The sequence below is a fragment of the Coregonus lavaretus genome, assembly GCF_964263955.1.
Source record: "Coregonus lavaretus genome assembly, chromosome: 25".
NCBI lineage: Eukaryota > Metazoa > Chordata > Actinopteri > Salmoniformes > Salmonidae > Coregonus > Coregonus lavaretus.
Genome location: NC_140012.1, coordinates 30596878 through 30668966, shown reverse-complemented (window position 1 = coordinate 30668966; position 72089 = coordinate 30596878). Strand labels below are relative to the sequence as shown.

Below are 72089 nucleotides of genomic sequence, written 5' to 3'. Positions count from 1 at the left end.
CGAGGCACAGACGTAGAGCACAGTATCTGTCCGGCGGCGAGCTGAGGCCCTCTTCAGGCTGTTGGTGGGGGTGTGCTGGGGGGTGGTGCTGGTGGAGCTGGCTGAGGTGGTGCTGGGGTCCTCCAGGCTTTCCCCTGGGAAGCCTCCTGCCGTCCCCTCACCCCCCTGCTGCTGCTCATCCTTCCACAGAGGTAGATCGATGTACACCTGATTGGGGAACTTCAGTTGCTTTGGTTTGGTGTTGTCCGAGCCATCTGGTGAGCACATCTCATCTTTATTGGTCCCTGAACATGAAGGACGAGGACAGAGACAAATAGTCATTGATAAGCTTTTGACAGGAACTAAGAAATGGTCTTGTTGTGTTGTATCTGATTATATTAGAAGACACATTTCCCTCACCTTGCTGCTCTGCAAACAACGCAGCCAACGGAACTGACTTCTGGGACTTCACCAGACTGGTGGACCAGGGGTTGTTTCCATCAGACAGTGGCCTCACTCTGCCAGGACAAGTCGGTTTCATCAAACAACCCACACAGACACCATGAAGATGACAAAATAAATACTGAATGGAGATGGAAAGAAACACAAGTCCTGTACCTTTCAGCACAGTTTCCCCGCTCCTTGGTCTGAACGGAGCTCGGTCCCCACGTTCGCCCCTTCTTCTTAATCCCCTTCTTGACATCATCAAACTCCTCCGGCTTGTAGATGGTGCTTCGTCCCCATGTTCTGTTGCTCTCGTCCAGAGTCACTGTGATGAAGGAGAGAACATCAGTCAACAACTGGCAGAGTACACCAATGCCCCAGTGACAAATCTCTGTGAGAGTCCAGGCCAACAGCAGATATATGTCTTCAAACACTTGAGTGGCTAAGCAATTAGAGGACTGGATTATTTGAGAAAACAACCTCCACCATCCACCGCAATAAGAAATATGAATATAATCCCTGCAGCTGAACACTGGTTAGGAAATCAAAGAGACCCAGTATATTGATGTCAATATTTCAAGAACAGGTTGGGTTGCAAATAAAAAACGCCTTCTGTGATCAGTTAGTGATAAACATTACAGGTTACAAACAACCTCTAATGCATCCCAACGTGTTCTTCATTTCAAAGCAAACCCATATTATTATTAGTAGTAGTAAAAACCCTGAAACACCCAGGGCTTTTCAGAGGATAAACCCATGTACATTTTCTGAAATCAGCGATGATGATAGTCCAAGTTGTCTTAGTAGCCAGAAGCACACAGGCAGCAGCTGGTAGTCCGTTGTTAGAACCCTAGTCGTTGAGAAACACGTTAGCCGATGCACACACAGCAGACAGTGGCCACATCCCAACAATGCCACACAGTTGCTTGCCTTTCTTCCTAGACCCAGTAGAGGGCTGGCACTCGCTGGTGATATCCACATGCTGGTGATACACATACATACTGTCCCTTTGGATACTGTCAATGCGGGCACACACTAGAGGGAGAAAACATTCACGCAGAACCACATCAGAGTTTGGAGAGGGAAGCTTACCCAGTCATAACAGCTATGCCAAAATGAAGCACACATAAAAATACTTTATTTGATACTGTTATACTGTTTTGTTTTGCATTTGACCCAGGTCTGTCGTGTTCCTGTTTTAATGCAGTATGTGGATTGATTGTCTGAGGTGCACTTACACTGGATGGCCCGGAGGCGGGGTATGAGTGTGGGGCTGCTGGGGGGGCTGGAGCTGTTCAGACTCCTCCTCTTGTCCATGGAGGGTGACGCCTGCACTGTGATCTTGTGCTGGAAATCTAGAAAACAGAGACACAGGCCAGGTTGGTTGGTCACTTGTTTAGCTTTTACCATTTGTGTAATCTCTAGTGGACAGACTACCAACTGTCAAAAGACTGGGTTCCGGTGCTTCGGTCTTCCGTCACTGGTTATTTTGAGGTTATTTGGGTGAAGGAGGCGGGATTTCAAGCAATGATTTTAAGTGTAACTTTTTTGAAAATGTGTTGAGGAACTTTTTTTCTCAACTCAAAGATAACATTGACTTAAAGATAGACTATCACGACTAGACAGAAAGACAGTCAGAAACACCCACCTGACGGCAGGCTGATGCGGTTGCCGTCCTTGAGTTTGAGGCGGCTACGTTTGAACTTGCCCTTCCTCTTCTTGACGTTGGGCTTGTCCTTGTTGAGCTGGAAGATGAGGATGTTGAGTTCCCTCTCCAGCACGTTGATCTCCCGCTCTGCCAGCTGCTGCTCTCTCCTCTTCAGCAGCTCCTCGTGGGACTTCTGCTGCAGCGCCGCACGCGTCAGCTCCTCCTCCCGGGAACGCAGCTCCTACAGGAAGGAAGGAACACATGTAGGAGGGTCAGACGACAGACAACTCTGCATAATATAGTTTTTCCCCCCACATTTTGCATCCGGTGGGGTGCACACTCGCCCAAAGTAACAAAATAATAAATTCAGACCAATCGAAGCCAAAGAGGGGGGGGGGGGGGGGGGACAGCGATAGGCAGGGGTGCCCGCCTCTGCTATACAATAGTAGGGGAAACACTGGCATAATGATCCACAGAGACCGGTGCTAGGCAGTGCATTATTTCCTTATCCCTTCTGTCTATCATTTTTGCTAAAAATAACTCACAAATACCTTCCTTGTTTACAGATTTACATTTGCAAATAACTCAAAGCTCTCTCCAAACACCACCCAGCACAGCAGTGATCAGTACCCTGGAGCAGAGCCCTGAATGAAGGAGAGCTCTTTTAAGAGAGGCTGGCCAGCACTCACAGGTTGTAAATCCCAACTAGATTCATGGAGCTTTGCAGAAACCTTGTGGTGTGGGGAGGGGATGACTAAGCCAAAGATCACAAGCTAAAGGGGGCCCCTTAGTTGATGAGGCACATCTACAGAGTAGTAGAGAGGCCTTGGACTGCCTGGCTAAGAGGTTGCCATCGATTGTCAACTAGGTTGCAAATGAGTAGGGTTAACAAAATCAGTTGATCTACTGTGCAGGGCAGCATTTGGATTTCATGTTCTTGATTTTGTTTCCTATAACAACTGAATAATCCTTCATGAATTACTTCTGCAAAGCAGCTTTACAAACCCACTGAAGCGAAAATGTGATTAATGTTGTGTAACAACAATGTTGCAACTTGTGAGGTAGAAAAAATATTATAATTTGATTGTTAAAAAGAACTGAAAAACAATAGCCCTATATACTTGGACTCAAAACATCACTTTGACGTTTTAGAAGAAAGGAGTATGCCAAAAAAATGAAGCAAACTGAACCTCAGACCTAGGTTTAGACTTCTGGTCCCTCAGAAATATAGATGGATAAGCGTTTTAGATCATAGGCAACCTTTAACAATGGAATGTAGAAACTCACAATCAGGAGGAACAATGTATGTGCTTCTGTTACTTTTTAGAGGTAATGAAATTAACTGGTGTCGTATGGGGAAATAACATGAAGAATTGACATGCTAGACAATCCCTGGGAGAGGTTTTGCATATTGCGCAATTTGCCAAGTTTGCTGCTTAACGATTCAGCTGAATTTACATGAAAGCGCATTCTCGATACAGCAATTACAATTCCCATTTGATATAAGAGGAGGGACTAAGAAGGGAAGCAGCTTATCGTATTAACAATTGGAAATACTTATAACCATCAACGCGAATAGCTTGTTTTGTTAAAGACACAATTAGCTCGCCTGCAGAAAGTAACCAATAAAAATCAAAGCATTCCCTTAACTACAGGTTTATTGCACCGCTGCCTTCCAAGGGCTTCTAACGTTATCCTTCTCAGTTTATACTGGAGGTTTACCTAGCTATACAACTTATCTACTTCATAAAACGACAAAGAATGAGTCTAAGTTATAAATCAGGACAAACGCACATTGCACAACGTCTCTCACTGTGTCCTGAGTGCTGACATAATAATAATAATAATAATAATAATATGCCGTTTAGCAGACGCTTTTATCCAAAGCGACTTACAGTCGTGCGTGCATACATTTTTGTGTATGGGTGGTCCCGGGGATCGAACCCACTACCTTGGCGTTACAAGCGCCGTGCTCTACCAGCTGAGCTACAGAGGACCAGAGGATGCGAATGGTGATAGGCACTATGTTAGGGAATACATCCCCCTACACTGATCAAATGAACGAAGGCATACGGGGAGGGATGTGACACTTGCTGTTATTACAGATGTAGGGTCTTAATTTGACATATATAGTCACAGCAAAATACTCATGTAGCAACAGGATTTGAATGTTTAATCCATAATGTTGCTACATGCAAAGTACAATACTGTTAATATAATAATGTGTTAGTGTGGGTTTTCAGTTAATTTATGTAAATCATGAAGCTCTTATGCATTTCCTGCGGTGCAGGAAAATTCTCAGCAACAAACGAGTGATCAAATTAAGATCCTACACCTGTACCTTTTCTTTTGTCCTGAGCTCGTCAAACATCTCCTGGATCTCCACCCTCCAGTCCTCCTGCATGGAGTGGAAGGAGTCCTGGGGCATAGTGGCCATCACCGCCTCCTCTATGGCTGTCAGCTGCTCCAGGATGGAGGCAAACGACGGCCGGATGTGGGGGTCCTGCTCCCAGCACTCTGAGATAAACAACAAGGTGGAACCAAGATTGAGATCAATGTTCTGGAACTAAATCAACACCAATATCTAGTTGTGTGATGGTAAAAAAAAAAAAAAAAAAAAGTATAGATGTTTTACTGTCACATACACTGTATAGGTGCAGTGAAATGTGTTGTTTTACAGGGTCAGCCATAGTAGTACTGCACCCCTGGAGCAAATGAGGGTTAACTGCCTTGCTCAAGGGCACATCTGCAGACTTTTCACCTTGTCGGCTTGGGTATTTGAACCAGCGACCAAATACACACACAAATGTCCTGGAATGAATTTATTATCCTATGAATGTACTTCAGGCAACATGGGTTGAGGAACGGTAACAGCAGATGGATGGTCGGACTTGGTGACAGCACCTTCCATGAGCTTGGCGAAGGGTTCTGGGCAGGTGGATGGAATAGGGAGGGTTAACTTGTTGACAGCCACACCATAGGCCACAGCCAGCCCATCAATCCCACGGTAAGGCACCTCTCCTGTCAGCAACTCCCATAACAGGACCCCATAACTAGTAGAGAGAACACAGATACAGTGAGTACAATGTCCTAATAACACCCATGTTATTATAACACTATTATAACACTCAAATTCACATTGCCTAAACCTTTCTTGTAGTGCTTAGGTCTACTGTTTAGAGGAACTTGGTCTTGAATAATGGACTTGTTGAATACTAAATAATGGCAGTAAAATGTTGTTTACCAGTACAGTGCTAACAAAAATGATCCTGTTTAAATTAAGCACTAAGCCTACAGTCTTCATCTTTCATGAAATGAATGTTAGCTCCCGGTGCAGCAGATTGTAGTTACCAGTGGAGGGTGTTCAGGGATACTGTAGGCTATAATGCACATCGTAGTAGTACAGAATGTACATAAAGTGGTTATCTGACAGAACAGTTTTGGTTTAAACAAAATAACAATGAGAGCACTTTTCAGAAATAGGTCGGGACAAATGTTTCTAAATGTCTGGAAATAAAAGGAGTATCAAGGTGCCACCTTTCCAGATCATAATTTCCTAAAAACCCTATTGATTCCAGTCTGACTTGGGGCCTTTGTTTGGAACAGGGAGAAGAAGGAGCGTGCTGTTCGTTTTACCTCCAGACATCGCTGCCTTTGGAGAAGAGGGAGGACTTGATGACTTCAGGGGCCATCCATGAGTACGTGCCAGCAGCACTCATCTCGGTGGTGTTGTGCCACTCTCTGGCCAGGCCAAAGTCTGTGATTTTCAAAGTCTTCCTTCCAATGTCATCGTTCTCTATTTTTTCAAGTAATAAAACTAGGCAAAAAGGAGAGGACAGAGGAGAGGGTTGGTTAGGTATTTGGTGACACACAATTGGATATCTTTTAGGTGTATAAACATAAATAAAAAAAGCAGCTTTTTCATTATGATCAATGGGGAAGATGACAGCATTATAATAGATCTGTCCCCAGGTCTTAAACATTCTTTATACTGATACTTACAGAAGCTGTCTGTAAAGTAACACCAAACATACCACCCTTTAATTGAATGAATAGGCAAGAAACAGTATGAAGTGTTCTCCGAGGATTGCAGTTTTTGCTTTATTTAAAGACGATGTGAATATGAAGCACTTTGTGCGATTCAAAGAATAACAATATAAATATGCAGTGAAACCTGATTACTCCTCCTTTAATTTAGAAGACACTCTTCCTCATGGACATATACACAATATGGATATTACACACTGTACCCAAACTATAGGCCTAGCTAAAGAACGCAGGCCATTGTTTACTTTGGTAGCTGTGCCGCCCTTTACTTATTAAGAACCTATTAACATTGGCATTCACTCCAGGTTTGGACACCTGTCGATTAAAGAGAATGTGTAACAGACTCCAAGACTGGGGGTGGTTGCCTGAAAGTCAGATATCAGCTCATTCTGTCCTTGACTCCTCCATATCAACACCATAGCCAACTTGGCCAAGCTAACAAAAAGCCATTATCTAAAGACTAAACACATATTTCATTTTACAGGGGAGCCCTTTTAACTTTCCCATGCCCAGAGTGTTAATAATCATCTACTCCAGAATAGAGCCTACAGTAGATAAGGGCGGCCAGAAGAGACCTTGACTCTACTGCCAGCTCACAGTCCCTGACTTGCCAAATGGGAGGGTGACAACATAGGCTACATCTGGAGGAGGGTAATGTAACAAAACCACTGTGGAGCAGGACAGCAACAATATGATGGAGAGCTATGGTAGTGTAAGAAGATTATTTTTGACCTTATTTGTGTCTGTTATTTGTAGAAGATAAACATTATACTGTAACAGACATAGTGTCTACCTTCACTTAGATTTAAACAAATATGATCCTTAGAGTGGCACAATATTCAAGTAGGCTTTTAGGAAGAAACTAAGCCTATTCCTAAAGAGAATGTGACAATTGGCATTCCATTTCAAACAGGTTTTTCTGGCTTAATGAGAGCCTTTAAAATACAGCAGTTTCATCTCGTTTTCCATGATTCTATAAATTCTGTTTAGGCTAGTTACCCAACATAATACTCTATATTTTTTCAGAACAGGATACAGATTAGTGGTATATTTATTGATAACAGACTCCCTGATTACAGTATGAAAAATGTATGCACTCACTAAAAAAAACTGTAAGTCGCTCTGGATAAGAGCGTCTGCTAAATGACTAAAATGTAAATGTAAAAAAATTACATGATATACTAATGCTAACCCCACACTGAATGCTGGTCCAAACCTCTGAATACTAGTAGGGTTAACCTAGGCTGTACGTCAGTGAAACGCCCCTGGCACATTTCAGGCCTTTAAAGGAGTTACCTCAGATGTAGATGTGGGAACCTGAGCTCTGCCATAGTAATTAACATGATTCAGTAGCAGGGAGGGGAGTAAACCACAGCCTAAAGGACTAGACTATCTTTAAAAATCACTTTGTTAAGAGTCTTTCTAATAGAGACTAGGCCTATAGTTTGTCTATTAGGCCATAGGCCTGGGTGGCGCTGATGAAAATGTCTTGCCTCCTGTTATTTTTCAGGACATTTCCCTTTGCTTAGTCTTGTGTTTCTACCACACTATATACACAAAGAGTTAGCCTTAAAGGTACCAGCTCAAGGTGATCATTTGTAGACAGAACACTGGGTTGAGTCAGTCAGGTTTTCTCCAGCTGTCAACATGCCGGATGATAGGCAGTTCCTTAGTGGCCATAATAAAAAAATACTCAAAGCATTTCCAGTTTTCCTTTCAGAAAAAACCTACAGTAAGCGAACTACTCATTATTGTGGTTAACTGCAGGGAAGAGACAAAAAAAGTTGCCTTGCAATCTATAGCCATGCTTAGCTTACTTAAGCCCTCCTCTGTAAGGGCCTATATATTTATGGTAACCATTTTATAGGTTGGGGTGTAAACCGGAGCGCTAGACACAACAATAGCCATGACATGGATACACAAGATAACACTGTGTGCACTCCGACAGGGCACTATTGTTACCTCCATTCTGGAGCGAGATTCTTGACATTCTTTAACCTTTGCATCTCTGTACCCGAAACTACAAAATTAAAGTGTGTTATGAGGGCTGGCAAGAGGCCAAGTTTCAGTGTGCTCTGCACTGCCTGCCAATGAACATTGCTTCCATCTACAGTACCTCTCTGCTCTCCAGCTCCAACCAGCAAGAAGGAATAACCTCTTGGGGAAAAAAAACGGGGGGGAAAACAACAGAGTTGCAGCTGTTGTGGAGATTAAATATAATGAAAATAAGCCTTTCAGACCCTGGAGTCTGGGCATTCTTGTGGCTGCTGTCACCTAGCAACTAGTGCTTGACCACTCCATTGTGCAAACTTATGTTAAGCTTTTGCCCCTCATTAGCGGCATTCCTCCTTCGACCGAGAGGTATTAAAAGATTAAGGGACACAAAGAAAAACAATTTCACTGACTTTTTGATATTCCCTTAAGATAATAATTGATCAAATCAGTGTGTAGTACTACACTAAGTAAATTGTGGGTTGATCAGTTCTAAAGGTAGTTAGGTTGTGAAAGTTTGTGCACTGCATTTTCCCTCATCTTACAATGCATGCTCAAGACAAACCTTCACACCAATATCCCACAGATGAATTACCCTCTGGGCTCCCTTATTTGTGGCTGGTGTCATAAGTAACTGGTTTAAACAACAGAAAGTGTATAGTTCCCGGTGGGGGTGTCGGTGGGTGAATTCAGTGAGCCCCCTAAAACAAACACATTTTCCCCAATTAAATTCAGCAAGCTACCAGTGTTGTCTGTCACAATAATGTGGAAAGATAAACACACTAACTTGTGTTAGCAGTGCAGTGCTGCTTGGGGGTGGGGTGTGAGCAAGTGTCTATTGTCCATTTAGCATGTGCTACCCGAATAGCTGTTCAATAAAAGAGGTTCGGTTTGCCCACACCCGCACATCTGACAGTACAATGTAGACACGTGTATGATTCCCTGGCGAAAACAAAAAATACAGCAAAATGGATTGCCGAACAAGGTTCACCTTCCGAGAAATCAGAGCCTGATTAGACAAGCCACTATCGGTATACCACAGATCAGACTGTGACAGAATCATGTTTCACAGAACACAGCGGTGATGTCTCACACTGACGTACATGGCCACAGTCAGTCAACTTAAACATTTTCATGCATTATTTAGGAGGGAGGACTCAGAGGCCTCAAAAGCACCAAGGTTTGAGTCTAAATCTTCTCACCAACTGAAAAACAGGCCTAAGACCTAACTGTAGCAAGGGTCAGTTCTAGAATCTTTATGTTTTCTAGTGGCTCAGTGTGGGTTGGTTCTTGCAACACTGGGATTGTGGGTTTGATTTCCACATGGGCCATATAAGCATAATATGAGAGGTTTAGGAATATGACCATATTGTTATTACAGTTGTGAGCTCCAACATGGTAACAGCACTCATGTGATTTAGGAGCACATACACTGATGACATGGTTTGAAGTTGAGTGTTTATAAATCAGGGGCTTTATTTGAGACAACATTTCAGGGGGGATGGGGTTAGGGACCCCAGCTGAGCAAACGTAGACCTTACTTCACATCCTCTCGAGGGTCCCCCCCTGCATACAAAGATCCTTCTTTAGGGCCCTGCATGGTTCTCACATGCCCTGAAGAGGATCTGGGTTTCTGAGGATCAGTCACATGCCTAACAGACCGACAAGCAGATGGAGGACAGCTCTCAGCTGCTTGTACAGGCCTCTGGAGTCCATAGGGGTGACCGGAAAGGAGTTGGGAGAGGGAAAGTTGCCTGTGGACTGTGGAAATGAATGGAATATGGAGATGGTGCCATTTCATAGCAGCAATGATTCTGCACTTCCCAAAGGCATACAGACGTATTTGGGTCAGAATGTAAAACATTACTGCTTTGGCCAACTTAAATTAAATCTGTAATATGTCACTTTTTGGGTGACCCGACCAAATTAGCATAGTTATAGATCTGTCATTCGCATTGAAAGCAAGTCTAAGAAGTGGTAGATCTGTTCTATGTGCACTATTTCTATGCTTCCCGTGTTTAACCTCTTAAGGATCGGACCCTTTTTTTCAATTTTTGCCTAAAATGACATACCCAAATCTAACTGCATGTAGCTCAGGACCTGAAGCAAGGATATTTTTTATTTTATTTTTTTATTTCACCTTTATTTAACCAGGTAAGCCAGTTGAGAACAAGTTCTCATTTACAACTGCGACCTGGCCAAGATAAAGCAAAGCAGTGCGATAAAAACAACAACACAGAGTTACATATGGGGTAAAAAAACATAAAGTCAAAAAATACAACAGAAAATATATATACAGTGTGTGCAAATGTAGCAAGTTATGGAGGTAAGGCAATAAATAGGCTATAGTGCAAAATAATTACAATTAGTATTAACACTGGAATGGTAGATGTGCAAGAGATTATGTGCAAATAGAGATACTGGGGTGCAAAAGAGCAAAATAAATAACAATATAGGGATGAGGTAGTTGGGTGGGCTAATTTCAGATGGGCTGTGTACAGGTGCAGTGATCGGTAAGGTGCTCTGACAACTGATGCTTAAAGTTAGTGAGGGAGATAAGGGTCTCCAGCTTCAGAGATTTTTGCAATTCGTTCCAGTCATTGGCAGCAGAGAACTGGAAGGAATGGTGGCCAAAGGAGGTGTTGGCTTTGGGAATGACCAGTGAGATATACCTGCTGGAGCGCAGACTACGGGTGGGTGCTGCTATGGTGACCAATGAGCTAAAATAAGGCGGGGATTTGCCTAGCAGTGATTTATAGATTATATGCATATTCTTGATACCATTTGAAAGGAAACACTTTGAAATTTGTGGAAATGTGAAATGAATGTAGGAGAATATAACACATTAGATCTGATAAAAGATAATACAAACAAAAAATAATTTGTTTTCTTTTTATGTATTTTTTTTATCATCTTTGAAATGTAAGAGAAAGGCCACAATATAATATTGCAGTTTAGGCGCAATTTAGATTTTGCCCACTAGATGGCAGCAGTGTGTGTGCAAAGTTTCAGATTGATCCAGTGAAGCATTGCAATACTGGACTATTTTGTATCAAGTCCGCCCAAATGTGCCAAATTGGTCAATTGATAAATTTTCAAGTACATAACTATAGAGAACATACAAAAAATGATATGGTAATACAAAATGTAAGTTTACACACTCCAGGAATGTCATACATGATGGATCATTAGCTTATACACTAACTTTCACACATCTAGATGGCCGGGCGGGGTGGGTGTGGAGCCAGAGACAGTAGGGGTTCAAACTGTAGAACCCAGTTCCTACATTTGAATACAAAAATGGATTTGATCAACCAAAACTATGCTACATTTTATCTCTGGGACCCTTAGTATGACAAATCAGAGTAAGCTTACTGAATATAAGTACATTATTTACCTTCAGAGGTGAATGTATCAAACCAGTTATCGTGATACGTTTTTGTTGTTGTTGTGCACTCTCCTCAAATAATAGCAAGGTATTTATTCACTGTAATATCTACTGTAAATTGGACAGTGCCGTTAGATTAACAAGAATGTAAGCTTTCTGCCCATATAAGACATGTCTATGTCCTGGAAAATTTGCTGTTACTTACAACAGTCATGCTAATCACATTAGCGCATGTTAGCTCAACCGTCCCGTATACGGGACACTGATCCCGTAGAGGTTAAGTTTCGTATTTGCGTCTTTTACTTTCGGTTTTGTACACCAGCTTCACAGCTGAAAATACAATAGTTTATGTTATTGAAAAGATATTGCACAGCAGTTTAGAAGGTACAATGATTCTCTACACTTGCTTTGTCACAAACTGAAATTAGGCGAACTATAGGAATTTTAGCAACCATGAAATGGCGGAGTGATTTCTGCATATTGCACCTTTAACTTCATGTATTGTCACAAGAGTTCCCTTTCAATTATCTGTCACACAATATGGTACAGATACAGTGAGCTCCAAAAGTATTGGGCCAGTGACAAATGTTTTGTTGTTTTGGCTCTGTACTGAAATTATACAATGACTATGAGGTTAACGTGCAGATTGTCAGCTTTAATTTTAGGGTGTTTTCATCCATATCGGGTGAACACTTCTACATTAATGTGGATGCTACCATGATTACGGATAGTCCTGAATGAATCGTGAATAATAATATATTATATCCCCAAGACACGCTAATGTCTCATCATTACAATAACAGGGGAGGTTAGCATTTTTTGGGGGGGGTATGATATTTGTGCATCTGTAACTTTCTCGCTCATCATTATTCACGATTCATTCAGGACTATCCGTAATAAAGGTAGCATCCACATTAATGTAGTGTTTAAAAACATTATATTCTTATTTACAATAAAAATGACTACAAAATGACCATTCATTTCTATTGGGGACAAAATAATCTGAAACAACCAAAAAGTTTGTAGAGTCACAAGCTTGATGTAATCATTGCTTGCTAGGAATATGGGACCAAATACTAAACTTTTGACTACTTTAATACACATAAGTGAATTTGTCCTCTAAAATGGAGGGACTATGTACAAAAAGTGCTATAATTTATAAACAGTTCACCCAATATGGATGAAAATACCCTCAAAATAAAGCTGACAGTCTTCATTTCAAATCTAAAGTGCTGGAGTACAGAGGCAAAACAACAAAACATGTTTTGCTGTCCCAATACTTTTGGAGCTCACTGTATGTCAACAATACCTAGGTCTATACAATGTATAGATATAGGAAGTAGTATGACAGTAGTTCTCTTTCAACATGCCACTGGGGCCAGGTGACCAATTGATTATAAGTGAATGAATATGATCATCATAATCCTGTTCTAGCATATCATTAATGTGGGGTTAGCATAACAGGGTTTCAGAGAGTTTGTGTGATAGTTTGAACAGGGAAAGTCATGGCGGAGAAGACCTTGCTCTGGGTTCAACAAATAATTCCTTCAAACACCAACCCTCAACTCTCAGTTGATAGTGGTAGGCCTATCTACAACATGCATGCAATGTCACCTGAAGTTTAAGTAGAGCAGCTGAGTTTACACTACAATAGCATTCTAGGCTTAGATATGGCATCTTTCCTAATAAGAAAATGTGCAGAACCAAACATTACTTGGTGCTAGGATATATATTGTTTGTCAGTTGTATGGTGATAGTAAAAGTGCATTCATGAGCTTTAGGTTAATGTTTTAGTTGGTAGAGGAGATTGTGGACCATTCCTGTGGCCATGCTCAGATTTTCATCTGTTCTGAAAAGTGATTGACGGTTATTTTGAGCAGATGGTAATATATGTTGCTTACTGTTGCAGGATTTCAGGTCGCGGTGAATAATGGGCACAACAGCCTCCTCATGTAGGTAGTGCATGCCCCTGGCGATTTGAACAGCCCAGTTGACAAGAATGTGTGGGGGTATCCTCCGACCAGTCAAAGCCCTGTTAAGAGTCCCTCCGCGAGCATATTCCATCACCAAGCACAGGTTCGGCTCCTCAAGACAGACACCTTCAAGTTTTATTATATTGGGATGTTGTAGCATGGAGAAGAGCTTGGCCTCTTGTTTAACACCGTCCGAAGTTGCAGTAATGTCTTCGTCTGGATCCTGTCGGGCTGCCTTTACAGCGACCTCTTGGTCCTTCCATGCCCCTCGATAAACTTTACCGAATCCCCCGACACCGATTATTTCCTCTAAAACGAGTTCACTAAAATCTATTTGCACTGGAGTACTCGGACGCTCCCGCACCCCTACCGTGCTACCGTCGGGAAGTCTGTAAATTGCAGGTTGACACGTAACATAATTTGCAGGGAAAATCCCGACTCGGTGGTTAATTTTACCCGTCCACCATCCTTCATCTCCCGAGATCGCAGCATCCTTTGAGAGGACCTCAACCACGTCCCCCCGCCGCAGACTAAGTTCATCTTCTCCAGTACTTCCATAGTCAAACACAGCCGTCCACAGCGATCGCGACAGGGGAGCAGAATGAGCCCAAGCTCTTGCGGTGGGGGAATCTGTCCAGGCATGCTCTCCAGTGTCTTTCGGTCGCCCCTCACCGTTTGGGAAACCGGCCTTGGAAACATCCATTTCTCGGTGTCTGTAGCCGCACCATAGAGTGCAAAGCTGTTGCAAAATCAAACTTTCAAAGGACCTCTAAACTCATCGGAAGAGTGCAAAGCTGTTGCAAAATCAAACTTTCAAAAGGACCTCTAAACTCATCGGAATGTGAATCGTTCAGAACGATATCACAAATGGGCAAGACGGTCCCAACATGGTATTCCAAAGTCCTGGTAAGACACGTTTGCTACTTTCCTCTCCAGGAAAAGTTTATTTGTGGACCAACTTCTGAAACGTAACTATCCAATAAACTAGCTAGTACCTAGTTAGAGTGCTAAGATTAGCTAGCTAGCCAGCTATAAAGTTACGCTAGTTTGAAGGAACAAATTATATTTATGTAGCTAGCTACTTATCAGAGTGTACATGGAAGTTGACCCAGTCCCACTACGGACAGTGAAAAATAAGCCCCAATTACAGCTAGCTAGCTTAGTAGCTACAAAAAGTCCATACCTGCAGTAGCTGTGCTAACGTTAGCTCCTGAATTATCTCAGTCAGGCTATGAAGTTTCTCAAGTGCCAAAAGAGTAACGTTACCTGCACATTCAGTCGAAACAAACGTGGGTTAAACAGCAGAAACATACGCCAACAACAGTATTAGCTATATCGTTGTTGGTAGCCGAACTACGTTTTCATCTAACTTTTAGCTGGCAAGTTTAGCTAACGTTAGTTTAATCGCTCTCCAAAACCTTTAGCTAGCTAGCCCATTCGTTACGCTAGCTAAGGTTAGCTTAGGTCGTCAGCCCATTGACTGCACTGACACTTAAAAAAAGTTTGAGTATAAATGCAGCTAATGTCTTGTCAGTATGAATCCTCCTGTAAACAACAATGTGAAGTTTTGTTGCGTTTAAATGATTCGCTAGGATCCGAAAGATAACCAAACGTTCCATCAACTTTCCTCAAAACAATCCGTACGGCCCCGACATCGCTCCTACTATACACACTAGGCTGCCTGAGTAGCGGGCTGGTCCTGCTGGGAAGTTTGCGAGCTCGCTCGAGCTGTGCTCTTCTACACGAAGATTGGTGGATTTACCCTCACGTGACATGCATGTCTCTACAGAAAAACAAGAGGCGGAGCAGTGGGGAGGAGCCTCCGTATGCAGAAGAGTGCGCGCGGTGATGGCATGTTATGCCATATTATTGATGATAGCAGTAATAATGAATTACATTGCTGCCATGTGTAAACCCATTATCTCATAAGCACCAACACGACAATCACAACTTCAACCAAACATACATAACTGTTTATTAATTCTTCATAAACTAGCCTACATTCACTTTGCCTATAATTTAGGCATATAATTAACTGTACATACTGTCTAGGCTGTTCTGGCAGAATTGGGGTGAGCTGTTGTAACTTCTCAAGGATTATGTTACTGTTCTGTGTTGGACTGTGATATGCATTTCATAGACTTCTGTTATCACTGCACCCTAACACTAGGCCATTGTGTTCTGGAACTGTTGCTTGTATTAAAGGACTGTTGTGTAAACAATATGATTGTATTATCACCTCCCACTTTATAAGTGACATGTAACAATTTACTCTTCAAGCTCTTTCCCTGACTGCGATCAGAGGGTGATCTACCTTGCAGCTGCTCATATGTATTAAAGATATCCTGCAAGTAGGAATAGGATAGCCTACAACTAGATTATAGTTATAATATATATATTTACGTCATTTAGCAGACACTCTTATCCAGAGCGGCTTACAGTTAGTGAGTGCATACATTTTTCATACTGGCCCCCCGTGGGAATCGAACCCACAACCCTAGCGTTGCAAGCGCCATGCTCTACCAACTGAGCTACAGGAGGCCTATCAGTTTGCACACATGAGAGGGTTAATGAGGTTGGTAAAAGTAAGAATGATGAATGAAAGTAATTACATACATTTGACTGTAATTGTTTGGTTGGTATTAGGATGGGTTGAGTATAGTGAGGAAGTGATATACCAGTGGTCGGGTAGAATTGTGTCGGTTGATAGACGAAGTTGGATAAAGAGAGATGAAGTGATAAATGTGTGAATAATGGGTTACTAGAGATTTGATTAGGTTGCAATAAAAAAAACTGAGAAAACAATACAAATGTAAGTGATTTGGAGTAATAATACGGTACTAAGAAAACAATTAGAAATCATGGGTGGTAAACCCTCTAAATGTACCGATAAACCGGCCCCTCCCTCAACTCCCGCTACACAGCCTCAACCCCCACCACCAGTGGTTTTGTATCATCCACTGAAAACAGAAGCCCTAACAGCAGTAGTGTTGCACCGCTACCCTACTCGAGTAGATTGGACCAAAATTACATCCTGTGTTATGGCATTTCGTTACACCCGCAATAACATCTGCTAAACATGTGTATGTGACAAATACAATTTGATTTGATTTGATTGTGAAGATGCCCATGGTTTCTCGAGCAGAATGAGATACATTTTTTTTCAAGCACTCTGGAATGGCGTCTGATGCAGAGGGGGTTAACAGGCCCCCTGGTCTCAGCATTATGTGTGTAGGTTAGCTAAGAAGGTCTCTGAGATACTCAACCAAATTACTCCAGGTTGGCAGGCTAAAACCCGTCCTGGAAGTTACTATCCTAGCTCAGCATTGCATGGAAACTATTAAACATAATTCCACCAAAACTGACCATCGCTTACAGGCAGCTCAGCTACAGTTTTATATGACAGGAGCTTTTCGACCTGCAGGCCGCAGTCGCGACAGGGGACGGGGTCGTGGGCGCGGGCGTGGCAGGGGTTGGAACAACGGGGCAGCTAGGGGGATAGGGATGGAGATGAAGGCTGCTTCTATTGTCTCGATCCCAACCACTGAAGAAGTGAATGCCCAAAAATACTAGAAATGTGGGAAAGGAAAAACCAGCCACAATAGGGACGTCCCTCAGGGGAAATAACATCCTTGATACAGTAATGCCCACAGGTAAAGGTAGACCAATCTGGCCCAAACATTATGGTAAAAATACAAGGAAAATAAATTCCTATGTTGGTAGATACGGGTGCTACTACATCCACTTTTAGTAAAGAAACTGGACTTGACTTACCACTAACCAATAAAACTATAACCGCTTATGGGATTTCCTCCACCCCGGTAGTACATTTTGAAAAAGAACCCATGCCCTGTTCTATAGGACTAGTAAACATTGAACAGGATTTCCTATATTCAACCACTCAACCATTTAATTTACTGGGAAGAGACTTGCTGACAACACTAAATGCTACGATTTATAGTACTCCCGATGGAGTTTTCGTTGATATCCCTAACAATGAAATTCTAAACCAATTCGTGAGTAGGGAAATTGAACCACTCCCAGAGACGGAGTGGGAAACTGGCTCTGTCTCTCAGTCTATTCTGTCTCAAGTTCCAGACTCATTATGGACAGAGCACTCCAATGTTAGTGGACTGATAGGCAGTGCTAGCCCAGTTATAATAAATGTTGATCTTAGAAAGAAACTCTAGTCTCGAGAGCTATCTTTAAAAGGAAGCTCCCTCCAAAGTTTATCTCTCCCCTCCTTCTGAATTGGCTGATGTATTTTATAATTTCGGCACATTACATATTAATCTCAAAATAATAGACATTTCATGAGTGTGAAATAGAAAGTGAATATCCAACGGAAATTGGATATTCACTAAAATGCTAACAATGCTTTCCAATAAGGAGAACGTAAAAGTGGACAATGGCATCCCGGTGAACAGAAGTTATCATGTTTGTTTTTGGGGGTTTTAAACCTTTTTGTTTGTAGCTCTAGGTACAATAGGGGTGAGAGCAGATCATTGTTTGAGAGTGATCCGTGTGTATTAGCATAAGTGATTGAGAGAGCTTTCCTTTTGGAAAGAGTAAAGGGTCCTAGTTGAAGGGAACAGATATGGAGACTAGTGAAAGTAACAAAGACAGTGATAAAGAAAGTAAAATTGAAAGATTCATGGTAATCATGATCTATCAGTTGATGTCAAATTTAATGAGTGTTGACAGTATGGTGAATGGTAATACTGTATGTTATTAGTGGCTTTCAGATAGCACCCTAATAATGCAATAGCTTAGTAATTTAGTTTTATTATGCGCCTAAGCGAACAGAGGGTTTGAGCTTGGGACTGATATTAAAGTAGAGGCCGCCATTTGGTGTTTGGGTTCAAGATAAGCTTCCTGTCGACCCATAGATAAGCCACCAGTGAAAGTGAGTGGGACTCACTGAATTCAGGCTGTAAAGGACACAGTGGGAACATTTGGAACAGAGGTATGAATAATTGAATAAGATACGTTTTTTGACTATTTCCAATTATTATTTATAAATTTGATAGAGGTTGAATAACACCAGTGATTTAAGTAAGAAGGTAATGTCATCTAAAAACAATAATCTGTTGCAATTACGTGGAACACTGTCCAAAATTGAAGTGAGTAGATCCAAATATATTTAGTACAAGGGCTGTGGAAAAACAAGAAAGAGCACCAACTTTTTGAAGGCCCTAACAGATTTGTTAAACAACAGGTTTAATATTTTGACTAGTTGATGTCCAAGGGACAGAAAGTACAGAACACAAGCCATACGTCAAAGCAGCAGGCTGACTTCGGTCATCAGTTGAACAGTGTTTCCTCCGACATATTGGTGCGGCTGGCTTCCAGGTTAAGTGGGCAGGTGTTAAGGAGTGTGGTTTCACAGGACGCATGACTCGACCTTCGCCTCTCCTGAGCCTGTTGGGGAGTTGCAGCGATGAGTCAAGATCGTAATTGGATATTATGAAATTGGGGAGAAAAAGTGGGGTAAAATAATAATAAAAAAATCAAATAAAAGAAATGCTTCCTGAGGCATGTGCCTTGGGTTATATGATATTGTTCCACGATTCAGTGTACCACAAAGTTATGATAAAGATAGGGGGACACATTTCAACTCAAAGATAGCTACATTTGCATGTTGTCACGGATCTCCCCAGTACTGCTGCTCATTCCGTTCACCAGTTCCGGCTTTCTAGGCGTCACTGACATGGATCATTACCACCAACCCCGGACTGTCTTGTCTCATTACGCACACCTGGTTCCCGTTCCCCCTGATTAGTATGTGTATATAAATTATGTGCCCTCTGTTCCCCATTGTCCTTGTCGATTATTGTCCCATGTCCGTTGGTCTCGTGAGTACCGTGTATTGTGCTCTTGTTGTTTACGGGTCTCGTCCTGTGTATTGTGTAGAGGTTACACCTCGCTCTTTGTTTGGGTTACATCCCTTTGGTATATATACGTGTTTGTGTTGGGTGGAGTAAATAAAACCCCATATACGTATTCCTGCGCCTGTCTTCTAATCATTATACAACGTGACATGTGTACCGTTTCACCCGTAAAGTTCTGGACTTGTAGAACGCTACAATGGTGTTCTGAAAAATAAACTGGCAAAAATATGTGCTCAAACAGGGCTTACCTGGGTGGATGCGCTACCCATAGCCTTGTTTTCAATGCGTTCCACCCCAGTCAGGAAAACTGGCCTCAGTCCACATGAGGTACTGATGGCCTGTCCCATGAGGACCCCCGCGTCACCACCAGCTGCAGTCCCAGATCTGCATCTGTTGAATGATACTATGATGAAGTAATGTATAGCTCTGACTAACTGTATTCGAGCTGTTCATTTACAGGTCTCTGCTGCCCGAACTCCCCCAGACGACCGTCCCACTGTAAGCAAGTAGCAGAGCCGGAAGAATAAGATATTCCTGTTACTCCCACAACCCAGTAGGGGCACTTTGCTTACCCTGGGACTCGCAGCTATTGTGGCTGTGGGCATCCTCTGGGTGGTAGCAGACTTCGAGCCAGAGGCGGGTGAACGTGCTAGTAACCTCTCCCCGACCTCTCCGCTCCAATGAGGCCCGGCTTCCACAGGGGGAGATGTAGATGACCCCGCTGACCTGAACCTGGTCTCTGATGTCCCCGCCGACCTAAACCTGGACTCTGATGACCCCGCTGACCTAAACCTGGACTCTGATGACCCCGCTGACCTGAAGAGAAGAAAAAGAGGACATTAACATTTTGGGGTTTTCTCCGGGTCAAACACTTTCTTACAAGTAGCTATGTGTCTGTACTACAGAATGTATCAGATTGTTGGGTTTGTGGACTGTTACCAGACAGTGCTGAGACTATGCCATTGCTAGCAATACAAATCAAATCAAATTTGATTTGTCACATGCGCCGAATACAACAGGTGTAGACCTTACCGTGAAATGCTTACTTACAAGCCCTTAACCAACAATGCAGTTCAAGAAATAGAGTTGAGAAAATATTTACTAAATAAACGAAAGTAAAAGTAATAACAAAAAGTAACACAATAAAATAACAATAACGAGGCTATATACAGGGGGTACCGGTACCGAGTCAATGTGCGGGGGTTCATGTAGGTAGGGGTAAAGTGACTATGCATAGATAATAAACAGCGAGTAGCAGCAGTGTAAAAATAAAAGGAGGGGGGGGCTCAATGTAAATAGCCATTTGATTAATTGTTCAGCAGTCTTATGGCTTGGGGGTAGAAGCTGTTAAGGAGCCTTTTGGACCTAGACTTGGCGCTCCAGTACCGCTATACCCCTTAATGCGTATGAAATATTGATGTGGACCAAAAAAGGTAACCTTACAGACCGAGAGCTTGATTGGGTGGAGGTTGAGATGTTTTTATATGACAAGATTTTATTTTAAGAATCACATCTCTCTGCCCAAGCAGCCCATCACCCTGGCCCACTCTCCCCAAGGTTATTTGAGTTATATAGAAAATGGAACCGGTCCCCAGTTGGGGGAAAGTGATTGTAAATATAACCTTTCTGTCAACAATAACCTTACCCTACCCTTACTGTTGAGAAATTGAACATTCCACCCTAACATGTCATTGGGAATACATTATAGACTCAAAAATACCAGGTACTACTGCACGCATGTGTGTGGGTGGGTGGAAAGTCTACTATTATCTGCCTACAAACTGGTCAGGATCATGCTATGCTGCCTATGTTGTTCCTGCTGTGCGTGCTATCCCAGTACCCCCAAATCACTATTTCTCCCATTTCTATAGGAGGACCATTGTACCTGGCACTGCAAAAAGTTTTTTCTCTGCATTAATTCCCAATTATGGCATGACAACTGTGCTTGATTCCATTAGAGAACTAGCCAATGAGGTAGAAATAATAGGTAACGCTACTGCTATGGAAGAATGAACTGCTGAATCAAATCAAATCAAATCAAATCAAATTTTATTGGTCACATGCGCCGAATACAACAGGTACAGCCCTTAACCAACAGTGCATTTATTTTAAACAAAAAAAGTAAGAATAAAACAACAACAAAAAAAGTGTTGAGAAAAAAAAGAGAAGAAGTAAAATAAAGTGACAGTAGGGAGGCTATATATACAGGGGGGTACCGTTGCAGAGTCAATGTGCGGGGGCACCGGCTAGTTGAGGTAGTTGAGGTAATATGTACATGTGGGTAGCGTTAAAGTGACTATGCATAAATACTTAACAGAGTAGCAGCAGCGTAAAAAGGATGGGGTGGGGGGGCAGTGCAAATAGTCCGGGTAGCCATGATTAGCTGTTCAGGAGTATTATGGCTTGGGGGTAGAAGCTGTTGAGAAGTCTTTTGGACCTAGACTTGGCACTCCGGTACCGCTTGCCGTGCGGTAGCAGAGAGAACAGTCTATGACTAGGGTGGCTGGAGTCTTTGACAATTTTGAGGGCCTTCCTCTGACACCGCCTGGTATAGAGGTCCTGGATGGCAGGAAGCTTTGCCCCAGTGATGTACTGGGCCGTACGCACTACCCTCTGTAGTGCCTTGCGGTCGGAGGCCAAGCAGTTGCCATACCAGGCGGTGATGCAACCAGTCAGGATGCTCTCGATGGTGCAGCTGTAGAATTTTTTGAGGATCTGAGGACCCATGCCAAATCTTTTTAGTCTCCTGAGGGGGAATAGGCTTTGTCGTGCCCTCTTCACGACTGTCTTGGTGTGTTTGGACCATGATAGTTCGTTGGTGATGTGGACACCAAGGAACTTGAAGCTCTCAACCTGTTCCACTACAGCCCCGTCGATGAGAATGGGGGCGTGCTCAGTCCTATTTTTTTTCCTGTAGTCCACAATCATCTCCTTTGTCTTGGTCACGTTGAGGGAGAGGTTGTTGTCCTGGCACCACACGGCCAGATCTCTGACCTCCTCCCTATAGGCTGTCTCATCGTTGTCGGTGATCAGGCCTACCACTGTTGTGTCGTCGGCAAACTTAATGATGGTGTTGGAGTCGTGCCTGGCCATGCAGTCATGGGTGAACAGAGAGTACAGGAGGGGACTGAGCACGCACCCCTGAGGGGGCCCCGTGTTGAGGATTAGTGTGGCAGATGTGTTGTTACCTACCCTTACCACCTGGGGGCGGCCCGTCAGGAAGTCCAGGATCCAGTTGCAGAGGGAGGTGTTTAGTCCCAGGATCCTTAGCTTAGTGATGAGCTTAGAGGGCACTATGGTGTTGAATGCTGAGCTGTAGTCAATGAATAGCATTCTCACGTAGGTGTTCCTCTTGTCCAGGTGGGAAAGGGCAGTGTGGAGTGCGATAGAGATTGCATCATCTGTGGATCTGTTGGGGCGGTATGCAAATTGGAGTGGGTCTAGGGTTTCTGGGATAATGCTGTTGATGTGAGCCATGACCAGCCTTTCAAAGCACTTCATGGCTACAGACGTCAGTGCTACGGGTCGGTAGTCATTTAGGCAGGTTATCTTAGAGTCCTTGGGCACGGGGACTATGGTGGTCTGCTTGAAACATGTTGGTATTACAGACTCAGTCAGGGACATGTTGAAAATGTCAGTGAAGACACTTGCCAGTTGGTCAGCACATGCTCGGAGTACACGTCCTGGTAATCCGTCTGGCCCTGCGGCCTTGTGAATGTTGACCTGCTTAAAAGTCTTACTCACATCGGCTACGGAGAGCGTGATCACATAGTCATCCGGAACAGCTGGTGCTCTCATGCATGCTTCAGTGTTGCTTGCCTCGAAGCGAGCATAGAAGTGGTTTAGCTCGTCTGGTAGGCTTGTGTCACTGGGCAGCTCGCGGCTGTGCTTCCCTTGGTAGTCTGTAATAGTTTTCAAGCCCTGCCACATCCGACGAGCGTCAGTACCTGGCACTGCAAAAAGTTTTTTCTCTGCATTAATTCCCAATTTTGGCATGACAACTGTGCTTGATTCCATTAGAGAACTAGCCAATGAGGTAGAAATAATAGGTAACGCTACTGCTATGGAAGAATGAACTGCTGAACCTGTGGCTATGCGTACTATGGTCTTACAGAGTAGATTGGCTTTGGACATTCTCCTAGCATCTCAGGGAGTTACCTGTGCGGTGGTGGGTCAAGAATGTTCTGTCTGTTCTCATGCCTGATGACCTCGGTGAGGAGATTGTGTGAAACAGCAGTATCTCCTCCCTACCAGATGGTTATGACCACCGAAGCTAACTTAAATGACCTGACGGATCTGGCCACTCTTTCACCCTTCATTGGGAATCCAGATTGCCCTATTGGAAATGACCCTGATCCCTATGAACCTCCCTTTTCCCCAGATTATTATTATAAAGTTAGCTTTCAGGAGTTCCATTCAGACCACCCCTTTCTGTGTAAAATGCCAATTTCCCAGAAACCAGAAGGTTTTAAGTTCTGTCTGACAACAGCTCAGATATATCATGTATGGTGATGCATATGGTTTCCATAGCATCAAAGGGGGAATTGTTGTGGCAGAATTGGGGTGAGCTGTTGTAACTTCTTAAGGGTTGCTTGTATAAAATAACTGTTGTGTAAAAAATATGATTGTAATTTCACCTCCCACTATATAAGTGACATGTAACCATTTACTCTTCGAGCGCTTTCCCTGACTGCGATCAGAGGGGGATCTACCTTGCAGCTGCTCATATGTACAGTGCTATGAAAAAGTATTTGCCCCCTTTCTAATTTTCTCTACTTTTGCATATTTGTGATACTGAATGTTATCAGATCTTCAACCAAAACCTAATATTAGATAAAGGGAACATAAGTGAACAAATAACACAACAATTACATATTTATTTCATTTATTTCATAAACCAAGTTATGCAACACCCAATTCCCCTGTGTGAAAAAGTAATTGCCCCCTTACACTCAATAACTGGTTGTGCCACCTTTAGCTGCAATGACTCCAACCAAATGCTTCCTGTAGTTGTTAATCAGTCTCTCACGTCGCTGTGGAGGAATTTTGGCCCACTCTTCCATGCAGAACTGCTTTAACTCAGTGACGTGTGGGTTTTCAAGCATGAACTGCTCGTTTCAAGTCCTGCCACAACATCTCAATTGGGATTATGTCTGGACTTTGACTAGGCCATTCCAAAACTTCCAATTTGTTGCTTTTTAGCCATTTTCCTGTAGACTTGATTGTGTGTTTTGGATCATTGTCTTGCTGCATGACCCAGCTGCGCTTCAGCTTCAGCTCACAGACGGATGGTCTGACATTCTCCTGTAGAATTCTCTGATACAGAGCAAAATTCATGGTTCCTTCTATTAAGGCAAGTCGTCCAGGTCCTGAGAAAAACGAAAACCCAACACTACATTCCACAGTAAGAACATCATACCAAAGGTCAAGCATGGTGGTGGTTGTGTGATGGTTTGGGGATGCTTTGCTGCCTCAGGACCTGGACGACTTGCCTTAATAGAAGGAACCATGAATTCTGCTCTGTATCAGAGAATTCTACAGGAGAATGTCAGACCATCCGTCTGTGAGCTGAAGCTGAAGCGCAGCTGGGTCATGCAGCAAGACAATAGTAGGTGCCAGGCGCACCGGTTTGAGTGTGTAGAGAACTGCAATGCTGCTGTGTTTTTCACGCTCAACAGTTTCCTGTGTGTGTCAAGAATGGTCCACCACCCAAAGGACATCCAGCCAACTTGACACAACTATAGGAAGCATTGGAGTCAACATGGGCCAGCATCCCTGTGGAACGCTTTGGACACCTTGTAGAGTCCATGCCCAAATGAATTGAGGCTGTTCTGAGGGCAGAAGGGGGTGCAACTCAATATTAGGAAGGTGTTCCTAATGTTTGTACACTCAGTGTATATGTTATTGACATTATGTAGGCCTAAGCCTATAATTCGTCTTATTATAAGAACTCCTGGGTTTATTTTGATTTGAATCACTGCAAGGCTACTGTCATTGTCATGTTCGATGGGGACATTGCATGATTCGTGGCCTATCTAGGCTTTATATTCAATCATCAAGATTATACTTTTTTCTTTCAATAATATTTGTTTAAATATATAATGTCCATCCCTACGAATATAAATAAATTTTATTTTGATTTAGAGTCAATTATAAATGTGAAACGATGCCAATAACCATAAGGTCGATTCAATTCAGGATCCGCTCATAAACCGCACGAGGGTTTAGTCTTAGTGATGCAGCACCATATAACCGGAGGAGAGGCTGCTGCTATTGCTCTCTCACGAGCTGCGCATCTGGACCAGTGATGTGTATAAACCCTGGATGACTAACAGTGGGCGCTGTATTGGAGCCATCGCGCAGCCATCTTAGTACTCCTCCTCCTCCTCTGTCTTAAATTTTTTTGGGGGAAGCTATAGAAATGCATGTATTAATGTCTACATTCGTTTTAGACACGTTTATTCTATTACAGACACCTTAATGCATACTTTTAAATTATATTATGTGAGCTAAACATAAACAAATGAAAAAATAAACATTTTCCTTAAAGTATTTTTTGTTGTTGAGATTACTAATGTTACTGTCCCCACTACAAAAAAAAACTTAAATACATGTTATTTTGTCCTTGAAACGTTTAATTGAAATACTGTAGAATTCCATTCATTCCTATGGAGGACTGCGCCTACTGGGGAGGGCCAATATGGCCGAACGGTGGCTTCAAAGCCACACAATGGACAATACATAGCATCAGCAATCCAGAGTTTACGTACATCACTAATCTGGACCGACAGAGGGAGAGAGGAAGAGAGGATGAGAGAGAGCCGTCCGCACCATGTGAGATCTGACATTCGGATGAAATGATGCGGCGAGTAAATCGCGAATGATAGCTTGATAGAGCCAGTAGGCCTATAGTTTCAACATGGTAACAGCGTAGTATATGGGCTACATATGCATTTGTACATCGTGATACGAATCCATCGCAGTTGAGGAGGATGGGCTCGCAAGTGGTACAGACTCTGCGTCAGGGGGTTTGGGCATCATTGACCGGAGGTTGGTACCATGATCCGGACCAGAACAAATTCAATAACTCCTGTCACCTCTATTTGTGGATGTTCCTTCTTATGTTGCCACTATCACTACATTTGGTGAGTATAAATTAAATCGAAGGCCCAGATCTTGTGTAGGATAAGCTTTTAGTGCGCCGCATCACGAAGCTTCCTTTTCATTGAACGAAGCTTCCTTTTCATTGACAAACACGGTTCTCTTGGAGGAACATGCCGTTCTCATCTTTTATTTACAGTGGTAATTTTATCCTCAGCACTGAAACGTTTCCGCTTATTTATTAATTGTATTGGCAGCAAATGGAATTGTCGCATTTTTCTCTTCATGCTGTAGGCTAGTGTGTAGTACAGTGATGGAACGCATGGCTGCCACAGTGATGAAAAAGCAGAAAAGTCCAGGCATTGTAACACCGTCTGTAGGTATCCTACCCAGCATTCACAAAGACAAACGGCGGCACACCTTTATCTCCCTTTTGGATGTGATAGTGTAGCCTACAGCAGGCACTCATCTGCATTTGATCTATTTATTTTAGTGGCTAGTAGGCCTACGTCATTAATGATGCTGTTTGGGTTTGGTATAATTTGGTCAAAATAGCCTATAAAAATAATTTCCGGCACCAGATGGTGTGGTTGTGGTCTCTTTAATCGGTCCCTTTATTCCCATCGTAATGGAATTGCATGTATTTTCTTTCAAGAATTCTATGCTATATTTAGTACAGAATAGGCCTACTATGTTTCAGAATATGACCTCTTGTCTGGTTAAATAAAGGCAAAGGCTCTCTTAAGGAGTGGTTTCAATTAATATTGATTTAAGAAAAAACCCACAAAGCTTGTTTCATAGTTTATCTATAAATAACTTGATAAAAAAAGGTCAAACGACATACAGTATGAGCTACTCTGAAGACCAAAAGCCTTCTGATGATTTGTGCAAATGTTAAAGTGATGAAGGACTGTCATTCTTATGTAATGGTGTAATATTGTCCCACCACTAACCCATTTCAAGCAGATTAGTTTTGTCCTCTATTTCAAGTTCTTATTTTATTCCCTATACCACAGAATGTGATATTGTGTCACTTCATAAGGACCTGAATTTCCATTCTCTTGATTTCTCAGAAAATAGATATACAAATAAGATAGAAATAGCTATTGTCAATTAATTGTTTTTGGTTGATATATTACTTGACAATAAAATAGGCCGTCATTGTAAATAAGAATGTGTTCTTAATTGACTTGCCTAGTTAAATAAAGGTAAAATAAAATACAAATTGAATACAATATTATTGTGTGATTTTGATTTTTGTTTACATGGTCCTCGGCGTTTGATGACAAGGAGCTAAGCACACAACGTATGACATCACTTAGGCTGACTGTTCCTCTGAATTATAGATCAGAGCAAGTCACAAGGCCACGGTTTTACTGTTCATAATTTCATGTAGGCCTATAGCATACCTGTGTTTCAACATAATGAACACCATGGCTATTGCACATATTTGTTTCTATTGACAGGTTGATTTGTCTGATGACTCACACATCTCAGTATGTAGCTGAGGGGCCACATGACTACATTATATGGGCGGAGCATTGACTTTTCAGTCAGATCATCCTCAGACAATAGTTTTTCCTGTATTTTTTCTTTCTTTCTTTCAGTATCACTCTTGGCTGTTTGAGCATAATATTGCAGCCACAAATAGCTGCTCTGGTGTTGGTGCTACACCCAAGATGAAGAGTTATGTTTCAGACTTAATTTGAGACTAGTTGTCATATTATTGAGGAAAGGTTGGGATGCACTCTGCACACTGTGATGAAGAAGATTAACTATTTTTTTTAAATGGAAGATTATTTTATTGTCAGGATATGTGTTTTGAGATATTGAGGGAGTTTGTGTGTTTTTTCCTCAGGCTCTTCCGCCCACCACCCTGGCACTTAGTATATACTGCACCTCAGTCACCATCTTCTTCATCACGATAAAGATGGTCAACTATCGCCTTCATGTGATGTTTGATAAAGGTGACGTTGTGCCCCCAAGCAGTCTCTCTGATGTCATCCAAGGTGCAGAGAATAAAAGCAACGCCTCAGATTCATGTCTTCCAGCTAAATTAAGGTGAGCCTGTTTATAAAAACAAAATATATAACCAATATAATCCTAAATATACAGTGCATTCAGAAAGTATTCAGACCCCTTGACTTTTTCCACATTTTGTTACGTTACAGCCTTATTCTAAACATGATTGAATTATTTTTTCCCTCATCAATCTACACACAATACCCCATATTGACGAAGTGAAAACAGTTTTTTAGATTTTTTTGCAAATGTATTAAAAATAAAAAACAGAAATACCTTATTTACATAAGTATTCAGACCCTTTTCTATGAGACTCGAAATTCAGCTCAGTTGTATCCTGTTTCCATTGATCATCCTTGAGATGTTTCTACAACTTGATTGGAGTCCATCTGGGGTAAATTCAATTGATTGGACATGATTTGGAAAGGCACACACCTGTCTATATAAGGTCCCACAGTTGACAATGCATGTCAGAGCAAAAACCAAGCCATGAGGTTGAAGGAATTGGCCATAGAGTTATGGGACAGGATTGTGTCGAGGCACAGATCTGGGGAAGGGTACCAAACATTTCTGCAGCATTGAAGGTCCCCAAGAACACAGTGGCCTCCATCATTCTTAAATGGAAGAAGTTTGGAACCACCAAGACTCTTCCTAGACCTGGCCACCCGGCCAAACTGAGCAATCGGGGGAGAAGGTCCTTGGTCAGGGAGGTGACCAAGAACCCGATAGTCACTCTGACTGAGCTCCAGAGTTCCTCTGTGGAGATGGGTGAACGTTCCAGAAGGACAACCATCTCTGCAGCACTCCACCAATCAGGCCTTAATGGTAGAGTGGCCAGACGGAAGCCACTCCTCAGTAAAAGGCACATGACAGCCCGCTTGGAGTTTGCCAAAAGGCACCTAAAGGACTCTCAGACCATGAGAAACAAGATTCTCTGGTCTGATGAAACCAAGATTGAATGCTTTGGCCTGAATGCCAAGCGTCACGTCTGGAGGAAACCTGGCACCATCCCTACGGTGAAGCATGGTGGTGGCAGCATCATGCTGTGGGGAAGTTTTTCAGTGGCAGGGACTGGGAGACTAGTCAGGATCGAGGGAAAGATGAACGGAGCAAAGAGAGATCCTTGGTCCTGTGTTCTCCCTGGCGTCCTTTCCCCCTTGCGGCAGGTGTGGGATGCAGGCGCGCGCTCGGCCTCTATCGTCCGCAATCAGCCATGTGGTGTGCGTTTTTGTGTTTGGAAAAGTGAGTGAGAGAGGAAATGGTTGCATATCCTAGAACCAATGGGTGTCTATGAGCAGGGGTTGTGAGAGGGAGCTTTCAATTTTGTGTAGATGAGGGATATACATTTTTAAATATAGTATACATCTAATCTATTTTTTTATTGTCCTATCATGATGGAACGATCCCCAACCCTATATCCTGGACACCCACCTGAGCGACCCATACACCAAAGAGAAGTTCCCATCTGTTTTATGGACCTGCTGTGAATTGCCTATATGCAGCCTAAACAGAGAAATAAATGCGGTCAGAGATCTACTTGAGCAGCACAGCCCCCTCAAGATTCTGAGCCTGCCTGGCAGGGTTGGTCCTACAAAGCCAGAGCCCCCGATGGGGAAGCATAATATACAAGGAAATTCTCAAAGCTGCTAATGAGAGCCTTGACGACCTTGTACCTAGCCGGTGGGGATTCCGGTGGGGTACCCCCACCCAGGTAGTGGCAGTGCTGGCAACACTGGCTGCAGTAACCTGTGGGGAGGGGGTCACACTCAGACAATCAGAGAGGAGGCTTACTATTGTGGCCCAAGTGGCACAAAATAATCAAAGGTATGACTGCACGGAGATGCTTGGGAAAATGGTTACAACGGGGGACCAGAATGTTTGTGTCTCAGGTGAAGAGGGTGGATCTGATCTCCATCACCTAGGACTTAACATAGATTAAATAGATTAATCAAATCTCACATTGTTGTTCACTTTTGCTCAATCTTGCATGCTTTCTCAAACGGTTGTAACTCTATATGCATTCGTAAATCAGGTCCTTTCTTGAGTTGGGCTCTGGGATGTAACAACCGTTGAGCATCTGATCTTGTGGCTGGTTGTGGGTGGGGGATGGGGGGGGGGGGGGGTTGAGTGTGTGTGTGTGTAATGTAATACAATGGCAATTCGGGTTATAGGTTAAAATCCTACGCATGAATGCCGACATTATTACACACATTAATTGATAATGATGGAAAATAAGATATGAAAGATATTTGAATAGATATTTTAAATAGCTATATAAATATATTGAGGTGAGAGCATTGGAAATGCTTTTGGCGGTTGACCTGCTTCTGTTTTGTGGGTGGCACTATGTGATGTTTTTGATGGATGGGTCCTGGCCCCTCTGGGGCATAGGGATCCGGGGGGACAGGGGTGGTATGCTGATCACTGGGATGACGGCCCAACTTGGGATGGGGAGGGGTTTTAGCGGGGGAATTAGTGGAGAACAATTGGAGGTGTCACACCCTGGCTCTGGGACTCTATATGTTGAGCCAGGGTGTGTTCATTCTATGTGTTCTGTTTCTATGTTGGGTGTTCTAGGTTGTGTATTCTATGTTTGCCTGAGTGACTCCCAATCAGAGGCAACGAGTGTCAGCTGTTTGGCTGGTTGTCTCTGATTGGGAGCCATATTTAACTGTATGTTTTCCCTTTGTGTTTGTGGGTTTTTGTTCCGTGTTCGGTCATTGATACCGTGGACGTCACGAGTCGTTTCTTGTATTGTATTGTGTACACTTTAACTAATTAAAGTATGTTCGTTCATCACGCTGCGCATTGGTCTCTCCCTGACGATCGTGACAGAAAAACCCACCATACCAGGACCAAGCAGCGTGTCCAGGAGCAGGCAGACTGGACATGGGAGGAAGCGCCAGGAAAGGAGATGGAGAGGCTGGCGATGGCCCAGGTGGGCAAATCGTGGTCCTGGGAGGACATGCTCGGGGGCAAAGGGCCATGGGCAAGGATTAAGGCCCTGGCGAGAGAGGAGCAGCGGCGTCAGCAGTGTCATCGTCGGAAGGACGAGAGGCAACCCCAAAAAAAATTTAGGGGGGGGCACACTGCATGGGCGGCTGGGCAGCAGGAGGCTGCCACAGGGCGATTTGGAGAGGAGGCCACCGGGTTTGGGGGGCCAGAAGGCAGGTTGGCGGAGCCTGGAAGGAGAGCGGAACCAACGTCCCGTACTCAGGCATGGCAGCATGGGACGGGGCAGGTTCCGCGGTATGCGGAGCGGCGTTCTGTGCCACGAGTGGTCCGGCATAGTCCTGTACGTCCTGTGTGAGCGCCCCGCACGTGTCGTGCGAAGGCGGGTATGCAGCCAGGACGGAGTGTGCCGGCTCAACGCTCGTGGTCTCCAATGCCTCTCCGCGGTCCTGGATATCCTGCTCCAGTGTCACGTGCTGTTATGCCAGTACGGGTACACAGCCCTGTACGTCCTGTGCGGATGCCTCACACAGAGTGTGTGAGGGTAGGCATTCAGCCGGGACGGGTTGTGGCCGCTCTTCACTCCAGGTCTCCTATCCGTCTCCACAGCCCGGTTCGGCCTGTCCCTGCTCCACGCACCAAGCCTACGGTGTGCGTCGCCAGCCCAGTCCGGCCTGTCCCTGCTCCACGCACCAAGCCTACGGTGTGCGTCGCCAGCCCAGCCCGGCCTGTCCCTGCTCCACGCACCAAGCCTACGGGGTGCGTCGCCAGCCCAGCCCGGCCTGTCCCTGCTCCACGCACCAAGCCTACGGGGTGCGTCGCCAGCCCAGCCCGGCCTGTTCCTGCTCCACGCACCAAGCCTACGGGGTGCGTCGCCAGCCCGGCCCGGCCTGTCCCTGCTCCACGCACCAAGTCTACGGTGCGCGTCGCCAGCCCGGCCCGGCCTGTTCCTGCCACTCGCACCAAGTATACTGTGCGCGTCGCCAGCCCGGCCCGGCCTGTTCCTGCCACTCGCACCAAGCCTACGGTGTGCGTCGCCAGCCCGGCCCGGCCTGTTCCTGCCACTCGCACCAAGCCTACGGTGCGCGTCGCCAGCCCGGCCCGGCCTGTTCCTGCACTCGCACCAAGCCAGGGGTGCGAGTCGCCAGCCCGGCCCGGCCTGTTCCTGCCACTCGCACCAAGCCAGGGGTGCGAGTCGTCAGCCTGGTCCAGAACGTTCCTGCTACTCGCACCAAGCCAGGGGTGCGAGTCGTCAGCCTGGTCCAGCCCGTTCCTGCTACTCGCACCAAGCCAGGGGTGCGAGTCGTCAGCCCGGTAAAGCCCGTTCCGGCTCCACGCACCAAGCCAGGGGTGCGCATCGTCAGCCCGGTCCGGCCCGTTGCTGCTCCACGCACCAAGCCAGGGGTGCGAGTCGTCAGTCCGGTGAGGCCCGTTCCGGCTCCACGCACCAAGCCAGGGGTGCGTATCGTCAGCCCGGTCCGGCCCGTTGCTGCTCCACGCACCAAGCCAGGGGTGCGCATCGTCAGCCCGGTCCGGTCCGTTCCTGCCTCACGCACCAAGCCAGGGGTGCGCGTCGTCAGTCCGGCACAACCCGTGCCTGGGTCATCGGTGCCAAATCAGGTACCGCTCAACTGCTCCACAACGGAGCTGAAGCTAGCCGTTCCTGCTACGTTCAGGTCAGCTCCAGCCAGCGGGGCCAGACCGGACCAGGGGCGCTATGGGGGGATTATTGGAGGGTGGTGGGCAAGGCCGGAGCCAGAACCGTTGCCGAGGAGGTATGCCCACCCAGCCCTCCCCTGTTTTGCTCTTATTGAGGCGCCGCGCCTTTAGGGGGGGGTACTGTCACACCCTGGCTCTGGGACTCTATATGTTGAGCCAGGGTGTGTTCATTCTATGTGTTCTGTTTCTATGTTGGGTGTTCTAGGTTGTGTATTCTATGTTTGCCTGAGTGACTCCCAATCAGAGGCAACGAGTGTCAGCTGTTTGGCTGGTTGTCTCTGATTGGGAGCCATATTTAACTGTATGTTTTCCCTTTGTGTTTGTGGGTTTTTGTTCCGTGTTCGGTCATTGATACCGTGGACGTCACGAGTCGTTTCTTGTATTGTATTGTGTACACTTTAACTAATTAAAGTATGTTCGTTCATCACGCTGCGCATTGGTCTCTCCCTGACGATCGTGACAGGAGGGTTATTTAGTAACATTGCAAATATCATGGTATAGCTATATGGACACTCAATCACTATGGTATTTTCTATTGGTAAATATACAAACACATATAATGACAAATAGATTTGAAACTTGTATCTCATTATGGTATGTGGTGAAATAAGTATAGCCAGTTATAATTGTAATGGCTAAGCAGATAATAACAAAAGAAGAACAATATTTACATGGCTCAAAGAGAAGGAATACAGTATAATATCTATTGTTTACAGGAAACCCATTCAACAATTCTAGATGAAGTTGCGTGGAAAAAGGAATGGGGGGGCGAAATATACTTCTCCCATGGGCTAAGAAACTCAAAAGGGGTGATGATATTAATTAACAGTAATTTCGATCCGAATGTGCAAATTGTCCAAACAGATACGCAAGGTAGATGGATTATTTTAAATATGTTATTGAACCATAAACAAATATGTCTCATTAACCTTTACGGACCAAATAATGATGATCCACACTTCTTAGAAAATATATATAATAAATTATCGACCTTGCAAGCAATTCAAGACTCTATTATTATGGTGGGAGATTATAATACCGTTGTAAATAGCTCAATGGACCGTAAAGGAAATCACACCACAAACAATCACCCTCATGCTCTTAAGGAAATCGTGAATGTCATGGATACATTAGAACTAGTAGATATATGGAGGCTTAAATATCCTGATCTAGTGAGATATACATGGTGGAGACTGTATCAAGCTAGTCGTCTTGACTTCTTTCTTATGTCATTCTCGTTGGCACCAAAAGTTTAAAAAGTGTTGATAGGGGACAGAATGCGGTCGGACCATCATATAATTGGCATATACATTACTCTTACTGAATTTCCACGTGGGCGAGGATATTGGAAATTTAATCAAAGCCTATTGGATGATAACTTGTTTTTAACTAGGACAGAGGAATTTATAACAGATTTTTTCCGACATAACATAGGTACAGCAAATCCCCTTATTGTATGGGACACCTTTAAATGTGCCTTTAGAGGCAATGCAATTCAGTACTCATCTCGAAAACAAAAGCAATTTAGGTCAAAAGAGTCCACACTAACAAAGGAAATAGAAGGTCTAACAGAACAGATATATAGCAATAAAAACTGTAACATAGAGGCTCAGAATAAATTAGAGGAAAAACAAATAGAAATTGAGAAATTTATTCAAGAAAGAGCAAGTGTAATATATAATAAAAATAAAGCAAACTGGATGGAATATGGGGAAAAATGCACCAAATGATTTTTTTATCTTCAACATAGGAATGCTACCAAAAATAATTTATTGATTCACCAAATTATCTTTTGAAGGAGGAAACATAGTACTTTAAGCATATGTTTTCGTTTCAGTCGCATCCATCTCCTCTAACTGAAGCTAATTGTAGAGATGTTTTTTCTATTGATAATGTCAAATTAACAGCCATACAGAAAGACTCATGTGAAGGTGAAATTACAGAGGAGGAACTTCTGGATGCAATTAAAGACTTTAAGTCCGGGAAAACTCCAGGGTTGGATGGCATACCAGTCGAGGTATACCAAACCTTTTTTGATATACTCAGAGGACCGTTATTAGCATGTTTTAACCACTCCTATGTAATTGGTAGATTATCAGACACTCAAGAAGAAGGTCTGATTTCATTATTACTGAAACAGGATACAAGTGGAAAATAAAAAGATCCAGTCCATTTTAAAAATTGGCGGCCCCTTACACTTCAGTGTTGTGATGCAAAAATTCTAGCAAAATGTATAGCGCATAGAATTAAAAAGATATTGTCGGACATTATTCATTCTAATCAGACAGGTTTTTTACATGGGCGATACATTGGAGATAATATAAGGCAAGTACTGGAAACAATAGAACACTATGAAAAATCTGGGAAGCCAGGCCTACTATTCATAGCAGACTTCGAAAAGGCATTTGATAAAGTACGACTGGGGTTTATATATAAATGCCTGGAGCATTTCAATTTTGGACAATCTCTTATAAATAGGGTTAAAATCATGTATACTAACCCTATGTGTAAAATAGTAAATAATGGCTATTTCTCAGAAAGTTTTAAACTGTCAAGAGGAGTGAAACAAGGTTGTCCACTATCGGCATATCTATTTATTATTGCCATCGAGATGTTAGCTATTAAAATCAGATCCAATAATAATATCAAGGGATTAGAAATCCAGGGCTTAAAAAACAAAGGTGTCATTGTACGCTGATGATTCATGTTTTTTTTTTTATCCACAACTTGAATCCCTCCACAGCCTCATAGAGGATCTAGATACATTTTCTAACCTCTCTGGATTACAACCAAATTATGATAAATGTACTATATTACGTATTGGATCACTAAAAAATACAATTTTTACATTACCATGTAGTTTACCAATAAAATGGTCTGATGGTGATGTGGATATACTCGGAATACATATCCCAAATGAAATAAATTATCTCACTCCAATACATTTTAATAGAAAGTTAACAAAAATAGATAAGATCTTGATTCCATGGAAAGGTAAATACCTGTCAATTTGTGGAAAAATTACCCTGATTAACTCTTTAGTATTATCCCAGTTTACCTATTTGCTTATGGTCTTGCCTATGCCTAGTGAACAGTTTTTTAAATTATATGAGAAAAAAATATTACATTTTATTTGGAACGGCAAGCCAGACAAAATTAAACGGGCCTATTTATATAATGAATATGAATTAGGAGGACAGAAATGATTAAATATTAAAGCATTAGACCTATCACTAAAAGCTTCAGTCATACAAAAACTATACTTAAATCCGAACTGGTTCTCTAGCAAACTAGTAAGATTGTCTCACCCAATGTTCAAGAAGGGACTTTTTCCCTTTATTCAGATTACAACCCCTCACTTTCAGGTATTTGAAAAGGAAATCATCACCCAAATATCACTATTTCTAAAACAAGCCATAGAAAGTTGGTTGCAATTTCAATTTAATTCTCCAGAAATGATAGAACAAATATTGCAACAAATATTGTGGTTAAACTCAAATATACTAAATGATAAAAATTTTTTTAAAAAAAGGTATAATCTTCGTAAATGATATTATCGGTAGGAATGGTGGAGTTATGTCACACATGCAGCTAACAAAAACATATGGAAATGTCTGCTCTACCCAAAATTACAACCAAATAATTGCAGCATTACCGCAAAAATGGAAGAGGAAAGTGGAAGGAGGAAAAAGTAAGGAACTTGTCTGTCGGCCTTGCATTAAAGAACATAATTGGTTAAAGAAAATTGTGATAAATAAAAAAGTTTACCACTTTCATTTAAGGACCAAAAGATTGACAGCCGTCCCATATAGATAGCAAAATAGTTGGGAAGAGATTTTTGACGTACCGATTCCTTGGCATAGTGTTTATGAACTGATACGCAAAACGACGCCTGATTCAAAACTTTGAATTTTTCAATTTAAATGATTATATACAATTCTTGCTACCAATAGAATGTTATTTGTATGGGGGATACAAGCTTCCCAGCTCTGCAGATTTGGGTGTGAAGAGACAGAATCATTAGATCATTTGTTTTGGTACTGTCCATTTGTAGCTTGTTTCTGGACACAGGTCCAGGAATGGCTGAAGGATTGCAATATTTGCATGGAGCTGACCCTGCAGATAGCACTACTGGGTGATCTGAAAAGTCATAGTCAATCGATCAATAATATAATAATACTTTTAGCAAAGATGTTTTATTTTCAATTCACAAACTGTAGAAACTATGAGAATAGAAAGGTTCAGAACTTTTGTAAAACATCACAGTACAGTTGAAAAATATATGGCAAATAGAAAACCAATATGGATGGTGTTAAGAGATAGATGGGAGGTGTTGAATGGAGCTAAAGGATGGGACTAATAACAACAACTAATAACAACAAGATAACTAGTGTAAGACATGCTGTGTCCATAATAAGTATATAGGTTATATATTGTGAGCTTTTGTGAAAGAGCACAGTTAGAAAGATATGGCATATAGAAGCATACCAGATGGACATCATGAAAATGATCGTAGGAAGTTCAGGAGTAAAAACAAACAAAATATAATTATTGACTGTGTCCATAAAATGTATATAGTATGTATAAGCATGAAGTAGAGGCCTAAGCATTGTTGTTCACTAGTTTACTCCAATTAGGGAGGGGATGGTGGGGTTGGAAAGTAATAAAGGGAAATATATATATTTTTTTAAAGGATATGTATGTATATATATATATGTATGTATGTGTATATATTTATGTGTATGTATGTGTATATATATATATATATATATATATATGCGAGAGAAAAAAACATATGGGGGATTGGAAGTGATGCAGACAATTACATTGATGGAAGTTACAATCTATCTACAATATTAAAGCTGATCTACCCCCTAAAAAAAAAAGAAAAGAGAGAGATCCTTGATGAAAACCTGCTCCAGAGCGCTCAGGACCTCAGACTGAGGCGAAGGTTCACCTTCCAACAGAAGAACGACCCTAAGCTCACAGCCAAGACAACGCAGGAGTGGCTTTGGGACAAGTCTTTGAATGTCCTTGAGTGGCCCAGCCAGAGCTCGGACCCGATCGAACATCTCTGGAGAGACCTGAAATTAGCTGTGCAGCTACACTCCCCATCCAACCTGAAGGCGCTTGAGAGGATTTGAAGAGAAGAATAGGAGAAACTCCCAAAATACAGGTGTGCCAAGATTGTAGCGTCATACCCAAGAAGACTCGAGGATGTAATCGCTGCCAAAGGTGCTTCAACCAAGTAATGAGTAAAGGGTCTGAATACTTATGTAAATGTGATATTTAATTTAAAAAATATACAGTATCTCACAAAAGTGAGTACACACCTCACATTTTTGTAAATATTTATTTGAGTATATCTTTTCATGTGACAACACTGAAGAAATTATACTTTGCTACAATGTAAAGTAGTGAGTGTACAGCTTGTATAACAGTGTAAATTTGCTGTCCCCTCAAAATAACTCAACACACAGCCATTAATGTCTAAACCGCTGGCAACTAAAGATGATGCACAAGAAAGCCCGCAAACAGTTTGCTGAAGACAAGCAGACTAAGGACATGGATTACTGGAACCATGTCCTGTGGTCTGACGAGACCAAGATAAACTTATTTGGTTCAGATGGTATCAAGCGTGTGTGGTGGCAACCAGGTGAGGAGTACAAAGACAAGTGTGTCTTGCCTACAGTCAAGCATGGTGGTGGGAGTGTCATGGTCTGGGGCTGCATGAGTGCTGCCGGCACTGGGGAGCTATAGTTCATTGAGGGAACCATGAATGCCAACATGTACTGTGACATACTGAAGCAGAGCATGATCCCCTCCCTTCGGAGACTGGGCCGCAGGGCAGTATTCCAACATGATAACGACCCCAAACACACTTCCAAGACGACCACTGCCTTGCTAAAGAAGCTGAGGGTAAAGGTGATGGACTGGCCAAGCATGTCTCCAGACCAAAACCCTATTGAGCATCTGTGGGGCATCCTCAAACGGAAGGTGGAGGAGTGCAAGGACTCTAACATCCACCAGCTCCGTGATGTCGTCATGGAGGAGTGGAAGAGGACTCCAGTGGCAACCTGTGAAGCTCTGGTGAACTCCATGCCCAAGAGGGTTAAGGCAGTGCTGGAAAATGATGGTGGCCACACAAAATATTGACACTTTGGGCCCAATTTGGACATTTTCACTTAGGGGCGTACTCACTTTTGTTGCCAGCGGTTTAGACATTAATGGCTGTGTGTTGTGTTATTTTGAGGGGACAGCAAATTTACACTGCTATACAAGCTGTACACTCACTACTTTACATTGTAGCAAAGTGTCAATTCTTCAGTGTTGTCACATGAAAAGATATACTCAAATATTTACAAAAATGTGAGGGGTGTACTCACTTTTGTGAGATACTGTATAAATTAGGAAACATTTCTAAAAAACTGTTTTTGCTTTGTCATTGTGGGGTACAGTGTGTAGATTCATGAGGAAAAAAAGCTATTTAATCAATTTTAGAATAAGGCTGTAACGTAACAAAATGTGGAAAAAGTCAAGGGGTCTGAATACTTTCCAAATGCACAATAGGCACAGATCTCTTTTGGGTAGTGCTTTTGTCTTAAAAACATGATTTCAGCCATTGATAAATTAACTACCACAGATGACCACATCTCTACATCTTTCCATAAAGGAAAAGCAGCACGGTTCCTGACAATGTTGCCATGACAATGTTGACAAGAAACAGGCCGAGTCCAGTCATCCAGGTTACAGTGAAACAGACAGAGACGGACCCTGGGTTGATTGGAGTGGTTAGTGTACCATTATAACTACTCTGCAGCTCCATTCTACTACTATATTATATTATGGAATATAAATTTTTGAGTTAAAGCTTAGATGTTAATGAGCACTGTCCCCCCTTTTTTCTTCTTCTATTAATCATCATCCATATCTCTTGCCCTTACAGGAGTGTCCAAAATCAGAAGACTTAAAGAATACTGAAGGTACTGTACTCTCCTATATTTTTAAAACTGGTCTGATTCCTACCTGTAGTGGGAAATGGGTTTTCTATTCTCAAATCTCACTGTGAGAATAAAATGCTCTTCCTGGAATGCATTGTATGGATGTAGTGATAAAATGATCACTACTCATTATGCTAGCCTAGCACATTATTGCTTCAAATATGCTCAGATAAGCATGTTGTCAGTTTCCAGTAAATGTTCTCACATAATGTTGGTTTTGCAAAGTGTTGCTGAAAAGATCTATATCCTTTATTGTTAGTTAAGAGCAGAAATTGTAATGACTGAGATGTTTTTCTTCTTTTATTTATGAGCCATTCTAAATTCCTGTCAGTATGCTCTTTGTAATAGTAGTGTATCTGTTGCAGCCCAGAGTGACAGGATCCCCAAGGAGAAACAACCCAGAGAGAGCCTACAGCCTGAGGAGGAGCTCTCCCCAGAGGACCTGTCTAGCCCCAACCCTGACCAGGCTGCCCCTCTCCTGCTGGGGGAGCAGAAGCATGTGGCTGGTAGGGAGACTGCTGATGAGGGATTGCCCTCCTCCAAGGGGAGTGATGAAGAAAGCACAGAGGAGACGGAGCAGGAGAAACAGCCCCAACAGGACCCCAACAACAACTCTCTAGAGGTCATTCAGGAGCATGATGACCCCCTCCCACCTCCTCCTCAGAATGACCAGCCAGAGGAGACATACTGCTCAGATGAGATCGCTGTTGTCTTTGTGGACAACTCTGGCCCATCAGCCCGCCTGGACGAGAACGACATGGTCAAGATCATCATCACCATGAGCTGTGATGCGCAGACGGCTGCGGAGCTGGAGGAGTCGGTCAAACAGAGCATCCTGGAGTCTGCCCACACACAGATGGGCATCGACCCTCATGGAGGGGCTGCTGGCGACTGCCTCATCAAAATCCCTGTTATCACCTTTGACTCGCCTGAGGATGATGAACGGAGTGATGCAGAGAATGAAGGGGAACCCTTTTCTGAGGCTGACCCTGCCCAGCTGCAGACCCCAAGCCCAGACGGCCAGATCACCAAAGAGTTGATGAGCGCTGACTCTGCCGCTCTGGACTGCCGGGACTTAGAGTACAACGAGGCAGACCTGGAACACCCCAGCCCCCAGTTGACCACAGCCGACAACAGCTCCTCTGGCATTGACGTCCACTCCCACCCTGACGAGAACGACCCTCCGGACCTCAACGTAGATGCAGACGGCTTCCTGCGAATCCCATCTATGTTCAGGAAGTACGGCCCGGGGGGCAGGACACACGTGCGAGGCCTGAGCATGGACAGCGGGAAGGATGCAGTCCTCATTGCTGACAGATCACAGAATAAACAGACCACCATGACCTCATCCAAGTCAGACCTGGAGGCCAAGGAGGGCCAGATCCCCAACGAGTCCAACTTTGTGGAGTTTGTGTCGCTGCTGGAGTCCATCAACAGCTCCAGGGGAGCCAGTGGCAGTGCAAACCCACCAGAGGAGGCGACAAAGGAGGAGGACAGAGCCATGGAGGAAGGTGAGTCCAGGCATATGCGGGGGGTTTGTCAGATAATGATGATATAAATGTAGACATTTAAGATTTTAGGAGGGAAGCTATTGTTTCTGTTGTACTAAAAGCTGTGTTTTACTCATTCTTGACTGGTAAAATTTGTATTGCTTTTGCAGAGGACGTCACTGCAAAATTTGAGGATAACACAGAGACAGAGAGACAGCAGGAGCAGCCAAACCCTCCCAATACTCTGGCCACAACAGACACCCTCCACACCATCTCCGAAACACGGATCCCCATTGTGTCCCCAGACAGGTAAACCTTTTCAAATGTCTCTTTGATATAAAAGGTTGTCATCACAATTGACTTTCTTTTGATATTTGATCTGATCTTTATTTTGATATAATTGTTGTACAGTTTGTCCTCTACTCTCAGTCCCCAGACAGACCGGGATAAAGACCCAGACTACGACTCCCTGCCCTCCCAAACATCTCAGTCAGAGAGCTCCATGCTCCAGGTCATATGCAGACCAGAGGCCACCAACAAGGAGGACGCCTATACTTTCCATACAGTCCACAGTAAGTACAAAATATTGTTGCGCTGCATTAATTCACTGAAGTCTACAAACTCGTTATAAACCCTGGATAATGTGGTAGTGAACTGACCCTTCACTAAGCTCCGCCCTAGAATTTTGGGCAACCAATCGCAGCACTTCAATGGATAGCAACTGTCGATACATTGGACAAGATTACGTTTAAATCGCATGAAAACTGATAGTTTTCTTCAAAAAATAAATGTGTAATTGGCTAAATAATTTAACAGTATCTTACTACTGCGATTCTTGAAATGAAGAGCCTGAGTATTTTTTAAATCCAAAATTATACTTTTGTTACATTGTTTGCTAGCTCAGCTGGTTAGCTAGCTCAGTCTCATTGACCACCAAACGTTGCTAACGCTAGCTAGCTAGCCACTTAATATAACTTGTTTTTCTCAAAATGTATGTTAGCTAGCTAACTCCCATCTGCTGTCGACATCAGGATATGATTTGAGAGCACTAGCTAGCTCCAAAAGTGGTTATAGCTTTGACTGCTTGCTGACAGTGAATTCAGGGCCAGTCAGTGGCTAGCTACACTACAAACATAATTCTACCAGGTTCCCGTGAAGCAATTGTAATGACAGTCCACCACAACATATCCAAGAGTTTCCTGATTAGCAAGGGGTAGTCTGTATTTAATTGAATTGTGTATTAGAAACACAGTTTGAGAATATTGTGAGTGGATTTGTTTATTAGAAACACAGTTTGAGATCATTGTGAGGGGATTTTCACCAGTGGTTCAATGGGAAATTGGGCTTCCCGGGAAAATGTTGGCAGAGGTTGCAACAGTAACCAAGGGTCAGTTGTCTGTGCTATTATTGCCCAGCTATTGTATAACATACTGTAGTGTAACATACTGTATATCACTTACATCATTTCAGGTAGGTGTTTTAAACATGAGGTTCTGTCTGCTCTCTATTCCAGGAGACAGACCTCGTAAGCTGTATGCTGAGAGAGCCCTAAACCTACCCCTCGGAGCTGAACTTATCACAGGCAACATGTGGTACTATAACCTCAGTTATTTAATATGTAATATTTGTATGAAGTTGATGTTGTGTTCTATTTACATTTGACAATGTTATTTTTTTATTTTATTTTTTACGTCATGTGCTTTTACATGTAAACCTTGTCGTGTACCCAGTGATCTCCTGTCCACTTCCTCCAACTCGGAGTGCCAGGACGGGCTGGCGGGCGGGCATACAGACTGCCCCTTCCAGCGCCGCATCATCCCTGCACACAGGCTTCGGCCTCGGAGAACTCACCCCGAAATCTTCCAGGTGACTACATCCCCCCCATCTCCTCTCTCCTCCCCACTCCACCCATAAACCCTTATCTGTCCCAGACAGTGGACGCAGGCAGCCAAGGCCAAGCGGTGCTCAGACTCAGCACTGCAAATCAGAGTGCTGGCCATTCATCAAACTATAGTGACTCTGTGAGCAGAACAGAAACTGCCTGCCTGGCTCAGACATCACATAGCACATTGTCCCTCTCAGCGCCTCAGTGTTCACAACACACACACACACACACACAGGAAATACACTGGGTGAAATGCACTGATGATTATTACTTACATTGTAGCTGTATGAGATAACTGATCTAAACATTATCTGTGTCATGACAGCGTGTAGTCAGTTGTCATGAGCTGAAACCAACAGTCATGACTGTTTAAGACATCTATTATGTCAGTGTTTAGATTTATTTTACACTACAACCTGAATTCTACCACTGACAGGAGGAGGACTCGATTGATGAATCATCAGAGACCTCCACACAGGAAAAGCCCTCTCGTAAGCTGTACTACAAGCTCAAGCTTTTTCCTGGGAAGTGGGTAAACATCTTGTATGACCGACTCACCTTGTTGGCGCTATTGGACAGGTAAGAGAAAGCGCTCCCATTCTATCTTTCCTTTTCCTTTCCCTTTTCCATTTCCCATTTTCCATCTCTCAGCGATTGATCAACTAGTTAACAGAGACTTTACTTTGACCTTTGCTCTCTGTCCTCAGGAACCATGATGTGGTGGAGAACATAGCAGTTGTGTTCCTGGCCTTCCTGGTGGCCTTCCTGGGATTCATTCTGCTCAACCACGGCTGCTTCAAAGACATCTGGGTTTTCCAGTTCTGCGTGGTCATCGCTAGCTGCCAGTACTCGTTGTTAAAGGTAAGGAAAGTATCTAATTTTGTTACAAAGCATGAGGCTTAATCATCCGTACAACCATTGCTTATCTGTATTGACATAATTCAGATCAGTGAAAGGATACCAGATCTGTGATAATACTGTGCTATTTTCAATGCCCCACCACATACTCCACTGTAACAATGGAATTAAGCTTTAGCTAAGTACTTTTTATCCGACACATTGCTGATGGAAACACATTTCTCGGTCAGTCATTGACTGTATTTCAGTTAATCATGTTAATAACACTTTGAACAAATTGTTTGTATTACAGAGTGTCCAACCTGATGCAGCCTCGCCAACACATGTGAGTCTGTATGGAACATATTCTAAAGTTATATTGTGAAGATACAGGTAACTGCCAAAATAATGGAAACAATTGAGTAAATGAGGGATACAAAGTATATTGGAAGCAGGTGCTTCCACACAGGTGTGGTTCCTGAGTTAATTAAGCAATTAACATCCCATCATGCTTAGGGTCATGTATAAAAATGCTGGGTAGGCCATTATTTTGGCAACCATGACTATGCCCCCATAGGATGACAATGCCCCCATCCACAGGACACGAGTGGTCACTGGATGGTTTGATGAGCATGAAAACTATGTAAACCATATGCCATGGCCGTCTCAGGCACCAGATCTCAACCCAATTGAACACCACTTATGGGAGATTCTGGAGCGGCGCCTGAGATAAAAATGCTAGGCAGGCCATTATTTCACAAATAATAAAGGAAAAGGCGCAACACTCACTAACCATTATTTTTATTTTATTTAAGCAAGGTTAAAAGATTAACATTTCGGCCTCCAATGGCCTTCATCTGAATAATCATCAGGATTATTCTGCTGAAGGCCATTGAAGGTTGAAACGTTAATATTTTAACCTTACTTAAATACATTTTTAGTTTAATGGTGAGCGAGTGTCGCTCCTTTTCCTTTTCTGTGTTTATTGAATTTTTTGGTTGCACCTCGACTCACGTTGTTTGAGCGCCCTCCACTTCTTTCCACAGGCCATTATTTTGGCCACTATTTTGGCTAGCATGGCTATGCCCCCATAGGATGACAATGCCTCCATCCACAGGGCACAAGTGGTCACTGAATGGTTTGATGAGAATGAAAACGATTCAAACTGTATGCTGTGACCGTCTAAATCACCAGATTTTAACCCAATTGAACACTTATGGGAGATTCTGGAGCAGCGCCTGTGACAGCATTTTCCACCACCATCAACAAAACATAAAATTATGGAAATTCTCATGGACTAATTGGGTCGCATCCCTCCAATAGAGTTCTAGATACTTGTAGAATCTATGCCAAGATACATTGAAGCTGTTCTGGTGGCCCAACGCTCTATTAAGACACTTTATGTTGGCTGTTACCTGTACATTTTCACTGGTTGTTTAGTTAAAAAAAAATTCCAGGTAGACGGTTCGAGGCTTTCTCTGTTTCATTTCTGTAGCACTCTCTTCTCTTGATGTTTTCCAGGGACACAATCAGATTGTTGCATACAGCCGGGCTGCTTATTTCTGTATTTTCTGTGGCCTTATTTGGATTCTGGAACAGATGTTAAGAAGTAAGGATCTGCCTGTGTCCACTGTATATGGCATCACCATAGTATTAGCAGATGCTCTCAAATTCTTGAGAGACATTTTAGTGGGTAAGTCACGTACCGTAAATCCTTCCTATGACCTTTTTTCAGTCATCTCCATGAAATTATTTTAGATGATGTGTTTTATTTTGACATTATAAAAAGCTTATAGTTCTAAAGTCATGTCTGTTCTTTATTCCACAGGCATCACCTACTGCTTTCCTATCACATTTCTCGTTGGCCTGTTCCCACAAATCAACACCTTTATGATTTACCTGCTTGAACAAATAGACATTCATTTCTTTGGTGGAACAGGTGAGTAGCACTCTCTTCTCTGTTTAGCTTGCCCTTCATAATACCATGAACTGAATGCATACTGTACCACCTTAAACCTAGCCCTCAACCTGATTCCTGTGTGTCCACTTCCTTTGTCAGCTGCAACTGGACTCCACTCAGCAGTGTACAGCATATTCCGTAGTCTGACGGCATTATCTTTGCTGTACGGTTTCTGTTTTGGAGCTCTGAAGGTAGGATTGAATTCATTATTGAGTAAAGACGTGTATGATTACATGAAGGATATGTTTTGCACTGCGACGGAACAGTTTGTTGCTGCAGAGGCAGCTTAGTCGAGCATGAAAAATCAAATCGTTTAAGTGGCACCTCTCTGTTCTTTCAGGCTAGTGAAACCATATTCTGCTTGGGTGATGATTTAGTATTTATAACTGCTGGTAAGAGGGGTATAAGTAAAAAAAAAAAAAAAACAGCCTCAAGTAGGCTCTCTGGTGGAAAAAGTTATGCCACTATGCCTGCAGTAAAGCAAAGTGTCCATATTCATCCTCACACATATCATGCCTGAATGAGTTCTCTGTATTTTTAGGGGATGGTTAGCATATAACATTTTAAATAAAATGTTCTGCTTAGGTGCAAATATCAATATTTCTATTCTAAAGGAGCCCTGGGATGAACAGCATACCCCAGCCTTGTTCTCTGGGTTCTGCGGCTTGCTGGTGGTTCTCTCCTATCATCTGAGTGGGCAGAGCAGTGATCCAACTGTGCTGATGTAAGCCGCCTGCTTTTCAGCTCCTCCTATTGTTATGCCTGCTAACATGCTGACTGTATGAGAGTTGTTAGTGCTAAGGTTAAGATATTCTCATTTGTTGTGCATGGCAGGTCTCTGATCAAATCCAAACTGATGCCCACTCTGGTGGACAGTGAGGAAGAGGATGAAGACTCAGAAGACATCAAGGATCCTCTTCCAGAGAAGCTCATGAATTCAGTGGTAAGTCAGAGACTTGCATTGTTTCCTCCACTTCTAAATGGATTTGTTCCACTCAAAAGCTGTCCTCTGTTTTTGTTTCAGGACAAAAGTTTGACTTTAACACATTATTACATTCCGCAATTGTGATATTGTATGATTTGCTTTTGCAGAAGGAGATTCTTCTTTCGGATCTTGTGGTCTGCTCCATTGCCTACATTTTAACGTTTGCTATTACTTCAAGCACTGTCTTCCTGTCCTTAAAGGTGGGTTACCTACATCCAAACACCATCTCTAAACGATGTGTCATAAGTGTTGTTTGTGTCATAAAGCAATGTTGTCTCATCAGTAAATAATGACTGTGGTGTCGTAAATAAAATGTTATTTCATCGGTTCGGTATTCAGTCAACCCCCCTTGCGCTCCCTCTCTCTCCCTCCCTCGCTCTCCCTCATCCTCTCTCTTTCCCTCTCCCTTTTCTCCCTTTCTCTCTCTCTCTCTCTCTCTCTCTCTCTCTCCCACACTCTCCCTCTCTCTCCCTCTTTCGCCACAGCCCTTTGTGACCATAGTACTGTATGCACTGGCAGGGACAGTGGGCTTTGTCACCCACTATCTCGTACCCCAGTTACGGAAGCACCACCCTTGGCTCTGGATCTCTCACCCAGTACTAAAGAGCAATGAGTACTCCCAGTTTGAGCCCAGAGGTCAGTCCTGCCTTTATTGTTAAAAAAAAATGTTTTCTGACACAATGCAATCTTTCCTACAGTAGGCCTTTTGCATCTCTGGCACAAATTTGATGAAACACTACATTTAATAGCCTATAGTTCTATACACATGTGTGGGTTCAGTTAGTTGGGGAAGACCTCCTTCCTGTGCTTTCATCTTTGTCTGATGTTGATTTTAGTTTATTTATAAATCAGTTTTCATTCCCCCTCTTCAAATCCAAAACCAATCCATGCAGTGTTGTCATTGATCCATTTTCACAAACAAAGAAGGACTATAAAGATTTGTCAAATGCTGCAAAAGTAATAAACAGCTCTTGCGTGTTGTGATTAAAGTTGATTTCATTTTCCAGATGATGCTCAGTTGATGTGGTTTGAGCGTCTGTACGTGGGCCTGCTGTGTTTTGAGAAATACGTGGTTTACCCAGCCATCATTCTGAGTGCGCTCACCAATGATGGCTTCTCACTCAGTCACCGCAAGAAGCTAGGCATCCAGTGAGTACCTTTCTCCTAAAGATTTGTATAAAAAACACATACTCCCTCCTTTCCCTGCAACCAAGACCCAGACCTGGGTCAAATGCAAAAGTATTTGAAAGTATTTGATGTGCGCTTGGTGTAATTTGGGGTTTGCACTTTTGGAACTATTCCAGTGGTTCCATTGTACCGAGCTAATTAAATCAAGCGCATGCCAAGTATTGGACGTATGTATTGCAGGTGGGCATTTATTGTCATGAGTCTTGCTTGCCCTGGAGGCAGAACTGAGCAGTTTCCACTAGATGGGCCAGCTGCAAAGTCAAAATGTTCTATATCATAAAAATTCATGAAAACAAAAATGCTTTTTGGTCTTAATTTAAGGTTAGGGTTAGACATTAGGGTTAGCAGTGTGGTTAAGGTTAGGTTTAAGTTTAAAATCAAATTGTATGACTTTGTGGCTGCTGTGCCAGCTAGTGACCACTCTGCAGAGATGCTTCCAGTACATGAGTCATCCCAATAAATGCCAACCTGTGTATGTATTTGACCCAGGTCTTCTAAGAACCATTTTCAGTTTGAAACCATTTTATTTAGATAATCTGTCTAACATTCAGTTTGGAATGTAAAGTTAATCTCTTGGCAGGTAGACAGTGTGAAATACTTTAAACGTGCCTCTGTCCCACTTACGTAATTACCTTAAAATGTCAACATAAATCTTAATGTGCAGGTAACTGCCAAAATAATGGAGCGTTACAAAGTATATTGAAATGAGGTGCTTCCACACAGGTGTGGTTCCTGAGTTAATTAAGCAGTTAACATCCCATGATGTATAAAAATACTAGGCAGGCCATTATTTTAGAAATAATAAAGGAAAAGGCGCAACACTCGCTAACCATTATTTGTATTTTATTTTATTTAAGGTTAAAAGATTAACATTTCGGCCTCCAATGGCCTTCATCTGAATAATCATCAGGATTATTCTGCTGAAGGCCATTAAAGGTCGAAACGTTAATCTTTTAACCTTACTTAAATACATTTTTAGTTTAATGGTGAGCGAGTGTCGCGCCTTTACCTTTTCTGTGTTTATTGAATTTTTTGGTTGCACCTCGACTCACGTTGTTTGAGCGCCCTCCAATTCTTTCCACAGGCCATTATTTTGGCCACTATTTTGGCTAGCATGGCTATGCCCCCATAGGATGACAATGCCTCCATCCACAGGGCACGAGTGGTCACTGAATGGTTTGATGAGAATGAAAACGATTCAAACCGTATGCTGTGACCGTCTAAATCACCAGATTTTAACCCAATTGAACACTTATGGGAGATTCTGGAGCAGCGCCTGTGATAGCACCATCAACAAAACACCAAGTTATGGAATTTCTCGTGGAAGAATGGTGTCGCATCCCTGCAATAGAGTTCCAGACACTTGCAGAATCTATGCCAAAGTGCATTGAAGCTGTTCTGGCTCGTGGTGGCCCAACACTCTATTAAGACACTTTATGTTGGTGTTTCCTTTATTTTGGCAGTTACCTGTAGCACCTGGGGAAACCTTTTCTGGAAACACACAGTTCTTCATAGGTTTATATAGTCTCCACCACTCCCTTCTGTGCATCTTGGAGGTGGAACAAAACCTAAGTACCTTAATCAATCACATAAATATAACTTTCAACCCAGTCTGAATTATGTACATGTACTAACTAGTAGACAGTCAGTCACTATGATGTCATCATCATCTGAGCCTGGTCATCATGACAACAGTCACTATGCATATCACTTCCCTTGCTAGGGAAGAAAGTGTGATGTATATACAGTATTTGCTAGTATTAGTGCATTTCTCTCCCCTGCCCCCCTCCCACTCCATGTCACCCCTCTGCTTTGCTCCGCTGTGTCATGCCTGTACACCTGAGTCGCTCAGGTCTCTGTGTCTCGCTCCAGCTGTGATGTCTTGTTGATGACAGTTGCTGGGTTGAAGCTCCTCCGCGCCTCCTTTTGCAATCCAAGCTTCCAGTTCGTCACTCTCATCTTCACAATCGTCTTCTTCGAGTTCGACTGCAGCAGGGCCTCAGAGACCTTTCTGCTGGACTTCTTTATCATGTCCATTGTCTTCCACAAGGTCAGTCTGCGACGTGACTGGAGACTGGTACACACACTCCCAATGACAGACCTCTCACTACGATAATGTAGGAAATGAATACAACTCACTATGACTGCGGTCCCCAAACTCCCTACAGTTGATTAACAAACGTACAGTAGTATTTTTTCGGGGTCTGTGTGAAGCAGCGAACACCTGCCAGCTGCTCTGTATATAGAGTGGCCTTCCTACTTTTGATTACCTTGGATTTATTTTAGGATCTGGTCTAAAAATAACTGACTTTGCTGTCTGTCAGTGACTCACAGCAGGTCTTTGTTCCTCTACAGCTCAGTGATCTGCTTCACAAGCTCCACTTCATCATGGTCTATATCGCACCGTGGCAGATCGCATGGGGCAGCGCCTTCCATGCATTTGCTCAGCCCTTCGCTGTGCCTCGTATCCTTTGGTTTTGACATGTGTAGGAACTACACAAGCTTCCACATATGTTTTGAGGTTGCTCTGACTGAAACTGTAATGTAACAGCGAATTTGACAGAAGATATGTGAGTATGGTAAACCTGTTGTCTCCAGTTGAATTGATACCTGTTGGTTGTTCCTTGGTTGTGGTGGTTCTCCTTCATGATGCAGCTCAGACTCAGCCATGTTGCTGCTGCAGACGTTCGTCACGACTCTGTTCTACACCCCTCTCAGCCCCTTCCTGGGCAGCGCCATCTTCATCACCTCCTACCCACGGCCCGTCAAGTTCTGGGAGAGGAACTACAAGTAATGGCCTTTCACCGTTCGCAGCATGAGATAAAGCACCATGAAATATGCATGCACCCCTTAATGCACCACGGTGTGTCGGCCGCACCCCAGGGCATCCAGCCTTAGAGATGGGACATGTGAAAGTCCATTATGAATAAAGAGGGGGATGAGGGACGTCCGACTCAGTTTGAGTCTATGACCAAACCATTGAGTTAGGTCACTGTCAATAACATTTTGTTTTTCATTTGATAAAAGTTCATTGTTAGTCACTCACATCTGCTTCATCTGTTTTTAATGTGTTCAGGAAATATGCAAGTGGTGAATTCTATGGCCTCCTAAATCCCCTGTGGACATCCATATAAGGACATTTCTGTCTCAGAGATGATGTCATGCACTCAGCTGAATGAGCTAAGTGTTAGTGCTATTCTGGATCCTTGGGATCCTTTAACCCTAAACCCTAACCTTAACCACTACCCTTACCCTAACCTTAACCCTTACCTTAACCATTTAAAATTTCAACTTCAATGGGGTAGGGACATCCCAAGGATTCCGGATAGCAAGGACCCTGAGCTAAGTGCTCTAGGCTAGGGATAGACAAGCAGAGTATAGAGACTACCAAAGATGGTGGATAAATGAAGAAGTCTTACTCAGGACGTTTGTCTCTCCCATTGCGGTAGCAACTGGGTCTGGTCTGTTTAGTTAATTGACTGAAAAAAGGAGCCAGTGAGATGTCTCGCTTCCGCTTCCATCTCTAACTCTACTCCAGTCACTGAGTTATTGATGAGGATTTATGTAACTCATTTAACAGACAGAAAAGGTCCTAAAAATAAACCAGAATGCTCTCCTATGGTATGTTAGACAATGTTTACCTTATTTTAATGAATGTACTGTCTCCCTAATCTATGGTTTTGTACCATTTTGCAGCACCAAACGCATTGACAACTCTAATAGCAGACTGGTATCTCAGGTTGATAAAGAGACAGGTAACATTGAGTTTATTGAATAAATATCAACATGTTTTTCCCCCTAATTAACGTTAAAATAATAATCTGATTTAGAATTTCTCAACTCTACAAGGATCTTCTTATGGTTAATACATGTTGGTTTGTTTCTCATGTCAATCAGTGTATTTTACATAAACCTTTATTCCCCCAGGATGCGACGACAACAACCTGAACTCCATCTTCTATGAGTATCTGACGCGCTCTCTGCAGCACTCTCTGTGTGGTGACTTGATGCTGGGCCGCTGGGGGAACTACAGCTCTGGAGACTGCTTCATCCTGGCCTCTGACTACCTCAACGCCTTCGTTCACCTCATCGAGATTGGCAACGGCCTGGTCACCTTCCAGCTCCGAGGCCTGGAGTTCAGAGGTCAGATACTGACTAATATACAGCAACACAGTGAGGAGCACTATACCACATCCAGAGCCATATACAGTGCATTCGGAAAGTATTCAGACCCTTTGACTTTTTCCACATTTTGTTACGTTACAGCCTTATTCTGAAATAGATTAAATCGTTTTTTCCCCTCATCAATCTACACACAATACCCCATAATGAAAAAGCAAAAACTGGTTTTTAGACATTTTTGCAAATGTATTAAAAATAAAATACTACATTTACATAAGTATTCAGACCCTTTACTCAGTACTTTGTTGAAGCACCTTTGGCAGCGATTACAGTCTCGAGTCTTCTTGGGTATGACGCTACAAGCTTGGCACACCTGTATTTGGGGAGTTTCTCCCATTCTTCTCTGCAGATCCTCTCAAGCTTTGTCAGTTGTATGGGGAGCATCGCTGCACAGCTATTTTCAGGTCTCTCCAGAGATGTTTGATCAGGTTCAAGTCCTGGCTCTGGCTGGGCCACTAAAGGACATTCAGAGACTTGTCCCAAAGTCACTCCTGCATTGTCTTGGCTGTGTGCTTACAGTCGTTGTCCTATTGGATGGTAAACCTTCGCCCCAGTCTGAGTTCCTGAGCACTCTGGAGCAGGTTTTCATCAAGGATCTCTCTGTACTTTGCGCCGTTCATCTTTCCCTCGATCCAGACTAGTCTCCCAGTCCCTGCCGCTGAAAAACATCCACACAGCATGATGCTGCCACCACCATGCTTCACCGTAGGGATGGTGCCAGATTTCCTCCGGAGGTGACCCTTGGCATTCAGGCCAAAGAGTTCAATCTTGGTTTCATCAGACCAGAGAATCTTGTTTCTCATGGTCTGAGAGTCCTTTAGGTGCCTTTTGGCAAACTCCAAGCGGGCTGTCATGTGCCTTTGACTGAGGAGTGGCTTCCATCTGGCCACTCTACCATAAAGGCCTGATTGGTGGAGTGCTGCAGAGATGGTTGTCCTTCTGGAAGGTTCTCCCATCTCCACAGAGGAACTCTGGAGCTCTGTCAGAGTGACCATCGGGTTCTTGGTCACCTCCCTGACCAAGGCCCTTCTCCCCCGATTGCTCAGTTTGGCCGGGCGGCCAGCTCTAGGAAGAGTCTTGGTGGTTCCAAACATCTTCCATTTAAGAATGATGGAGGCCACTGTGTTCTTGGGGACCTTCAATGCTGCAGAAATGTATTGGTACCCTTCCCCAGATCTGTGCCTCGACACAACCCTGTCTCAGAGCTCTACGGACAATTCCTTCATCCTCATGACTTGGTTTTTGCTCTGACATGCACTGTCAACTGTGGGACCTTTTATAGATAGGTGTGTTCCTTTCCAAATCATGTCCAATCAATTGAATTTACCACAGGTGGACTCCAATCAAGTTGTAGAAACATATCAAGGATGATCAATGGAAACAGGATGCACCTGAGCTCAATTTCGAGTCTCAAGCAAAGGGTCTGAATACTTATGTAAATAAGGTATTTCTGTTTTTTATTTTTAATACATTTGCAAAAATGTCTAAACCTGTTTTCGCTTCGTCATTATGGGGTATTGTGTGTAGATTGATGGAAACAATTATTTAATCAATTTTAGAATAAGGCTGTAACGTAACAAAATGTGGAAAAAGGGAGGGGGTCTGAATACTTTCCGAATGCACTGTACATCTATATACACACTCTACTGATATGGGAAATATCTTGACTGTGTTGAATGTTACATGTTTGATACATTTAATTTAATTCAGAAGTTATTCCATTTTTATTTGAAATTGTTTTATATAATAATCATAAGCCTTACATCTCTACCACAGACTTACAATCACCATTAACATGATGGTCTGTGCTCCTTCTCCTCCTCCCCAGGTACATACTGCCAGCAGAGGGAGGTAGAGGCCATCACTGAGGGGGTGGAGGAGGACGATGCCTGTTGCTGCTGTGAGCCGGGCCACCTGCCCCACGTCCTGTCCTGCAACGCGGCCTTCAACCTGCGATGGCTGGCCTGGGAGGTCACCACCACCAAGTACCTGCTGGAGGGCTACAGTATCAGCGAGAACAACGCTGCCACCATGCTGCAGGTGTACGACCTGCGCAAACTGCTCATCACCTACTATCTGAAGGTTTTAGACCTTTTTACTTCTTATGGAAATGTAACAGACAAAGGTTTTTGAATTTGAATTTAACCTATGATCTAAGCAGTATTATAAACTGAGTGGTTTGAGGCCTGAATGCTGATTGACTGAAAGTCGTGGTATATCAGACCATATACCACGGGTATGACACAAATTACTTGTTTACTGTTCTAATTATGTTGGTAACCAGATTATAATAGCAATAAGGCACCTCAGGGGTTTGTGATATATGGCCAATATACCACGATTAATGGCTGTATCTAGGCACTCCGCGTTGCGTCGTGCATAGGAACAGCCCTTAGCCATGGTATATTGACCATATACCACACCCCCTCAGGCCTTATTGCTTAATTATATTCACTTTTGTTTACTTTCACCATCTTTGTAATTCATTACCGGTTTTATTTCATAAGCAGTTCAATACGTTTCATCCCACGGTAAGTCTGAGCATCGTCTTATGCAAGCAAAAGGGAGTAGACCATAAAAAAATATATTTGAACCTCATCAATCTTCTGTTATTATTCCCTCTCGTTTCACTTCTAGAGCATAATCTACTACCTGATCCACTCTCTGAAGCTACAGGCGTGGATCAAGGATCCCTCTATCACGGAGGCTCTGGTGTCCTACACCAAGTGGCACCACATAGAGAGAGACCCAGCCGTGTTCAGCGTTAAGATAGACGAGGACTACGTTCACTGCCTCCAGGGTGTCACCAGGGCCAGCTTCTGTAACGTCTATCTGGAGTGGATCCAGTACTGTGCCAACAAAATGGAGGAGGTGAGTGGAGATGTGAGATTGCAATGAACAGTACAATCATGCATGTAGTCAAGAAAAACTCCAGTCCCCAGTCTAGGTCATTCTTTCTGGTCAGCTCATGTGGTTAGGAAAACTCCAGACCCAAGTCTAGTTAATTTTTCCTGGTCAGGAAAACTCCAGGCCCTCCAGGCCCAAGTCTAGTTCATTTTTCCTGTTCAGGAAAACTCTAGGAACTAGTTCATTTTTACATTTACATACATTTTACATTTTAGTCATTTAGCAGACGCTCTTATCCAGAGCGACTTACATGAGCAATTAGGGTTAAGTGCCTTGCTTAAGGGCACAGACAGATTTTTCACCTAGTCGGCTCGGGGATTAGAACCAGCGACCTTTCGGTTACTGGCACAACGCTCTTACCCACTAAGCTACCTGCCGCCTATTTTTCCTGATAAGGTGTGGTCAGGAAAAACTCCAGGGCCTTATCATGACATGCAATATGTCCCCATGTTGTACAGTTTGGTTTCCTTGCTGCTGGTCATTTCAGTGGATGTGAACACTGATGACCTTTGACCTTTGTGTTTTGCCAGCCTGTGGACTGTGACGAGGACTCCCCTCTGGTCACTCTGTGCTATGCCTTGTCTGTGCTGGGCAGGAGATCCTTGGGGACAGCATCTCACAACATGTCCAACAGGTAAACCTTCCATAGCTGTCAAATATTCATTCCTTTCATGTTAAATATGGGGTTTTATTACCCTCCAGGCATGGATGGTAAAAACACATCAATCCACACTAAGCTGTAGTTCCATTAAGATTCCATAAGGGGGCAGCTATGTCTCTCGTGTGGTCAGGTGCCACAAGGAAGGACCTCGGAAAATTACAATTGGCTCAGAACAATGCAGCACGGCTGGCCCTTAAATGTAAACGGAGAGCTAACATTAATAATATGCATGTAAATCTCTCATGGCTTAAAGTGGAGGAGAGATTGACTTCATCACTACTTGTTTTTGTAAGAAGTGTTGACATGCTGAACGCACCGAGGTGTCTGTTTAAACTACTATCACACGGTTCGGATACCCATGCATACCCCGGACACCCATGCAATCCCCAAGTCAAGAACAGACTATGGGAGGCGCACAGTACTACATAGAGCCATGACTATATGGAACTCTATTCCACATCAGGTAACTGATGCAATCAGTAGAATCAGATTTTAAAAACTGATACAAATACACCTTATGGAACAGCAGGTGAAGAGACACACACACACAGGAACAGACACGCATACGCACACACACGCTAGCACACGCCCTCTACACACACGTACATTGTAGTATTGTTGTATGGTGGTTTTATACATTTTGTATTGTAGATATGTAGTGGTGTAATAATGTTATATGATGTACTGTTTTATATTTTGTTTTATGTGTGATGTAAGTGCCTTAATGTGTTTGGACCCCAGGAAGAGTAGATACAAATACAGTGTAGTATCACAGTACACTGTATACAAGTACACTGTAGTATCACAGTACACTGTATACAAGTACACTGTAGTATCACAGTGGTACGCAAGTCTCTATAAACTCTAACCCTCTGTTTGCTATAATGTGATAAAAACCTTGACAATGGTCCCTTTCTCTGTCTCTCTAACTCAGTTTGGAGTCGTTCTTGTATGGGTTCAACACTCTGTTCAAAGGAGACTTCCGTATCGCCACTAAAGATGAGTGGGTGTTTACGGATATGGATCTGCTGCAGAAAGTGGTGGCCCCAGGTGTGAGGATGAGTCTCAAGCTCCATCAGGTATTCACAATAGCCAATCTTGAAGACAATAACATTTGCTCTCTTGCTCCCTTATTGAAGTAGGATATGTAGGTGACTGTACATTTAACCTTGAACTCTTCCTGTGCATTCTCAGTGGACTGTACATGTATCTATTAACTATGGTATCTTGCTGTACAGTGCCTTCAGAAAGTATTCACACCCCTTGACTTTTTCCACATTTTGTTGTGTTACAGACTGAATTTAAAATGGATTAAATTGAGATTTTTTGGTCACTGGCCTACACACAATACCCCATAATGTCAACATGGAATTATGTTTTTAGAAATGTTTACAAATTAATTTAAAATGAAAAGCTGAAATGTCTTCAGTCAATAAGTATTCAACTCCTTTGTTATGGCAAGCCTAAATTAGTAAACAGGAGTAAACATTTGCTTAACAAGTCACATAATAAGTTGAATGGACTGTGTGCACTAATAGTGTTTAACAAGATTTTTGACTAACTACCTCATCTCTGATCTGTAAGGTCCCTCAGTTGAACAGTGAATTTCAAACACAGATTCAACCACAAAGACCAGGGAGGTTTTCCAATGCCTCGCAAAGAAGGGCACCTATTGGTAGATTGTTTTGTTTTTTTAAAGCAGACATTGAATATCCCTTTGAGCATGGTGAAGTTATTAATTACACTTTGGATGGTGTATCAATACACCCAGTCACTACAAAGATACAGGCGTGCTTCCTAACTCAGTTGCCAGAGAGGAAGGAAACCGCTCAGGGATTTCATCATGAGGCCAATGGTGACTTTAAAACAGGTACAGAGTTTAATGGCTGCGATATGAGAACACTGAGGATGGATCAACAACATTGTAGTTACTCCACAATACTAACCCAAATGACAGAGTGAAAAGAAGGAAGCCTGTACAGAAAAAAAATATTCCAAAACATGCATCCTGTTTGTCCTGAAAACAAACTGTTATGTCTTTGGCAAATCCAATACAACACATTACTGAGTACCACTCTCCATGTTTTCAAGCATAGTGGTGGCTGCATCATGTTATGAGTATTATTGTAATCATTAAGGACTGGGGAGTTTTTCAGGAAAAAAAAAACAGAATGGCGCTAAGCACCAAATCTACACTGGAGTTTCTTACCAAGACAGTAAATGTTCCTGAGTGGCCGAGTTACAGTTTTAACTTAAATCTACTTGAAAATCTAGGGCAAGACCTGAACTTGGTTGTCTAGCAATGATCAGCAACCAATATGACAAAGCTTGAAGAATTTTGAAAAGAATAATGGGCAAATGTTGCACAATCCATGTGTGGAAAGCTCTTAGAGACTTATCCAGAAAGACTCGCAGCTGTAATTGCTGCCAAAGGTGATTCTAACATGTATTGGCTCAGGGGGTTGAATACTTATATATCTAATACAGTTTTTTTCTTCATATTGTTTTTTACAAATGTTATAATTTCTCTTCCACTTTGACATTACAGAATATTTTGTGTAGATTGTTGACAAAAAATTCAATTAAATCCATTTTAATCCCACTTTGTAACACAACAAAATGTGGAAAAAGTCAAGGGGTGTGAATACTTTCTGAAGGCACTTTACAGTAGGGCTGCAAAGATTTATTTATTTAGGCCAGGATGCATTGTCGATAAGTGCACTGACTGCACTTTGCTTTTAAAGGTTATTTACCCTTGAGCTGACATCTGCAGTGTTTACTGTGAATGTGATTCCCGCAAATGTCAGAGAAATTTAAAAGGAGCAATTCACGGGTAAAAGCTGCGGATGTCGGCTCAAGCGCAAATTACAGTAGAAAAGTTTTCGACAATGCTTTATTGAATCCTGTCCTTAAAGTGGTTCAGTAAATCCCTGAAATAAAGCTTTTACTTACGGCGGTTCTACTTACTGCTCTGTTCCTTGGTTGTTCTCAGGACCACTTCACATGTCTGGAGGAGACCGAGGAGCCAGCCATCTTGTACGAGGCCATTAGTAACTACAAGACCAGTCTGGTGATCTGCCATGAAAGTGACCCAGCCTGGAGGAAGGCGGTTCTGTCCAGCCGGGACACTCTTCTTACACTGAGACACATGGTGGACGACGGCACGGACGAGTACAAGATCATCATGCTCTACAAACGCCACCTCAGCTTCAAGGTCATAAAGGTGGGTGTGGGATGAATGGTGTACAGTAGGGTGAAGTTGCCCCTAGACACTGATCTAGGGTCAGTTTTGCATTTTCCCCATCAATGGTTAAAAAACTGAAGTAAGCAATATGGCAGTTTTTCTGGCACTGACTTCAGTGCCTTCAGAAAGTATTCACACCCCTTGACTTTTTCCACATGTTATTGTGTTACAAAGTGGGATTAAATTGATTTAATTGTAATTTTTTGTCAAAGTGGAAGTACAAATGTGTGTTGTGTATTCAGATGTCAGTAATACTACCCTCTTCATCCTCTCTTCTAGATAAATAAGGAGTGTGTAAGGGGCCTGTGGGCCGGCCAGCAGCAGGAGCTGGTGTTCTTGCGCAACCGCAACCCGGAGCGCGGCAGCATCCAGAACTCCAAGCAGGCCCTGCGAAACATGATCAACTCGTCGTGCGACCAGCCGCTGGGCTACCCCATGTACGTGTCCCCCCTCACCACCTCCTACATGGGCACCCACAAGCAGCTGAGGAGCATCTGGGGCGGCCCTCTCAGCCTGGACAGCATCAGGACCTGGCTCTTCTCCAAGTGGCTGCGGTGAGTGCTGGCTGCCAAGGGGAAACAGAAGGGTCTCCTTTATCAGCCAGTCTGCTAATGCTCTGCTCCCCTATGGATGGAATCCAATCAAGGCCTTTTCTGCTGTGACAGCACCACTCTTCCCAAACCCTATAGGGCTAAAGTGCTGCTACGTGTTTGGCTGCATCCAGAGCGATTGAAATAACTAACTGACCATTAGCATCTTCTGTTAGTCTAATAGAACTTTTATGTTTAGTGTGTGTATTGGGTGGAGGTACGGCTGCACTGTGTAAGCCTTTTATAGATCCATGCTTTCGATTGAGATTAGATGTAGATTTTTAAATCCAGATTCATTGCCCTTGAGTTAAATGTTTTTACAAAATGTTAATAGCGCTGTCGAAGGGCATAGAAAGGTAACATAGGCCTGTGTGTGTGTGTGTGTGTGTGTGTGTGTGTGTGTGTGTGTGTGTGTGTGTTGTGTTGCAGGGTGCGGAAGGATAACCTGACCAGTTGTAACAGTGGGGTGAACATGGAGGATGTGGACTGTGCAGGGGGCTCCTCTTCTCTGAGCCACAACCCAAACTCCATCACCTCCCAGAGCCTGAGTCTTTACCAGGCCAGGCCCAACAGGACCTCTCACGCCAATAGGCAGCACGCTGCAGGTTTGGTTCACCAGCTTTTCTCTACTGGAGATGCACACATATGCTCTCAACAAATGCAATACATAATATGTTTAAAGGGATGGTTCACCCAAGTTACTAATTTACATATTGGTTTCCTTACCATGAAAGCATTACACATCTAAGTAGAGTACATTGATGTGTCTTGCACAGCTATGTTCAGGGTTCTGCCATGTTAGGTTCTGCCAGCTATGTTCATGGTTCTGCCATGTTAGGTTCTGACAGCTATGTTCATGGTTCTGCCATGTTAGGTTCTGCCAGCTATGTTCATGGTTCTGCCATGTTAGGTTCTGCCAGCTATGTTCATGGTTCTGCCATGTTGGGTTCTGCCAGCTATGTTCATGGTTCTGCCATGTTAGGTTCTGCCAGCTATGTTCAGGGTTCTGTCATGTTAGGTTCTGACACTGACTGTGTCTTCTTGCCTTCATGTGCATCCATCCAGCCAGGAGAGAGTACCGGAGCCGCTCAGTGCAGCCCCAGAGCCAGCGGCCTCCAGTCACCAGCCAGTCAGGGCCCATCCTGGACAGCCAGCAGGTGTCAGCTTCGGCCAACGGCCTGGTACAGCGCCTCTCCAACAGCCAGCTGTCCTTCAACACCTCCATCGCCTCCATCTTCTCCCAGGTGCCGCGGCTCTCCACGGCCGGGGGCCAGCTGAGCTCCCAGCTCCAGGCTGCAGCCCACCACCGCTCAAGCCAGGTGTCCTCCTCCAGCTCCACCCTCAGCCTGCTGTTCGGCAAGAGGAGCTTCTCCAGCGGTCTGGTCATTTCCGGCCTGTCGGCGGCCGAGGGGGGCAACACCACGGACACGCAGTCGTCCAGCAGCGTCAACATCGCCATGGGTGGACCCTCCTGCCGGTCCACTAGCCGAGCCACACAGGTAGAAGTCAGAGCTCCAGCCCGATAACATATTTAGTAGCATTTATTAAGCTTAATTCATGAGACTAAATTAACGTTTAACTATGTTGTGGTTAACTATGTTAGCGTTTAATGTCAACAGTTGATTGAGGACACTTATCAGACATGGGTCAGAACCTTTAAATAAGTCAAATTCAAATTAGACAACATTTGCTTTTTAACTGGTACAATGCATCAGATTTCAGATTGTATTAAATCAATTTAATAAAATAATTAATAATTCATTAATACTTTTCTATCTGTTCTATGTTTCTCCCAGTGGACATCAGAGCCCTACGAGAGTATAGACGCAACCTACTCCAACACTCCCAATGGCGCGAAAGACAACAAGCCTTCAAGTGACAAATGCTGCACACAGGGCGCGGATAAGAGCCAGGAGGACACAACGACTTCTGAAACCCAGGAACTTCCAGAGCAAAAGACTATCTGAGACCACCAACACCTGCCTCACTCCGCAGCATGTTCAGCCCCAGGGTTCTGAATGTAAACAAAAATGTCTGTTGCTCGAGTGACAAAATAAACGGATACTTTTTTGTAAAAAAGAACACTCCTGCACCGTTCATTATCCTACGCCGGGAGGGTTGTCCAAGGGTTGTGAATTATGTGGTGTGTTAATAGTGTACTAAACTCATAAACACTTAACAAAATAAACACATTCAAAGGTTCAGTCGTGTTCAGAGTGTCGCTGGATCACTAGATTCATTTCATACTGTGGAGTAAATGTGGACAATAATCACAGATAATTTTAAGGATATATCTGGTGCATGAGATATGGACACCTTCCATGGACTGATGTTCATTTTTCACAATGTGCTCTGTACTAATAAAAAACCTAACAAATAGGTGCTTGAAACAAAAGTTTTGAGCGTGAATAAATTGGAAAATATTTGGTCATTTTCTAAAGGTTGTCTCAGGAGTGGAGACAGGAGAATGCAGACATTGGTTGGTGAGGTGCTGGCTGGGAAAGTAGAACACTTAAGCCTTTTCTCAATTGTGCAAAAGTAAGTCCTCTTCTCGACTCCTCCGTCTTCCTCTCCTCCGTGTCCCGGAAACTGATAATTGGTCGCCATATGTAGGAGAGTGTCAATTCGTTAATAGGTGAACGGAGGAGTTTGCTCCTCTCCTCGATTGCCGCCTCTGCGGAGGATTCTCGGGTGTATCCTACCGCAGTTGTTTTCTTGGAGGAGAAAAGCATGCATATGTTTAAAAACAACACTACATATCCTTTATGTATAGATAGTCTAGCACAACTCCATACATTTCTTTTTACCACATTAAAGGTCCAATGCAACTGTTTTTATTTCAATATCAAACCATTTCTAGGTAACAATTAAGTACCTCACTGTGATTATTTCCAATTAAAATGGTCAAAAAGAAACAAAAATAGCTTCTTAGCAAAGAGCAATTTCTCAAGCAAGAATTTTGCTAGGACTGTCTGTGAGTGGTCTGAGTGGAGAGAGGCAAACTGAAAACGAGCTGTTATTGGCAGAGAGGTATGGAACTCTCTTTCTTATTGGTCTATTAACTAATTCACTAAAAGCCCAGCAGCGTTACAGTTCTTGACACAAACCGGTGCGCCTGGCACCTACTACCATACCCCGTTCATAGGCACTTACAGTTGAAGTCGGAAGTTTACATACACCTTAGCCAAATACATTTAAACTCAGTTTTTCACAATTCCTGACATTTAATCCTAGTAACAATTCCCTGTCTTAGGTCAGTTAGGATCACCACTTTATTTTAAGAATGTGAAATGTCAGAATAATAGTAGAGAGAATTATTTATTTCAGCTTTTATTTCTTTCATCACATTCCCAGTGGGTCAGAAGTTTACATACACTCAATTAGTATTTGGTAGCATTGCCTTTACATTTTTTAACTTGGGTCAAACGTTTCGGGTAGCCTTCCACAAGCTTCCCACAATAAGTTGGGTGAATTTTGGCCCATTCCTCCTGACAGAGCAGGTGTAACTGAGTCAGGTTTGTAGGCCTCCTTGCTCGCACATGCTTTTTCAGTTCTGCCCACAAATGTTCTATAGGATTGAGGTCAGGGCTTTGTGATGGCCACTCCAATACCTTGACTTTGTTGTCCTTAAGCCATTTTGCCACAACTTTGGAAGTATGCTTGTCGTCATTGTCCATTTGGAAGACCCATTTGCGACCATGCTTTAACTTCCTGACTGATGTCTTGAGATGTTGATTCAATATATCCACATCATTTTCCTTCCTCATGATGCCATCTATTTTGTGAAGTGCACCAGTCCCTCCTGCAGCAAAGCACCCCCACGGCATGATGCTGCCACCTCCGTGCTTCACGGTTGGGATGGTGTTCTTCGGTTGCAAGCATCCCCCTTTTTCCTCCAAACATAACAATGGTCATTAAGGCCAAACAGTTCTATTTTTGTTTCATCAGACCAGAGGACATTTCTCCAAAAAGTATGATCGTTGTCCCCATGTGCAGTTGCAAACCGTAGTCTGGCTTTTTTATGGCGGTTTTGGAGCAGTGGCTTCTTCCTTGCTGAGTGGCCTTTCAGGTTATGTCGATATAGGACTTGTTTTACTGTGGATATAGATACTTTTGTACCCGTTTCCTCCAGCATCTTCACAAGGTCCTTTGCTGTTGTTCTGGGATTTATTTGCACTTTTCGCACCAAAGTACGTTCATCTCTAGGAGACAGAACGAGTCTCCTTCCATAGCTTTCACCTGGATTCACCTGGTCAGTCTATGTCATGAAAGAGCAGGTGTTCATAATGTTTTATACACTCAGTGCCTTCGGAAAGTATTCAGACCCATTTACTTTTTCCACATTTTGTTACGTTACACCCATATTCTAAAATTGATTAAATTGTTTTGCATAAATACCCCATAATGACGAAGCAACAACTGGTTTATAGAAATGTTAGCACATTTATTTAAAAAAATATTTAAAATAATCACATTTACATAAGTATTCAGACCCTTTACTCAGTACTTTGTTGAAGCACCTTTGGCAGCGATTACAGCCTCAAGTCTTCTTGGGTATGACGCTACAAGCTTGGCAGACCTTTATTTGGGGAGTTCCTCCCATTCTTCTCTGTAGATCCTCTCAAGCTCTGTCAGGTTGGATGGGGAGCGTCGCTGCACAGCTATTTTCAGGTCTCTCCAGAGATGTTTGATCGGGTTCAAGTCCGGGCTCTGGCTGGGCCACTCAAGGACATTCAGACTTGTCCCGAAGCCACTCCTGTGTTGTCTTGGCTGAGTGCTTAGGGTCGTTGTCCTGTTGGAAGGTGAACCTTCGCCCCTGTCTGAGATCCTGAGCAGGTTTTCATCAAGGATATCTCTGTACTTTGCTCCGTTCATCTTTGCCTTGATCCTGACAAGTCTCCCAGTCCCTGCTGCTGAAAAACATCCCCACAGCATGATGCTGCCACCACCATGCTTCACCGTAGGGATGGTGCCAGGTTTCCTCCAGACGTGACGCTGCACACTTAAGCAGACCAGGATCCAATTGGTCGGCCCCTGTGGATTGCTTGTTGTCTATTGTTAGCAAAGCATCCAGGTGTCACAAATTCAGCTGAGGCTGCCCCTCCTCCTTGCTCGGGCAGGTTTCGGCGTTCGTCGTCACCGGCTTACTAGCCACTACCGCTCCATTAATCATCACTCCATTTGTCTTGTCTTATCTTGTCTTGTCAATCACACACACCTGGTACTCATTCCCGCATTAGTCTGTGTATAAGTGTTCCCTCTGCCCCCTTGTCCTTTGTGAGTGATTGTTCATTGTGAGAGTAGGTAGCTCGGTTGAGCTACTCTTTCCTTGTATGTAGCCAAGGTGGATTTTTCCCTTGTGCTAGTTTCGTTTTGACGCTTGCTGCGCTTTATTCATGTACACTGAATAAACTCTGGATTTCTGTGTTATACCTCCTGCGCCTGACTCAGTCATTCACACCTCATCACAGAATCACTCACCTCTATGGAGTCAGCAGGAGAGGAGCGCATGCCTGGAATAGTGGCAAGGGTCCAGGAACATTCCACTATGCTGGCCAGCTTGGTGGAAGCGATGGATCGGGTTCTTCAGGTCGTCCAACGCCTGGAGAGAAGAGGAACCGATCCGTCGAGACCAGCTGGCCAACCGGATCCAGCCACCTACATCACAGCACCCGGAGGGATCCAGATATCTCGACCACGGGTGTTCGATGGGACGCCGGCTCTATGTCAGAGATTCCTTCTCCAACTGGAGCTGTACTGCTCCAGTGTCCGGCCGGCGCCATCAGATCGAGAGCAGGTGTCCTTCCTCATTTCCTGCATCTCGGGGAAAGCCCTGGAGTGGGCCAACGCGGTTTGGAGAGAAGGAGGAGCCGTGTTGGAGGAATACAGGTTCGCCCGCCTATTTCGGGCGGTTTTCGATCACCCGCCCGAGGGTCGAGAGGCGGGTGAGCAGCTGGTCCACTTGAGGCAGGGGACGAGGACAGTACAGGAGTTTGCGCTGGAGTTCCGGATTCTGGCAGCAGGATCCGGGTGGAACGAGCGGGCCCTGAACAACCAGTTCCACAGGTGTGGAAATGGAGGGCCACCGCATTGCAGCCGTGCGTAATTGGCCGACTCCAACCACGGTAAAGGAGGTGCAGCGCTTCCTTGGCTTCGCCAACTATTATCAGAGGTTTATCCGGGGCTTTGGCAAGGTCGCAGCTCCCATTACATCTCTGTTGAAGGGTGGGCAGTCCCGGCTCCGCTGGTGTGCTGAGGCTGACAGGGCCTTCAGTAACCGGAGGGAACTGTTCACCTCGGCCCCGGTACTGGCCCACCCCGATCCATCACTACCGTTCGGAGTGGAGGTGGATGCGTCCGAGGTTGGGATGGGAGCAGTCCTGTCTCAACGCTCGGGCACGCCACCCAAGCTCCGCCCCTGTGCGTTCTTCTCAAAGAAGCTCAGCCCGGCAGAGAAGAATTACGGCATTGGTGATCGGGAGCTGTTGGCTGTTGTCCGAGCTCTGACTGTGTGGAGACATTTGCTCGAGGGGGCGAAACACCCATTCCTCGTCTGGACGGACCACTGTAACCTGGAGTACATCCGGGCAGCGAGGAGGCTGACCACTAGCCTATTCTTCACCCGGTTTGATTTCACAATGTCATACATTCCGGGTACGAAGAACGTGAAGGCAGATGCACTGTCCTGGCTGTATGATACAGAGGAGAGGCCCAGAGACAATACCCCCATACTGCCAGACTCATGCATTGTGGCGCGGGAGTATGGGCGATGGACGTGGATATAGCGCAGGCATTACGCACAGATTCATCTCCCCCGCAGTGTCCAGCTGGGCTGCAGTACGTGCCTGCGCTTATCAGTGATCGTCTGATCTACTGGGCACACACGTCACCCTCCTCTGGTCACCCAGGTATCGGTCGTACAGTGCGCTGCCTGACGAAAAGTACTGGTGGCCTACCTTGGCTAAGGACGTGAGGGTGTATGTTTCCTTCTGCTCAGTGTGCGCCCAGAGTAAGGCACCTAGGCACCTCCCAGCGGGTAAGTTAAAACCTTTACCAGTTCCACAACGACCATGGTCTCATTTGAGTGTTGATTTTTTAACTGATCTGCCTCTCTCTCAAGGGAACACCACCATCCTGGTCGTTGTGGACCGCTTTTCGAAGGCCTGCCGCCTCCTTCCTCTGCCCGGTCTCCCCACGGCTCTGCAAACTGCGGAGGCCCTGTTTACACACGTCTTCCGGCACTACGGGGTACCAGAGGATATAGTGTCTGACCGAGGTCCCCAGTTCACGTCAAAAGTCTGGAAGGCGTTCATGGAATGTCTGGGAGTCTCGGTCAGCCTGACCTCTGGGTTCCACCCTGACAGTAATGAGCAGGTGGAATGGGTAAATCAGGATGTGGGTAGGTTCCTGAGGTCCTATTGCCAGGACCGGCCGGGGGAGTGGTCGGTGTTCCTTTTTTTTTCTTCTTTTTTTTTGGGGGGGTAGATCAGCTTAATATTATTCTGCCATATTCTGCCATGGGCAGAATATTCCCAGAACTCTCTCCGCCACTCCTCTACAAACCTAACACCATTTCAGTGTGTTTTAGGTTATCAACCGGTTCTGGCACCGTGGCACCAGAGCCAGACCGAAGCTCCTGCAGTGGATGACTGGTTTCGGCGCGTGGAGGAGACGTGGAACGCTGCCCATGTTCACCTCCAACGTGCCATGCGTCGTCAGAAGGCCAACGCTGACCGTCACCGCAGTGAGGCCCCCGTCTTTGTACCAGGGGATCGGGTCTGGCTCTCGACCCGGAATCTGCCCCTCTGCCTGCCCTGCCGGAAGCTGAGCCCGCGGTTTGTAGGGCCGTTCAAAGTCCTGAGGAGAATCAACAAGGTCACATATAGGTTTTACTCCCCCCTGATTAGCGTATTAACCCCTCGTTTCATGTGTCTCTCCTCAGGCCGGTGGTGGCTGGTCCGCTCCAGGAGTCTGAGGTGCGGGAGGTCCCTCCACCTCCTTTGGACATTGAGGGGGCGCCGGCGTACTCTGTCCGTTCCATACTGGATTCGAGGTGCCGGGTGGGGGGCCTTCAGTACCTCGTGGAGTGGGAAGGGTACGGTCCGGAGGAACGGTGCTGGGTCCCGGTGAGGGATATCCTTGATCCCTCTCTGTTGAGGGACTTCCATCGTCGCCATCCGACTCACCCTGCTCCGCGTCCTCCTGGCCGTCCCCGAGGCCGGTGTCGGCGCGCTGCTGGAGCTGCGCGTCAAGGGGGGGTACTGTCATGAATTCAGCCAAGGCTGCCCCTCCTCCTTGCTCGGGCAGGTTTCGAAGTTCGTCGTCACTGGCTTACTAGCCACTACCGCTCCATTTATCATCACTCCATTTGTCTTGTCTTGTCTTGTCATGTCTTGTCAATCACACACACCTGGTACTCATTCCCGCATTAGTCTGTGTATAAGTGTCTGCCCCCTTGTCCTTTGTGAGTGATTGTTCATTGTGAGAGTGAGTAGCTTGGTTGAGCTACTCTTTCCTTGTATGTAGCCAAGGTGGATTGTTCCCTTGTGCTAGTTTCGTTTTGACGCTTGCTGCGCTTTATTCATGTACACTGAATAAACTCTGGATTTCTGTGTTTTACCTCCTCCGTCATTCACACCTCATCACACCAGGACATATTTTTCTGTACATTTCTCTGATCATTCAGCAACTTCCCCTAACAGCATCAAGTCCAATATCATTGTGAATAGGCTTAGAAGCTATTTCAAAGAGATAGCCCGCTGAAACAAAATGGTGATTAAATGGATCAATGATCGCATTTTTTCCCGTAATGAGGCCAGTGTCTGAATTAATTTGCTGTGGCAGAGAGGAGGAAGTAGAACCCTTCAGGGATTTTACAGTTTTCCAGAATTTAGCAGGGTTCCCATTACAATCCGAAAGAGCGGTTACATAATAATCGGATTTAGCCTTTCTGATTTGTCTTACACAATGATTCCTCAGTTGCTTAAAAGCTTGCCAGTCCGGGCCTAAGCCTGCAATCCTGGCCTTGACCAAGCATCATCTCTTTTATGAATGACTTCTGATCATTCCGGACCTTTAATCATCTACGTCTGCAGGTAATCTAATTATCATGATTCACAGGTACTGGCATGCAACTCCACAGCTGTTCTTGTTCTCATTCCTATAGGTCCATTGCTCTTATACAACAGGCTTATAGACAAAGGTATCCCTGGTGTAAAAGTAAGCAAATGACATGTTGTTTTTATGCAATAGCCTTGTGTGTGTACTGCGTACTGACAAATAAACAATCGAATGCAGGGTTTTTCCGCTTTCAATTTTTTGCAGGGCAGCTATTGAGACAGAACTTAACTCGAGCACAACTCAAGTTGTTTTGTTTATCACGACAATATGACTTAAATTCATTCAATTTATGTTTAATCAAGGAACATTTGCTTGAAAATCCCCTAGGAGTTAAAAGAAAAAAAGTGTGCTTAACAATTATCATTGCACAGAGGGAGATTTATGCGATTTAACAAACGTATCATAGTCTTACTCTGTAATTACAGAAAATGAACAAGCATTTACACAAATGTGGGTTCTGCTGTTTTGTTTAACTATATATTCTGTATAATGAAAGCTGCTACTAAATCAGCTTGTTGTAAGTAAACCAAGTGATCTACCCAATTGCATAGAATATGAAAGTGCCTTTGATATTTGCCAAACAAAGTGACTGAGATCCTCAATTCGTCAGCTTGCGTTATCATCTAAGCTCTGACCTGCTTGTTATGGCATCCAACAATGTTATTGCTCTCTCTCTAACCTCGCTCATTTGCTCCCCTATTCTCCTAACATCTGTCAGCTGGCTCTTCACATTGGCATCCCACATCTCATGATGCTTCTGAACTGTTTATTCATGAGCCATCCTTAGCCATGTTTCTCCATTCTAAACGACAGCCAAATTTGGCCCTGTATGAGAGAGAGAGAGATTTAACCTGCATGTTTAACATTCAGAGCTCTGTGAGAAGGTGTGATAGTCGTGGCAGCGTGCAATTAAGTTGTCTCAGTGATGTTAAAAAGGCGACTCAAAGTATTAGTGCAGACAAAATATTAGAGTTGAATGAGATAAGTTCACAGAAATGTGATACGATAAAGTATGATTTAGGATTGTTTTTTGAGTCACGGTGGAGCACGTGTCATGTCTGACTAGATTTCCCTGTCTATTCCCTATATTGTGCACTACTTTTGACCAGAGCCCTGGGCCCGTATACAAAAATCTCTCAGAGTAGGAGTGCTGATCAAGGATCAGCTTTGTGTTGTAAATCATAATGAATAAGATTATATGGACAGGTTGGGACCTGATCAGCACTCCTACTCTGAGACACTTTGTGGATACAGGCCCTGGTCAAAAGTAGGGAATTGGGTGCCATTTGGGATGCAACCCTATGTAGCAATATGTAGGGAATAGGGTGCCATTTGGGACGCAACTCAGGAGGGTTAAGCAGTGTTTTCAGACGCTCGCTTCTCGGCTCGGGAAATTGATGTATTTTCTCTCAATGCTTTAACATCCTTTAACCATTTTTTTAAAGGGAGCATGATTATCCACAATAGTATTGAAGACATCTGCAAAAAGGCTTGAAGCTAAATCAGGTTCAGGGATAGCTGAAATACAATCAAGGTCACTAAAATAAAGATCATGTAAAAAAAAAAGCCTGTTCACTTAAGTTTTTTAAGTTCCTCTTTGTGATGACACAAGGCTTCGATTTTTGTATTCTTACATCTCTACCACAAACAACTGGGCAATGGTCACTAATGTCTTGGGTGAAGACACCAGAATAAACATATTCTCTGGAGTATTTCTTAAAATAAGATAAATCAGAGTTGACTTTGAAGGATCTTTAGGGTTGGGCAGTGTAGGCTTAGTCACTAGCTGGGTTAGGTTTAGATCATTACACATGTCTTTTAAATTGTCTGAAGCCTGCATTTCCCAATCATAATTTAGGTCACCCAGGATAATAACTTCTGATGTAGTAAAAGAAGACAACAAACTAGTTAATTCCTCGAGTGCACAAAGGTTAGCTGAGGGAGGACGGTAGACCCCTATAACAGTTCAAATTAATGGGTACAAGATTACAACTGACTACACCCCTGGCAGTATAGACAACAGTACAATGATAACGCTTAGAAAGGATGGGTGGAATTACCTGAGCTGGGCTTGGTCTGTCTCCGAGTCAATATCTTAACGCGGCCTTGAAATGTGAAGAGAGGGTCCAAGCTCCTAGATGGTTTGGGTGGAATCCATCATCTTCTGTTTTGCAAAAAGTGTCCCAGCAACGGCACGGGACTAGAGATAATCGGCTGCTTTTCAGAGCCTTTCAGGGTGTTGACCAGCTTAATAAAAACCTGTTTCATTAGCTCTGATTCACCCTTTTGATATCATTTGATCCCAAATGCACTACGGCAGCTGCAGCTGATGTAGGACAGACATAAGAAATCCTGTGATATCCTTCACCGTAGCCCCCGGGTAGCACAGGGTTTTTTGCTCCAGGAACCGAGATGTGCCTCACCATGGAGCTACCAATAATGATGGCTGGAGGAAGGTGAGTGGCTGTGGACGGGAGATGGGGGACCAATCTGGCTTTAGGAAATCCCATTCCACCGACACTTGCCTAATATATCTAACTGACCACATCAGGAAGGAAGTGGACGGAGGGACATTTTGTGGTATAGTTATGTTAGATCTTCAAGGCGTTTGATACAGTGGATCATGATATTCTGTTAATCAAACTAAGAGCCATGGGCTTTAACAACTTAGCAAATGGGTTAGCTCTTATCTGCAAGGAAGAAAACAGATGGTGGATGTAGACGGGACCCTCTCTAAACCCAAAATCCTGAACTGTGGGGTACCCCAAGGGAGTGTGCTGGGTCCACTTTTCTTTCTATTGTATATAAATGATCTGAAATCTGCCTGTACATGTGACCTTTTCCACTATGCAAATTATTCTGCACTGTTGGTTTCCCACAAAG

The 72089-nt window shown here is 43.7% G+C and overlaps 2 protein-coding genes across 2 annotated transcripts in view; one reads left to right on the top strand and one right to left on the bottom strand.

Moving 5' to 3' along the window:
* map3k21 (mitogen-activated protein kinase kinase kinase 21) overlaps positions 1 to 15153 on the bottom strand; it is an 18671-nt gene extending 3518 nt beyond the window's left edge. The window contains exons 1-9 of the mRNA XM_084141978.1: positions 13400 to 15153; positions 5708 to 5888; positions 4976 to 5124; positions 4413 to 4588; positions 2072 to 2312; positions 1662 to 1778; positions 598 to 748; positions 400 to 497; positions 1 to 284 (exon numbers count right to left, since the gene is read on the bottom strand). The exon at positions 1 to 284 is cut by the window's left edge and continues 490 nt beyond it. Of these exons, the coding sequence (XP_083998104.1) occupies positions 1 to 284; positions 400 to 497; positions 598 to 748; positions 1662 to 1778; positions 2072 to 2312; positions 4413 to 4588; positions 4976 to 5124; positions 5708 to 5888; positions 13400 to 14174 (2172 nt within the window). The 5' untranslated portion in view covers positions 14175 to 15153. The remainder of the gene's footprint in view (positions 285 to 399; positions 498 to 597; positions 749 to 1661; positions 1779 to 2071; positions 2313 to 4412; positions 4589 to 4975; positions 5125 to 5707; positions 5889 to 13399) is intronic.
* Positions 15154 to 26354: 11201 nt separating this feature from the next.
* Positions 26355 to 62493, top strand: pcnx2 (pecanex 2; the record flags this gene model as incomplete). Its single annotated transcript, XM_084141976.1, has 34 exons — positions 26355 to 26507; positions 28322 to 28524; positions 39830 to 39947; positions 40103 to 40139; positions 40523 to 41668; positions 41818 to 41956; positions 42059 to 42219; positions 43161 to 43239; positions 43378 to 43513; positions 43969 to 44111; positions 44240 to 44393; positions 44683 to 44715; positions 45891 to 46062; positions 46198 to 46308; positions 46429 to 46520; positions 46944 to 47053; positions 47164 to 47272; positions 47422 to 47514; positions 47800 to 47950; positions 48322 to 48463; positions 50375 to 50552; positions 50858 to 50966; positions 51163 to 51292; positions 52199 to 52257; positions 52430 to 52645; positions 54513 to 54766; positions 55322 to 55555; positions 56122 to 56225; positions 57187 to 57331; positions 59245 to 59475; positions 59776 to 60050; positions 60516 to 60691; positions 61152 to 61585; positions 61883 to 62493. The coding sequence occupies 34 exons, from the start codon at positions 26355 to 26357 to the stop codon at positions 62051 to 62053; spliced, it is 6198 nt and encodes a 2065-aa protein (XP_083998102.1). The 3' UTR covers positions 62054 to 62493.
* Positions 62494 to 72089: the final 9596 nt, after the last annotated feature.